The sequence below is a fragment of the Myripristis murdjan genome, chromosome 1 (genome assembly GCF_902150065.1).
Source record: "Myripristis murdjan chromosome 1, fMyrMur1.1, whole genome shotgun sequence".
NCBI classification, from domain to species: domain Eukaryota; kingdom Metazoa; phylum Chordata; class Actinopteri; order Holocentriformes; family Holocentridae; genus Myripristis; species Myripristis murdjan.
In genome coordinates this window covers 37,823,260-37,895,348 of record NC_043980.1, presented here as the reverse complement: position 1 = coordinate 37,895,348, position 72,089 = coordinate 37,823,260, and the positions used below count along the sequence as shown (strand labels likewise).

The 72,089-nt window shown below is 41.3% G+C and overlaps 1 protein-coding gene across 1 annotated transcript; it reads right to left on the bottom strand.

The window, feature by feature from the left end:
• Positions 1 to 38,137: 38,137 nt before the first annotated feature.
• On the bottom strand, positions 38,138 to 71,755 carry LOC115365460 (vasorin-like). The gene is made up of 2 exons (XM_030060869.1): positions 71,539 to 71,755; positions 38,138 to 42,889 (listed from the first exon to the last, which is right to left on the bottom strand). The coding sequence occupies exon 2, from the start codon at positions 42,866 to 42,868 to the stop codon at positions 40,781 to 40,783; it is 2,088 nt and encodes a 695-aa protein (XP_029916729.1). The 5' UTR covers positions 42,869 to 42,889; positions 71,539 to 71,755; the 3' UTR covers positions 38,138 to 40,780.
• Positions 71,756 to 72,089: the final 334 nt, after the last annotated feature.

The window sequence follows — 72,089 nt, the reverse complement described above, 5'->3', positions numbered from 1 at the left end:
TCTTGACCCCCTGTGTGTTCCTGTCTCTCTCTTGCCTACACACATGCACACATACAAAATATGGCCTTTCCCCCCTAATACAGAACACATTTTACTCCAGGTCTTTTCCTGGCAAGTAGCTGAGGAAGAGGAGTAAAATGCACAAGGAAGACCCTCACCAGACATATTTAGCAGACCCCCCCCCTCTCCCTGCCTCTCGTTGCATTCTCACCACCCCTCCCTCTTTTTCCATTCCTTCCTTCCCAGCTTTCCCAGGTCAATTAAGGGAATAGCGTGTTGTGAAAAGGGAACGTCAGGCCTGGAGTTATTAGTGAGTTGGGAATGGGTGGGAAGAAAATGGCGCCTCCCCCGTTGGCCTTCACTCCTGATAGCAGAGTTTTCTCCTGGTGGCTGTGATGATTCTTTGGCTCTCCCATCAGCAGGAAAGCTCTCAGCGGCAGGAGAGCATTAATAAATAGAGCTGGCTGGAAGAGGGGGCGGAGGGGGGGTTGGTTTGTAATTCATCATGAGGTGCAGTAGCAGTAACGCTACAAGAGAACACACTGAAGCTCTCCTTCTCCCTCTCTCTCAGATTAAAATGTTGATTCCTATCAGATAAAACTGTGCCAGCACAACTTCCCCACTAGCTTTAGTGATGAGAAATTTACCACTTTGCTGCAGTTCCTTGCTTGCCCTTCACACACTCCAATAATCCAGAGGAGTGAGCGAGTTGATGTAACTGATCCTTGGCATCTCAGAGAGTCTGGCAAAACTGTTGAAACGGACTGCACATCTACTTGTGGCTCATTCATCAGCATATCACCATTATAGATATGTCCGTTGTGAAAAATCAGAAACTCACAATACAGTTGTGTCTGTCTACTTAATTTGTCCATTTCTGTCCCCCATGGTACAGTCTATGCAAATGTCCCCCTACACAGCTAATTATTGAACCACAAGGTGATGATTAGAACCTTATACAGAGTCAAAAAGGTACATATATGTTCCCAAACAGTAAAAAGTACACACATGTACCATTTCTTCTAAATTATAAGGTACAGAAGACAACATTTGTCAGGCCAAATACAATCAATCAATCAATAAATACCTAAATAATTCAGGTAAAATATGAATGTAAGGTAGATTTTAACTTGTTGGCTGTGGTTGAGTAGCCTTGCAATACGTTTTGTAGATTTGTGGATATGAAAATTATCCAGGTAATATTGTAGTTATAACATAGGAACAAGACAAACAGGTACCCAGTGTCAAGGGGACAAAAGCTGCACCTTAGGGGCCCCACTGACAAGCTGCTGGACCCCTAAAGGTTCAATGATGTGCTTTATTTTCTGAGAGTGTACTTTTTTTTATAAGTGTCACAGGACAGCGCAAACATTTGGAAACTTCCACAGAGCACCAAGCAGGTTTAAAAAGTTGTAGGTAGTGTGAACTAAACCAAGCTAAATGCTATATAAAACCTAGAAATTATGATTTGAAATTGAATGATTTTTTTTTCAGTTTTCACTTTTTTTTTTTTTTCAGACATTTTCACAACGTATGAGACTGTCCTGCAAATTTGCAGTTATAAACAAACAAACAAATAAATAAATAAAGACAGTCTGAAAAGGGGTGTCCTCTTGGACTGCGCTGATGGCTGCAGCAGAGTGGTAACAAAGCCTGCAGAGAAAAAGCCAAACCACCACCACTGGCTAATGTGAGACAAAAAAAAAAAAAAAAAAAAAGAGTGCAGTAGAGTCTTTTGGCCATCAGGGGACAGTGCTGAGCGCTTGCGGAGTGGAATATATGAGGTTAAATGCTATAAAATGATCACTACATGTGATTGCACATACTTCCCAGTAACTGAACTGTTACTGTCATCGTTAAACGACCCAATATTTATAATGAAGACATAATTATAACTTGACTTCAAACACATGGTTGTAAAATTATGGCAATTTCCACTAGCACTGAGCCCATGTGGTGTTGACTGGTTGCCTAACCAGAAGAGAGAAAAAAAAAAAAACAAAAAAAAACATTTTTGTCCTAAATGGTTCCAGATTTCAGTCCTCTAAGCTCATGTTAGATGAAAAAAGACAAAAGTGTATCCTCTTAACCACTGTCTGGCAATTTTCACCCATGTGCAGTAAAATAATCATAATTATTATTATTGGTCATTGTGCTGTATACAGTTCTTGCACTCCACATCGCCCCCTGCAGGTGGTCTCACACATTCCTGCAGGTGTAATATCTCCCTGTACAGCCCACCTCTGGCAGTAGATTTCTCCTCAGTAAAGCTTGCAGTGAGGCTGTGTTATGTGAGCTTATCTATGATGGCTCAACATTTCAGCATGCTTCACCTGTCCTTTAAAACGAGTCTAGAGGGACAGAGGAGGAAATGTTTCCAGTAGTTGAGCACTATTATGATCTATTACGCTGGAGTGTAACAGACTGTCAGTGAGAGGAAAATGAAGGAGAGAGACAAACTGCTTGACAAACCTCCACAGACACTGGTTTACATGAGATACTGGACGATGCTTTGAGGGGGAATTGATAAGAAGGAGAATTATAGAAGAGGGACCAAGACAGAGGCATATAAACAACAAGGTGAGAGTGTGTAATGGCAGAGGAGTGACGATGGCAGAGGAGATGGTCAAAGTCTCTGAGTTCTACTTTTGAGTGTGCAAGAGAGAAAAGAGGGAAACAATGGAGAGAAAGCCCCCGCAGCGCTTCTCTGCTGCAGTGACGTTATTAAAGCCAATCGTCCATGGAGAAGAAAGAGTTGAATTACAGTACAAAAATATGTCTTGCTTCTCAACTTGGCCATTCAATCCCTTTTTCATTTGCATTTTCACAAGCCATTGCTTTTTGGACTTAATCAGCATTTTTTTTTTTTTTTTTTTTTTTTTTCAAACTTTCTCATAAACACAAAGGGTGCTCACCACAGATTTTATCTAGGATCATCATTTTCCTATACAATCAGTAATAATACAGGGAGAGATCCGTTTTTGAACAGGCAGAGATATCAGTTTCATCATCAACGACAGCCACAACAGCCCAGAATGCAATCCAGTCAGTAGATATAATGTGTTTCAAATAATAGGAAACTCTCACTTTTTATCAACTTGAACACTCTTTGGAGTGCCAGTTAAGTCAGAAATCCAAGTCAAAAGATCTGAAAGCTCCAAATACCCATATTTAGCATCACAAAAAAAAAAATGGATGAAGACAGTGGACAACACAGTCAACAGTAATGGATTTCTATTTGAAAACACATTCAACTTCAATCTAGCATTCTCTGAAACTTTTATTTTATGATGGTATAGACGGAATTGCAATGTTTGTTTACAATAAGGCAAGGAGATTCGGTCTATATCAGTGTATTCTTTTATTTGGACCTAGCACCTAGTTAATTTTAGCTATTTGTCACTGACTCTCTTTTGCAGGTCATTTGCTCTCAGTGGACAGATCAATGTTCTTCTATCTGAAAGTGGACATCCATGTCGGATATTCACCACAGAGGTGGGAAGTTGCAACTTGGAAGCTGGAACATCCAACAGTCAATGGAAAGCTTCAGTGTTCTCTGGGGTTTGTCAAAAGGCATTCTGGGAAATGTAGGAAATCACTATAAGTGAATGACACAGGTTGAGGTAAAGTAGGTACACCAGAAATGTAAATGACACATCATCGCCAACTCCTGGAATTCACTGAACATCACCGATTGATCATCTAATACTGTAAGAATATCCAAGGGGCTGTGGTTATGTTGGATAGCTCTCGCATATGAATGTATGTAAATATGCACATGAGAAGCAGGGCGGTGTTGAAAAAATCTCTGTTTGCTGAATTAAAATATTTCCTGGGAAAATAAAGGCTAAAAAGCGGGATTGCAACACCGCAGTCCCTCTTGAGTCCAAGCGAGTCGGGCCCTGTGCTCCTGCATGGGCCGGACTCCAGGCCTGATGCCTAACGTTTTCCTCACCACAGCATATAGCAAGCCATTAAAACCAGGCCTTGCCATGATCACAGTGATTATTCAGGGAGCTTGCAGAGCCCGCTGTTGTCTTTGGCCAGTGGTTTCACAGCACATTGACAATAATACTCAGTCTGGAGAAACCATTACCAGTCAGCGTCAACAACCTCAGGACACACAGTTGGACAGAGGAGAGGCAGAAAAATATACCAGCGTACATTCAGTGTGCTCGCAGGGCCGGACTGTTTGTTGATGGAGACTATATGAGAAGATGGAGGAGATAAAGGAGGAGAGAGAGCCAGTGACAAACAACACTGTACAAAGTGATGACATCCTGACGTCCCAGGGACTGTCAGATATATGTCTGGGGCACAGAGAAATCTTCCCCGGGGCAGTTTGGGATGAGGAGGCAGATAAAGGGGTGCTGTTTTTTTTTTTTTTTTTTTTTTTTAAATATAATCCAGATTTAGCTGATTTTTCCAGTGATCATTGGTCACTGGCCGCTTAGTTGACAGTTCATAAGACAAGAGGCATGAGGTAAGGACAAAGGAAAATCTTCATTGATTTATGAAGCTACATGGGGATGTGCAGCTCCGGCTTTTCTGCCAGCAAAAACCTCTTTCAGAGGGGGTTCAGTTCTGGTAGCTTTAGCCAAAAAAGTCTATCCACTTAGATAAGGTTAAGAAAAAGTTAGCCTTAGGCACCAAACCTGGAAACCAGACACGGTCTCAGTCTATGAAAGTGCTCCATGAAAACGAACACTGAGCTCGAATCCAGTGATATTCCTGTGGACTGATCCATCCACCACCACTTTGTGGCTCTTTATACTACCTCAGGATATGTGCTAAAGGCATGAAATACACTTTTAAAGTCATGCTGACTGTCACAAAATATAGACAATTTGTGTCCAATGGCACAAATCTATAGATCAAATTGTCATGACTGTATCACGAGCTGCCTTGAGGCCAGGCTGGCAGGTTGTACTTGAGGATGGTTGGTAGTGTGAGAGAAGACTGAACAGCATACAGGTGTTGATTTTTTTAGATAGAAAAATCATATTCAGACTTGCTAGAACAAGGAGGAACAAACAACAGTGAACAATGGTCAGTGAACAAAATCCACTAACCAAAAATAAATAAATAAATAAACAAACAGTAAAAGACTTTATAATCTCAGAATTTTCAAGTTGCTTTCTCACGACTCATGAAAGATCATTTGCAAAGGTGAAAAAAATCTCTGTAAAAATTTACACACAAGTATCAAAGAGCCACTGATTGAAACACAATCCTAAGGGCAGACAGCTTTCATCCAAAGACCCTAACTGACAATATTCCTTTTGGCCAGTTTCAGAGATTAAAGTGCATGTGTGACACAGCGGAGGAATTTGATGATAAGACATGGTGACCCGTTTCATGGAACAAAGCTACAAAAGAAACACAGTGGGAAAATCCCTCAAAAAAGAAAAGTCCTTGAATAGATGACAATTACTCCAAACCAAGAAGAAATCATAGCAGTGTTCAAAAATATATTTGGTGACACTGGTCATATCCTCCTGAGACCTGAGGAAAAAAAGTGTCTTCCAATTTAACTTTTTTTGTGATTTCTTGTTTATTTAGAGTTAAAACAACAACTCACAATTTAGAATTTCACAAAAATATTTTTTATTTTAGATTTTACAGTGCAATCCACTGTAGTGGATTGCACTGTAAAAAACAGGTAATTTTAAATTTGAATAAAAAAACAATCAAATAACCACAGATAATCAATTACAGACAATCAGTGCCATTAACAAGAAAATATATAATTTTCATAAGTAAAAGAGGCTTTTATGAGTTGAAATAAGAAGACACCCAAAAAAAAAAAAAAAAAATCACAAATTTGTGTATTTTTTGTTTTGTTTTTTTTTTTTCTCATAAAATTTCCTTGTTAATTCTCCACTTTAAACTCTGAGAATATCTGAGACAGTCTCCTGAATAGAGAAAGATTAGACACATTTTTTTTGAGCTGTAAAATTGAAATGTTTGTGTTCCAGTCAAACATGTCTTGCATCTCACTATCTTTGACGGGACTGGGAGCTTCCTGTTCTCCACGGGGATATTTAAAGTGGCTTTTTGAGCTTTTATCTTCTTTGTACGTAAATTCAAATTCATTTCATCCTATGGTTGATGTTGAATCGTTTAAATTATTACAACAATCACTATCATAGTCTATGAATAACTACTACTAATGATGATGTAGAAAAAGTGCTACAATTGAAAACTGATAAAAAAAAAAAAGTTCTGCAGCTCATTACTTTGTTCCATTTTAATTTATTTTGTATGTTTCTGTGTGTTATGTATTTTTCCCATTAGGAATGATAAAATGCTGAACCTGTGTTCTGCTATTAACCCCAAATATCGGTAGCTTGGTGTGTGTGCATGGACACACCCACATACTGTAGGTGTGTGTGCATGTATGTGTGCATGGATTGTAAGGCTATTATATGCACCATTTGGTGGATGCATTTTTTTTCAAAGTACCTCTAGTTCAGTGAGTGCACAAATCGTTTGTGGTTGGTGGTTAACGCAGCAGTCGGATGCCGCGCTCTAACCATCAAGCTATAGTCAGAACCAAGGATGTGCTTTAGATACTTTGACATCTGCAGTTTCATGTATGCGCTTGTTTTAGCAATTATATACACTCTGGCAAAATATGCTATTATCAAAATATGTCAGAAATCTCAAATTACTCAAACCATCTGCCCTTCAACCATAAACCACAGCGTTCCATCTACTGTACGGCACATTTAGAAGAGAAAACATCTTTTTGACAAATGTGAATCTCGGGCGGTGGGATGTTTGAGCCAGTGCCATCGCATTTCTCCTGTCATCATAAAGTTGTCAGGGCACTATAGGGGAGTCACGCACGCAAATCTGAAAATCTTTTGCAGCTTGTGAAGCAAAACCTTGCTAAATCTAGAGGATTTTACAGTAGAAACGAACATGAATGCATTTCCACATCATATTGATTTTGTTAGAGGTTCTAAAACTTATGGAAAGGGAGCCAATTCAAATTCCGTCGGTGGTCTTGCTACTTGCATGCACGAGGGAAAAAGTAGGGCTTCTTCCTTCCATTGCACTGGAGGGATGAAAGAAATCTTGCTGTAAAGCACCATGACTGCAATTTTTTAAAACCATATTCATGCATAGCATTAAAGAGCATATATGGGTGAAAGGTCACATTCATTCCCTTACAGTGTCACAGTGAGTGCTGCACAAGTGAAACTACTGTTGTATACAGGATAGTATTAAATGGTTATTTTTAAGAAAGTTAGCTGGGGGGAAGTCCAGTTCAATGGCAGGAGGCTAACAGTTAGCATTTGGAGCATCCAGCCAGTATCCAGCACTCAGTAACAGTGAGAGGAAGACAGCAGTACCGCTGTTCTAAATTTTTCAAAATGGATGAACTATTCCTTTAAACCCTTTGACGTTGGTATTTTCCTGAGATGTGGTTAGCAGGTTTATAGTAGTGCATCTCAGTGTCAAGTCACTAAGTTTTGATATTATTTTGTAAGTTAAAGAAATTTGAGGGTGCTAGCAGATATTGTGTCCGTCCTGTAGACCCAGAGACCCAACCGGCTCAGCCCTGACCAGCCGCTCTGGAAAAGAGCAGACAGCGCCGCAGGGTGACGCCCTGATTTGAGGTCGCCCCTCCAGCCTTTCACTGCCGCTCTAATGAGGTGCTAATGTTACAGCCAGAGTCATAAAGAGAACACCACGTGATGTTAGAAACACCATCAAGACGTGCATGCAGAAAGGCTCACAGATATGCACACACATATTCACATGATCAGGTGGACATGCAAATGTACACACACACACAGACACACACACACACACATCATAAGCTGTTTTGTCTTCATTCATACAAGTTACTTCCCCACTCAATATTTGCCTTGCGACTTCATGACTGTCAGTTCAGTTCTTGCCAGCTGCTGACAATCTGCCTAATTCTCTTTTCCTTCCTTCCCTCCCCCACTTTCTTATCTTGAGCACAGTAAACTCTTCTCTCTCTTCATTTTGCTCTTCCACTCGTACACTTAGTTTTTTATCCCTCACACACATCAAGGGCTCAGTGGCGATTACCCTGCAAGATTAACCTCCTCCATCTCTCACTTCCTCTGTTCTTGGCGTCCTCTTCCCATCGATCCATTCATCCATCCCCACATGAATACAGTTTGTTCAGTATCTGCTGCTGTGCCATTCTTTAATTCCTACAGCATGGTCTTGTGTGCAAAGGCATCCTGAAGTGCTCTGACAGCCCCACCCAAAAAAAAAAAAAAAAAAAGTTAAAAAGTGATGAAGGATGAGCAACTCCAAAATGCATGGTGAGTCATCCAAGACAGTTCTCTTTTCTCTCTTATTCTCTGTTATTATTTTTTTTTTTAAATAAATAAATAGAAATAAAATATGTACCACACCTTTTCAAAGCCTACTGCATGATATGAGAGTGCATTGCTGTTGGGGCGGTTTGGTCTGTGTGCAAATTTTGAATTTGCACATAAGGAAACCTCAGTGGAAACACTCATGTTCATAAATTATGCAAAAAGGCTGGTACAACTAAGACAAAATGGGAAAAAAATGTCTTCATGCAGTTTTACTTGTAGTCTACTTAGTTTAACAGGACAAAAACACCATTTAGCTAATAGCTTTGTCATTGTAGGCTAGTTGATACACAAAGTGTCATTAAAAACTGGTCAAAATGAATAACATCCCCAAACAATAAAACAGAAAGAAACTAATTCAGGTATAACATGAAGTGGCTTTAGCAGGATGATAAGGATGTGCATTGATTTGATTTTCTTTTGTCAAATTTTTGAAAAAGAAATTGAGAATATGTGCAAAATTTGTCTAGAAGTGAAGCCGAAAAAAAAAATTTTTGTCTTGATTTCTAAAAAAGTTCAGACACAAGATCACTGCCTGTAATCAAGGGATCGAATTAATGTTCATGTCAACTAATGTGTTAGGCGAGTTAAATTTCCAGTAATTTTACCAAGTAGGAAAAAGTTAAAATCCCATATCTCATGCAGACAAAATACTGAGAAAAAAAATTGCATTGTAACACCAGAACAGAGAAGCTGTGATGATCTATTGTGTTCTATTGCTTTTATACAACAGTCATGATTTTGTTACAACCAAAGAGTCTTTATCTCAAATAAAAAGCAGATATAAAGTTTCACTGACTGTTTTTCATGTTTCATAAAAAGTGTAGTTCCCCAAACTAAAAGCTAAAACAAGATAAACCAATGGGAGGCTCGACTCTTTGCAGACAACATGCAGTGTTACGTCTCTTACATCAGTGTTACATCACGTTCTAGCCGGCTGTTAGAAAGGTGCAGGGCCCTCTTCCACATGTCCTCTGCAGTTTGTTAAGTCGTCCTCTGGGACGCTACATGACCAGGAGTTTACTTGCTAATCTGATGAACAGTAATGTTTGCCTTCTTTTAATTGTCTGATGAATTCCATGAAGCCGGTTTAGCAAGTCAACCCGGGAATCACTGAATATCTGAATAAATTCTGTCTATGATTAGAAACCATCATTAGGGAAGATCGGATCATTATCTTGAACCTAATATTCAACCTTTGTTTACAGATTTAAACCACAATCACCAGGATGCAGCATTATCTTTTCCGCAGTATTTCGACTAACTTTCTTAACCTGGCGTGTGGAATACCCTCAAACAGTTGGACTGTGAGCCACACAGAGGATGCTGCCTCACTTCACCGCTGTCAGCTGTTATTTAGCCTCACAGGCAGAATCACCTGCACACAGATAAGGCCAAACAAAAAAATACCTTGGGTTCCGGTTCCTAGGTAGGGAATTTATTTTATTTTATTTTTTATTTTATTTAACATTTTAAGGATGGGTAGGGGGGATTTATTTTATTTTATTTATTCATGGGAAGGATTGGTAGGTAAGGGCTTTATTTTATTTTATTCTTTTTTTTATTTTTGGAAGCGATGCATGGGTTGCTTTTGAAATATAATTAATTCAATATTTGCATTAGTTACCACCTTTTTAATGGACGGAGCAGCATTATTACTAGCAGAGGGAGGTGTCTCTGGCTCGCATCGCAGCGCTAGGTACCTGAAGTCGAATACACCCATCACGCCCACCGCCATAGAGCCAGGCTCCACGGTGGCAAATCTACAATGGCACTGTTTCCCCTCTTTCACTACATCTGCAAAGGTTTTCTCTTGTAGTCAGATTATTTTCACTGGTGGTTTGCAAGGACAAATCACACACACACCGTGTGGAAGTCCATTCTTTCCAGCCAGTGCTGTCGGTGGTGCGTGATTCCATGAAGTTATTTCCCGAAGTTACGCTTTTGACCAATGCCAACAAGGTCACACTCGGTCGCAGAGTGCCTTTATTTTATTTTTTTTATTTTATTTTTACACAGAGGCCAATAAAATAATCTGACTCGGGGGTTAATTGGGACACTCAGCCGGGAACCGGAACCCAGAATTTTTTTTTTTGCCTGGCCTAATCAGCTGTTGTAGCGGAATAACAGAGTAATGCTGCGTTCAAGACAAGGTGTTAAAGTTGTTACAAATGAATTGAACAGTGTCAAACTTGTAAGTTACAGGTTGGAAATTTGCTTTTCATTTCAGAGCCCTGATTTTTTGACTTGACACGAGTGACGACATCAAACCTGGCGGCCGTCGCTGGTAATGGTAAGAATGGAATTGTTATAAAAAGAATTTGTTGATGTTTTAGCTCATAATTTGATGTAGACGTCTGCAATCTGCACTGCAAAAACTCAAAATCTTGCCAAGATTATTTGTCTTACTTCAAGTCAAAAATGTCTTATTTCTAGTCAAAATATCTCATTACACTTAAAATAAGACATGACCACCTCAGAAGTAACTTGTTTTTAGACAATTGTCTCTTGCTTCAAGTGAAAATTTGCTTGAAACAAGTGAAAATTTGCTTGTTTGCTTGTTTCTAGCTAATTTTCACTTATTTCAAGTGAATTTTCACTTTTTCCACTGACAAATTTTGCCAATGAAACAAGGAAATTTTCACTTGTTTCAAGTGAAAATTTCACTTGTTTCAAGTGAAAATTGTCTAAAAACAAGTTACTTCTTAGGTGATCATGTCTTAGTGTAATGAGATATTTTGACTAGAAATACGACATTTTTGACTTGAAATAAGACAAATAATCTTGGTAAGATTTTGCGTTTTTGCAGTGTGTGAAATACATTTATATTTCATGACTCCGATTATAGCAATATGTTGAATTTAACGGCCACTTAACCATCTCTCTTGGGTTTTGTAGGGAGTCACAGTGAAGCTGTAAGTTTTTAACGTTACCGACCGTCTCAGACTTCCCTCAGGCGTCCATGTTTTCCCACACTGACCTGCAGCATGGACGCAGTGATGCCAGACGCCGCAAATCTCAGGGTTGGAGTTCCGACTTCTGAGTTGTTTTTGAACGCAGCCAAAGTGATGTGATCCCAACACACAGCTCTCGACCAATGAGACTGCCTGAATGGAAACCTCTGTTGCATGACTGACAGCACATTACATTGCGGCAGCCTGTTTTGGAAGCGCTGGCTAAGCCTAACTCTGACAAACTAGTTCCTTTTCAATCAGCAAAGTACATGTAAGTAGTCGCTTGTTCCTCAGCAGTGTTCCTGGATGACCTCTGCTCCATCCTGTGCAATCAGAGCAAACTATTCATCTCCAGCCCGAGGCCCATCAATCACACCCCAACCCCAGCCTCTCGCAAGTGACTGGCAGAGTCAGTGCTGTCATCTAGTAATTTTAGCCCCAAACGTTTCCCCACAATTGCCCTAATTTTACAGGCTGTATAGTAATTTTGGCAATTTCTCTGTGTTAAGCCTAATTTTAGGGGCCGTATTGTTTTTACAGCAGCCCAGAAGATAAGGTCAGACGTTGGTTAGGGAGTATGACGCTGTGCTGCCTTGTCAGATTGATGCTTCATACAGAGCAGGGAAATAGTTCTGTCGTCTGGCCTCTCCACTTTGTTTTCCGAGATAAAAATAAAGGATCGCTGTTTTCTTTTTTTTTGTTTTTTTTTTCAGTGCATTCCAAGTGCAGAAAGACAGCCTTCCCCCCTCCCTTTCCATCCTTTGTTAGAATAAAGTAGGAACACAGCTATGTGACCAAAGACCTGGCAGGTGGCAGGACGGGGACCTCTGAACTTTCATTAGAGGGTCACAGGATGGATTTGCTGTTGGCTTTGGTACTTTGGCAAGTTTTCTCAAACACAAATCTCAGTTTTGAGTAAAGTTGCCATGAGAGAGATGGATAGGCCTAATGTGTAGGTTATTTAATGTCCATATTGTGTTTTATGTTGCTCACGTTTCCCAGTTGCAGTGTTCCAGTGTCCTCGTTTAACACTTGAAGACCCGCTTTGGCTTTTGGCAAGAATATGCAGTGTAACAACACACACACACACACACACACACACACACACACACACACACACACACACACACACACACACTAAAAGATAAGAGGGACCAGTGGGACTCAGTGAAATCTGACTTGCGGTGGCTTGGGAAAAGTTGCAGGAGTGTAAGCAAAGACAATGATGGGAATGTTTAGGGTGCATCCTTGTATGGTGTTGTGTGTGTGTGTGTGTGTGTGTGTGTGTGTGTGTGTGTGTGTGTTAGTATGCTACAGATTGGGTTGCAGGCTCTTTCAAGAAAAAAAAATCACTTTGTGAATAGTGATGCTAGCATTAACTCATGTTTTGGTGTGTGTGTGTGTGTGTGTGTGTCTGTTAATCCAGGCACATTCAAAATCTTGGAAAAACATGAGCTGACATCCCTATGTTGTCTCATTGTACCCTGTCTCTCCTCTTACTATATGTCTCCTTTTTAAACTACAATAAAAAACTGCAAGTCATAATAGTAAAGTTGAACAGGATTTGACTTGCACATCGTTTTGAAAGCATTCCGAGGGTTTTTTTTTTATTGAGTTTCGGGGGTTGAAGGGCCATGAAAGTCAATGAACACATAAGCAACAAATGAAACTGATTGAAAAAAAAAAAAAAAAAAAGACAAAATTGCGGATATGCTTTCTCCTTCTGCAGCAGCAGCAGTTAATGGAGAGGATGTGGTGCCTGGGAGGCTGAGGACGACTGTTTCCACCGCGCCGTATTTCCTCAGGGCTGCGGAGAAGTGACACAGACAAACAGTCATTTGTGTTTAAGGATGACTGTGCCAGAGGGGGAAAAAAAAGCTTGGGACATGTATTTAATTCAGACTGCGTGCTGGCTTGGCAAAAAATAAATACCAAACGATTTTCTGGCAAGGTTTCCCTCTTTTTATGAGGAGAGGGTCTTATTTTAGTGTGAGGAACGAGGTGTTGAAATGAAGGTATTGTGAAAGTTTGCCTCTGCGAAGATGAAGAAAGAGGGTAGGGAAATATTTGTTTTTCCATTGCTGGTCCACATGTGCAAGACTGTATCAGTCTTTTTTTAGTTAAGAGAAGAGAAGAGAAGAGAGGAGAAGAGAAGTGGAAGACGAAGCAGAAGACAGATCAAGACACCAAGGAGTCTGAGGATAATTTATGACTGTTCATGAAACATATGACGCACAAGAATTTTCTTCCTCCCTCATTCTCTTGCAGTGTCTCTAATATAAATACAATCATGAGCCTCCTGGCCCTTGGCTCCCTCACCAGGCCTGGGTCACATAGCGCTGGCACATACTTTAGATGGTTTATTATGGCCTGTTCGGTGCCAGATGGGTGGGTTTGGTCACAAAGGGCAATAGAAGTTTAGACAATCACAGGAAAGTTTACGGAAATTTATGATTGCCAGCTAACCTGACGCTATCCAAAATTGACCGATTCCCCGAGGTAAATCCCACCCCTTAGGTAATCCAAGCAGATTAGCACATATGAAAAAGGATTATTTGAAAAAACAAGTCTGTGAGTGAGAAAGGGGGAAAGCAACCGAGGGAGACTTATTGTTTCAATTAAGGAATATGACGGTTAAAAATCAGTAATTTACTGCAGTGCTGCCAAACTAATACAGACAGTGATGCATCACAGGCTTGGTGCTGCTGCTACAGCTGACTAGAGGCTTTTCAAGTGCACATCCTGCACGCCACTGATGTGGCAGGCCCAGACCGCAGAGGAATCAGCCGTGCCTCCCGAAATTTCCTGAAGCGAGCGTGATGTCTGCAAAGGCAAACTGTGTGAGCTGTGCACAGAGAGTGAGGGAAATCACTCTTTTTCTGTCGCCATCTGCCAAAGGATTATATTAGACGTACTTTGACACTGAGCTGAAATGAAATGAAGCAGTTTTTGGGGTCATTTTCTTGTAATTCACTTTTGAATACATATTTTAAATGTATAATAATTATGAATTGTTTTCGTTCTGGTAATTATCATGTCACATCTAACTAATTTCTTGCATTTTTTTTTTTTTTAGGGTGGTTTGCTTAGCATCTTTTTCCCTTTTTGGAGGAAATCTGGTGAATTTGCTCAGGTTTTAAAGGGTTAACCATGACAAAAAAACAAACAAAAAAAAAAAAACACTCTCCAAGTTATTTTAAAATTTGACCTTCACCTGAATCGCAGTTGATGCACTTGCCTTAAAAGTAAGCAAACTGAATGGCATCTTTTTCCTCTTTAGGGGAGAGTGGGGTAATTTGTGCCAAGGGGCAAGTAGTGCCACCCCTGTTATCTAGAAAACTATAGAAGAAGTTGGTCATGTGACCACATATTTTTGAAGAGGCATCCATTTCACTCATCCTGCAAAGAAGGGAGACACATGGCTTGAGAGGAAAGCACATTTAAGTTCAGAAAACATTTTTTTGCCCTCCAAAGTAAAATTTCTATGATCAAGGTTTTTTGATTGCTATGTTTGAACAATTATAGAAAACTTTGAAAACAGTTCACACAGGTTTTAGTACTTTAGTAAGCTACACCATGAGTCTATACAGTTAGCATGATGTTAGCTCAAAACAGCTGGGGGATGCATTTTTTCAAAATGCTGGGCCTGGGGTAATTTGTGCCAAAGGGCTTTGGGGTAATTTGTGCCAGTGGCACAACCTGTGATTATATACTATATATTACTTTATTGTATTTTATTGTTATTGTACATTGTCTTCTTACCTTTGATCACTAAAACTATTCAGATTCAGATGAAGATGATTTGCAGGTGCTCATTTTGGAAGTTTTATTTTGTTCTGGGTATGTGTTCATGTGGCGCTAGGCCTTGTCATAGAAAAGTGGCCTGTGATCTTGCTAAAATAATAAATAAATGTTAAATAAATAATTTTGTATTGAATTTGTTTTGCTTTTATATAGCATTATCATTTGTGAGATTAAAATGATCTGTTTTACTTCAATTATCAATGGCACAATTTACCCCAGTGTATTCTCTCTAATGGCACAATTTACCCCACACCGGGGGCAAGTTGTGCCACAAAACTACTTTTTTTTAAAAGCTATATTTCTCAAACAGTTTATATAAGATCCAGAGTGATTGTTCCCAGGGATGCACAACATCCTAAACTATATGTGCATATTTTAGTTGGAGGCATTACTGTAATCCCCTTGCTTTAAAGGCACTTTAAGTAAAAATTGGCACTACTTACCCCACTCTCCCCTATATGTGTGACTGAAGCGATGTGCCTCCTCAGTATGACGTGCATGTTCTCCATACGGCTACAGGCAAGACTGCTGACAATACAGGGAATGTTGTTGTGTTCGTTAATGTTATACAGAAGACAGTAGCTCAGTGCATGCATTGTACACTTCATTGTACATTATCATTGTTCTGGCGTTGTTAACTTGTAAATGCATTGAATGCTGTTCGCTCAGAACAATAAATGGTATTTTGTCTTTCAACCAGCCGCTCGTGATTCACAGTTGCAGTAGCAGCACAAGACAGGCTTTTCCTGTCAGTTTACTGTCTGAACACCTGAACCTCCATTCTGATTTTGGCTGCGGTCCCTGGCAGAGGTAGGGCTTTAATGGAAAGGTGTTCTGTTAAAGACCGGCTCTGTCTTGTGCTGACTGAAAGGAGATCTGTTGGCAGGAGACTGATACGTGAATAGTTTGTAATCAACTGAGCAGAAAACTGAAAGCAATGACAAAGGTGCATGGTGGAAGTTGTTTTGGCGTGTGTGTGTGTGTGTGTGTGTGTGTGCGCACTCCTGTGTGCGTGTGTGTGGGAAGGTGAAGTAAAGTTACATTCTCACTGGAGTAGGGTAACATTCTTGGTCGCAGATGAGGCGTGACACGACCAACAGCAGTGGGAGTCTTCATTATTAAGAGCAAGCCATGAATATTGTTTATTTTTTCTGTCTCCCTCACCCTCTGCAGTCTCTTTACTGCATCCACACACACACACACAAGATGAAGAAGAAAGATGGCACAAGGCTATGCAATTCTAAGAATATGCCATTTCCACATCAAATACTTGACCAAACTTTGTCAATTCTTACTTTTGATGCTTTTCATTGAAAGTGTTTTTGTTTTAAAATTATGCATCTTTCTGCGATAGGTCACTCCAACTGTCTCGATCCATTTTGGCCAAGCTTTCCACAAAGTCTTGCGGTGTGATATGAAACCGCTTGGAGGTTATTCACCTTGTTGTGAGAGGCCACGCCCTGTCACGCTGTCACACCTATTTTGGCCAATAAGAATCATCCCCTCTTCCTTACCTCTTCCTTATCACATTTTATGCCATGTCATGTGAATCCATTCCAAAGTTATGTGCCCTTTGAGACTGCCGACGCCCACTGCCACGCCCCCTTTTGACCAATCAGCGTGAAAACCATGACTAACCTTTCCACAAAGTGTTGTGCCTAACCTTTTGACATGTCTCGCTACTAAAACAGACAAAAACCCAAACAGATGGAACGGAGTGAAAACATGTCCTCCATCTAGCTCCATCAGCAGAGGTGATTATACTAAACTCCCTTAGGTACTGAATGTGCATCAGCTGAAAACACATTGTCTGTCTGTAAATAAATATACAGTTCAGTGTAACTCAGATGAGCTATCTGAGACGTCTCAGGTCTGACTCAGATAATAAGTGAGGAGGGATAATGTGCTTCCACACTGTGTTCTGGCATTTAAACCATCACACTGACTGGCCTAATGGTGGCGCTACAGTGAGAGGTCAAACCTTTGTGCTCAGATGGAATGCCTCAGACAGCACATCTGCTCCAGCGCTGCTGTCGTCATGTAAAATCACCAACACACTAACACATAAATAACACATAACACACTGTTCATATTCACAGGCAGTTGGACACAGTGGCTCCTGTGGGAGGGTTGATGGGAGGGTCGGAGGGGTCGGCTTTGTGTGGGGCCCTGTCAGAGACGAGGATGGGGGGGGGTTGAGGGACACGGGGGGGTGGAGGCCTGTCCCGTCCCTCACACTGCCTGCCTGATTCAGGCCGGCTCAGACGCTGTTTGTCTTCACAGGGTTGACTGAGACTTGACTCGCTCAGATTGAAATCGATCCACGCCTCTGTAATCAGGGCTTGGCAAATAAGCCATGAACTTCTCACTCACACACGCACACACACACACACACACACACACACACACGTTTACACACGAATTTCCCATTCACAATCCCTGCCCCTGACACCTCTCCACCCCGTTTGCCCCCTCTCTCTCTTTTTCTCTCTGTCTCTCTGTCTCTTTTCTCATTATTTCTCTTTACATGGTTCTATATTTGCATCAAGTATGTGTTTGCGAATCTGGAACATTTTTCCTCAGCATTTTGAAATATGATGCACCTTTTAATTTGAGAGCTTTCTTTGTAAGCAGTAGGACATAAAATGTGAAGCTCACGATCACAAGCAGATCTTGGTACTTTTGAAGAAGGTTTGCACTGAGGAAATTAAGTCATGGACTGAAACGTCTACACTTCTGCACTTTTTTTTTTTTTTTTTGCCTATACAGCCCTGTAATGTAAATAATAGAAATATCTAAAATCCAGACTCCGGTCTGAATTCCTCTTCCCTCTGTGTGCGAGTCCTCTCTTGCTGCATTTCAACCTCTGAAGGAAGAAGATGGAAAAGTTGGGTTAGGAAAAATACCGGTTGCATTCAGTAACCTCTTCTCCTTGCCTCGCCTTCAAGATCTTCCTCATTTTTGTTCTTGTTTTCTCGCAACTTCCCACCATGGAGGCATTATATAGCTCCCCACCCCTCTCCGTCTCTCTCAGTTAAATCACAGACAGATGACGTCTCTCCCCTCAGGCTTGAACAGTGGCTGGCCTTGAAGAGAGCTGTTTATGTTTATGCATTAAACTGCAGACACACACACACATAAACCCAAGCACGGGCCTCATATCTTAAAAATTGTAATCTCTTTTATTCTCTTTTTGTAAAAGCACTTCATTTGACCTGAGTCACTGAAAGCCCTCCTATTTGAATAGGTGCCATGGCTTTTGGAGGGGAGCACGGTGAATGAACCAAATGGCTAGAAATTGAAGGAAACAGCAATATGAAGTTTGGATTCCAGGGCATAAATTCAGCAGAGATAGGTTCAAAGTTTGCCTTGTCATTTCTGAATAAATCTTTCAGTCTAAAGAAGAAATCATAACAACAGCCTTGGATCACAGGGCAGGACGGAATCAGTTCAGCCTTAAATCCATCACACATTTACAGTAGCAGCACTCAGTGGAAAACTGCTTGACTGCACCAATAGACCTATTCACTTAGCTCTTCACCATGTGTTAGAGGACCATACCAGTGACTCGGAATGCTTGGCCCATTTACTACGACTTACACACATTTCACATGTCAGCGCACCATTTTTGCAAATCATGCAGGGCTACTAAAGATTTCACAACATATAATCAAAATCCCTCCATGTTCAAATGTGCATTTTTGGTTATAATGTTCTGCTTCTCAACATTCAGAAACCACAGGACTGATAATTGTCGTTTCCCCAGGGACTATTTTTTGGCAGAGAGACCGACTTTATTACAGTAATGGAATACTGGTGTGAAGAGAGTTTGAAGTCGCTGAAAGTTCATTTTCATATCTCAGCAGAATGAATGGAAACCAATGGCTGGAGAAAAGGAGGAAATGATATTGGAGTTCTAAAATACAACTGCTTTCTTTGGGAAAAGATTATCAGAAATGTGAATGTGTAAGTATGATATTAAGCTAAACACACAAAATCACTGGTCTAGTCCTTCAACCGTGTCTTTGACTCATTCTTGTTGTTTTCACCGTTATTCATCCCAGGAAGCTTTGCTGAGCATGCATCCCGTTTTTTAAAGTATTGCCCTGCTTCGCTCTTATCGATTACTTTAAATCCTGAACTGGAAAGAGAAGAAAAACTGTAACCATATGGGGAGTCTTGCATCACCAAGCTCCACATGCAACATTTCAAGCCAATATGGCTGTTCATTTTAGGTCTTTGGCATCCAACTGGACAAGAAAAGCTCCCCTGTCATAAACTTCAGTATGTGGGTATACTGTCTGCTTCTCTGCTCTCTATTGGATATATCCAGTGCTGGGTTTTGACAAATATGTCTTTTAGCTTCTGTTGGATGGAACAGACTTCTCTTTTTCCTTTGTTCCATGACTAGTTTCCCTGCAAAAACTCAAAATCTTACCAAGATTATTTGTCTTATTTCAAGTCAAAAATGTCTTATTCCTAGACAAAATATCTCATTACACTTAAAATAAGACATGATCACCTCTGAAGTAACTTGTTTTTAGACAGTTGTCTCTCGTTTCAAGTGAAAATTTGCTTGAAACAAGTGAAAGTTTGCTTGTTTCATTGACAAAATTTGTTTCTTGTTTCTAGCTAATTTTCACTTATTTCAAGTGAATTTTCACTTTTTCCACTGGCAAATTTTGCCAATGAAACAAGCAAATTGTCTAGCAAATTGTCTAAAAACAATTTACTTCTGAGGTGATCATGTCTTATTTTAAGTGTAATGAGATATTTTGACTAGAAATAAGACATTTTTGACTTGAAATAAGACAAATAATCTTGGTAAGATTTTGTGTTTTTGCAGTGTTCTAGATATACCATTCTTTAGCTCTGAAGCAAGATCCCCAACGATTCATGTGAGGTTAAACAACAAAACCACACATGCACCACAGGCCGGATAAAAATGTAGTCAATATCGCTTTATGCATAGTAACTGACAAAATAAATGTAGAGACATGGTGCAAAGACAAAATGAAGAAGTGTGTTTTACTTGTTTTTTGGAGACAAAGTGAATTTCGGGATATGCACACACTACTTTTTTATTATGGCCTCTTCCCTTGTTCACAGCCTCCTTGATCCACCTCCATTTTTGGCCATTTGGCCCGGAAAGGAGGGATACCACAGACCCGGTTGCACCACATGACAAAAATGCACCATCCATCCATCTGATCTGCGTCTTACCTGTTCCAGCTTCCTGTGTTTACTCTGGCAGAGCCTTCATCGCTGCAACCCTCTCCCCCGAAGCTCCTGGCGCCTTAATTAAGACCTGCAACGGCATCTGACACCCGAAGAATGATGGCTGATCCTCTCCGGGGGAGTGGGAAAGCTGGATTGATCTGACAAGCCCGGAGAATGGGAGAGAGAGAGAGCGAGAGCGAGTGAGAGAGACCTATAATGTAATTCCCAAAAGGGAGTTTGATTTCATCCAGCAGGTATTTGGAAGGGAGAGCGAGAGGCAAGCTCCAGGGATAAGGCTCTCTTTTGTGTAAACTTTCCACTGTATGAAAAAAGATGGCCAGGAAAAAAAGGACTACTTTCATTTCTGTTTAAGAATACTTGGAGGAGTTGTGGTGGAAAGTCGGGGGCAAGTGCCGGGCATGGTTTTGATTAAATGTTATGAGATACTGAGCTCAGCATTGAGGGGAACGGCAGGGAGGGTTACCACAGCGTTTGCACGTTCTTAGCTCCGCCCGTCACTCAGCACTCAGGTCTTACCTCAGAGAGAGGCACAAAGACAGAGAAACAGCAAGACAGGCAGACAGACGCACAGAGGCAGAGCGCTCATTTAGGCCCCATCCACACAGAGAGGATTTTTTTTAAATAACTTTTTCTTCTCTTTGGCCTTCTGACTCACGGAAAGTAATCAAAATTTGAATAGTTTCCATGGCTTCTGTGGGGGAAAAAGGAGAACAAACCAAAGATTAAAAAAAAAACTTGTCTAGCAAGTTAAAGAAACTTGCTAGACAAAATGGCGTTTTTGGAAACCACCAACATAACTTTTAGAAAGCGGGCTCCAGAGTGAAATATTTTTAAAAACACTGTTTTCCTTCTGTCGTGTGTATGATGAAAATGAAACGATTTGAAAATGCCAATGTCACCAGCGTGACTTTGCATCTTTGCGTATACTCACCTCCTCCAAGCTCTTCTTCTGTCCATGCAAAACACTCACCGTGTTTTCATCGCTCCAGTTAATCTCCCCTACAGCGTTGGACATTGTTAAGACATTTTGACCGTTATTTGCACTCATATTTGTCGCTCTATAAGACGTCAACAAAGAGCTGCAGTCAGTCAGCTTCTTCTGCGTGCTCGTATTGTGAAAATGAGTTTGTGTGTTTTTGTGTTCTTGTCTTCTTGTTTGGACAGAGATATTTCCTAAAACACTCCTGTATGAGCAGATTTTATTTTTCCAAAATCCACCTGTGGACATTATTAGTTCTACCAACATTTCTCAGAGGCAAAGCTGCTTATGAAGCAAGAATCAAGAGCAAGAGCAAGATCAAACCTCAATGGTCAGCGTTACAATTTTTACAAAGTTCAAGTTAGCTTCCTTGAATTGCAAAGAGGAAGCAAAAATGAAGGACCTTATAAAAAAAAAAAAAAAAAAAAAAACTTTCAGAGATCAGTAGGCTAGCTTTGCTAGGTAGTCAGCCCACTTACCTGGCTATATATAGCAAATATAAATTTGCCAGTGGAAAAAGTGAAAATTCACTTGAAATAAGTGAAAATTAGCTAGAAACAAGAAACAAATTTTGCCAATGAAACAAGCAAATTTTCACTTGTTTCAAGCAAATTTTCACTTGAAACGAGACAATTGTCTAAAAACAAGTTACTTCTGAGGTGATCATGTCGTATTTTAAGTGTAATGAGATATTTTGACTAGGAATAAGACATTTTTGACTTGAAATAAGACAAATAATCTTGGTAAGATTTTGAGTTTTTGCAGTGTATAGGCTTGTACAGCTAGTATGAATTTGTAAGGACAGCTACACTCACTAGTTAACCTAGATAACATGTTATTTTTCCAGTTTGAGACCTAAAGGCTGCATACTATTTGCCTCCTCCTCCTCCTCCCCAGCTTGCCTCTTCATTTCACTTGGCCTTAAAAAACATGGCTCTTTAGCTCTACCTTTTTCCACCCACTGAAGTCTCACTCAACCACTGAGATTGTTTGTGCCTCAGATAACTCCAATCTGCAAGGCTGAGCAAGACAGAGACACTAATAAGCTGCTGGAGAGGCTGCCTGTGTCGCCACATCTTAGAAATGCTCAGTCCCAACTGGCGGAGCTGAGAGCAAACCAGAGGAAGGAGACGGAGACACAAGAGCCTGCGACTATGGGCTAAGAAAGCTGGCACAATTTAATTTCTCATGTTTAATACTTGGCCAAACCAGAGGCTGATCAGCAAGCCTTTACAGTCTAATCCACACCTCGTATAAGATTACATCCTGGGACTTGAGACTGCAGCGCTGCTTTTAATTAGCCAGACTTGTGCAACAGTTGCGTATGCTGGACAAGGAACAGAGTTGTGCACAATTTAGGGCCTTTATTTTAGCAGGTTTCATAACAAATGTCTTGCTGTGATAATGCGGCAGAAGATTGAGATATATTAACCCACTTAGCATCAACGCTAATGTCCTATCATGACTTGTGGGCTGGGCTTTCTGTAAGCACGTTCTGTGCAAAATGAGATTTGGATTTGGCACAAAGGGGACACTGCTCGGGAACACCCTGCTCAATAAGGCCGGCCAAACCAATAAAGCTTTTACATCTAATAGCCTCTTCCAACAGGCCTCAGAGGTCATGTCGTCACTTGTCTCTGATTTGTTCACATTTCGGAGACTTGTGGATCAAAAAATCATGAGACATGAATGGGGTTTTTCCTAATTTCTCTAAAAAAAAAACATTTGGATGTACAAACATCCAAATGTTTTTTCTCCACATACAAATGTGGAGAAAAATGTTTGCGCAGTTTAATTTAATTTGTGTAATTTAAAAAAAAATTGCTCTAAGCAAAGTGACCTGTGACCATACTTTTGATGTGAGAGACAATAGATCCACCACAGAACCAGACATGGCAGCTAACTAAGCAGCTGGTTTTTATGGCTCAGCGGCGAGATAGAATGAGTCGAGTGATAAATTTATCCTGCAAAGCCAATTACAGAGCGGCCAGCGACATATTTAATGTGTGCCACAATGTTAGTGTTATTTAGTCAATGCCACATCTGATGTCTGGAGCCGATTTAAGATCCAGTAGACTAGTTGCCATGTGAGAGGTTATTCCAGAAATACCTTATTAACTGAACGACATTTGACAAACAATATCAATTATGATATTCACATTGCTGGAAAGAGTGCAATTAAAAACAACGAATGCAGAAGAATTTGACAGCGCTTGTGAAGCAGCAATGACCTTTTCCTATCCTTAACCACTATGACCAACCTTTCCCTTACCTTAACAATAACCTTTTCCTATCCTTAACCACTATGACCAACCTTTCCCTTACCTTAACAATAACTTTTTCCTAACCTTAACCACCATGCCCAACCTTTCCCTTACCTTAACAATAACCTTTTCCTATCCTTAACCACTATGACCAACCTTTCCCTTACCTTAACAATAACTTTTTCCGAACCTTAACCACCATGCCCAACCTTTCCCTTACCTTAACAATAAACTTTTCCTATCCTTAACCACTATGACCAACCTTTCCCTTACCTTAACAATAACCTTTTCCTATCCTTAACCACTATGACCAACCTTTCCCTTACCTTAACAATAACTTTTTCCTAACCTTAACCACCATGCCCAACCTTTCCCTTACCTTAACAATAACCTTTTCCTATCCTTAACCACTATGACCAACCTTTCCCTTACCTTAACAATAACTTTTTCCTAACCTTAACCACCATGCCCAACCTTTCCCTTACCTTAACAATAAACTTGTCCTATCCTTAACCACTATGACCAACCTTTCCCTTACCTTAACAATAACCTTTTCCTATCCTTAACCACTATGACCAACCTTTCCCTTACCTTAATAATAACCTTTCCATAACCCTAACCCAACATTTGACAAACGATATCAATTATGATATTCACATTGCTGGAAAGACTGCAATTAAAAACAACTAATGCAGAAGAATTTGACAGCGCTTGGGAAGCAGCATTAAAGGCTACAGGGAACATGGTGCCAACATGAAGAAGCTGTTTGGACAGATGCTGATCCTCACTGCAAGCAGCAAAACATGTTCTGGATGTTTGCTATAGGCGATATGTCCTCACGCTCACTGAGCTGCTTGTGTTGCAGCTGCTGCCAGCCGCAGCGGTTTCCATAGGCTTCACATTACACCGTCAAGACGGCAGACTTTATTTTTCCAGACCGATTTCTTTGAGTGTCATCGGTTTCTTTGAGCGTCTGTCAAGAGCAGAATTAGCTTTTAGAAAATGAAATATTTGCGCTCAATGTTTACTTTCACTCAGTCATTCGCGTCAGTGGGATTGTGCGAGGCTGACAAGGTAACATGGGCGTGGCTGTGAAAAGAGACTCGTGAGGTGAAAACACAGAAACCCACCCACCTGTGCCCCAGATTGGATCAAAGAAGGAATGGCAGACTTCAGATATCACTACACATACATGTTGGAATATTAGAATGAACAAACATACCTATCAAAACACAAACACACACACACACACACACACACAGTCCTGACTCTCAAACACACATCTGTTTCACCGTTGCTGCACGTCCTGTTCCAAGCCTTCAAACATTTCCTCGCTGATCTCTCCCAGGCATCCTATCAACACATGCACAAATCTTGCCAACACATCACAGGGCCCGCTTGCTTCTCAGCTCAACATTTTCTCATCTCTGTGCTCAGCGGACTCCACACAGCCTCCACTGAGCCTCAATATTCAGCCTCCCACCTGGGAGCTTTTCAGGGGTCACACACCCCGCCTCTGATCCCCATTCAATCTGTAATCTCCCTCTCAGTGCATGTGTGTGTGTGTGTGTGTGTGTGTGTGTAAGGAGGGTGCATTGGGGTAGAGAGAGAGACAATTAATGCAACTAGTGAAATTTTATTAAAAAAAAAACTTTAATATTTCAAAGAAGTTTGTTTATAAAGACAATATGTCGACAACAGACAACAATGAAAACACATTTTTGGATTAATAATGATACAGATCATAACGTTTGCCTTTGGCTTTGGACTTTGGGAAATATCAGTCCACCACAACCTCCTGGAAGAGTCGGGCCTGCGGTCTCTCATTCAGAAGGCAGCTGTTGTGGTTAAACAGTTGGAGCATTACGTGAAACAATGCCAAGTGTCCAACCTTTCCCTTACCTTAACAATAACCTTTTCCTATCCTTAACCACTATACCCAACCTTTCCCTTACCTTAACAATGACCTTTTCCTAACCTTAACCACTATGCCCAACCTTTCCCTTACCTTAACAATAACTTTCCCTAACCTTAACCACTATGCCCAACTTTTCCCTTACCTTAACAATGACCTTTTCCTAACCTTAACCACTATGCCCAACCTTTCCCTTACCTTAACAATAACCTTTTCTTAACCTTAACCACTATGACCAACCTTTCCCTTACCTTAACAATGACTTTTTCCTAACCTTAAGCACTATGACCAACCTTTCCCTTACCTTAACAATAACCTTTTCCTATCCTTAACCACTATGTCCAACCTTTCCCTTACCTTAACAATAACTTCCCCTAACCTTAACCACTATGCCCAACTTTTCCCTTACCTTAACAATAACCTTTTCTTAACCTTAACCACTAAGACCAACCTTTCCCTTACCTTAACAATAACCTTTTCCTATGCTTAACCACTATGCCCAACCTTTCCCTTACCTTAACAATAACCTTTTCTTAACCTTAACCAAGTATTTTTGGTGGTGAGCAGGCTAGCTCACCCGCAAGTGTGCTAACTTTCATTAGCAAACATTAGCACACCAGCTGTTAGAGAAGTGTCGCAAAACAGGAGTTGATTGCACATGATAACACATTAAGAGGATAAAGCACTTGAGAGAGCGCAAATTTATGTGTGTGTGTGTTTGTCAAGGTTATTATAGTTCAATAAAACTAAACTAAACACTAACACTCGGGGTGAAAAAAAATTGAGTTAACGTAAATAAAAATCAAAATTAGACTTAGAAAAAAACAACTAACTGAAACGATATTGTTTACTTACAAAATTAACTCAAAATAAAATAAAAATATACAGAAAATGTCTTTAGTGTTTTTGTCAGTGTGGTCAAATTTATCAACACACCAACATGAGGCAGCGTTGACATGACTGGGAGTCAACTGCTTTCACAAAGTGTTGTGATTGTAACGTAATACCTACTCTGAACTTGTTCAATTTAAACACTGAAAACACCTCCCCACACACACACACACACACACACACACACACACGCACGCATGTACACACACACATAACCTAAAAATAATACTGAAACTAATGAAAAATATACTAAAACTAAACATCTTTGAAAAAATAAAAACTAACCTGGAACTTGCAAATTCATTGTGGAAATGAAATGAAACCGAAATGAAACCTAAAATTACTAACAAAATAAAAATAAAAACTGATGAAAAATACAAACAGAACTCTCTCTCTGTGTGTGTGTGTGTGTGTGTGTGTGTGTGTGTGCGTTCAGCTGTTTGAGCATTCGTGCATGTTGTGGTGTGTGTGTGTGTGTGTGTGTGTTTCTCTCACAATGGGAGCATAGCTGACCTTGTGTGTCTGGTCTCCAAGGTGAAGTCATTGTGCCCTGGCCGGCCTGCACCTGCTCACCCAGTCCACATGGAGTGTGAGCAGAGGGGCCTCGGGGAGAACCTAACAAGATTAAACATTTCATCACACTCGGCCTTTTCAATGGAGACGGACACAATGTCTTTTGTCTGATGAGGAAAGCCTCATAAAGGGGGATAACGGAGAGTGGAGGTCACTGATTTGTCCCGAGGCTCCTGGGGAGTTGTCTGTGTGGACTGGTGTTTGTCAGTCAACAGGCTCAGCCCAGCCAAGCATGACGGCCGAAATGCAGATGTAAAATGTGAAGAGGTGATTTATAGAATTAAAGAATTAGATTTCATTATCAGTGATATATTCTATATTCTATAAAAGAACTCATTGTCAACACATGCATGAGACGAGCTGGAACACACATTTGTGCTTATGTTTGTAAATGTTGCATGTTGCATTGAACATTACCACAAAATATAAATGTGTAATGTTATATATGCACGTATATGCACGTACAGTTAAGGAAAAGTCTTTTCACTCAGTCATCTCAGGCGGTGTAGGGAGAGTTGTACTGTAGGAAAGAATGCAAAAAAAAAACCTTTAAATTTAATAAGGCAGGGTGAAAGAGCACAAAATGCTCATAAAAGTGTACGCAGCAATATGGGTTTTATGAAATATTGGAGAAGTGAGACACACTCCACCCAAAGTGAAACCCTGCATTTCCTTCACCTCCTCGAAGTGAAGTTCAGGACAGCCTGCTCACAAAGATGGCATTTTATCTGTTTGAGTTACGATTCGTGACTAACCACGTATTCCGCTGAATTTTGCAGTTTTTTCAACCACCTCACCTCCGCTCCCTCCACCCTCCTGTCGCAGGAAACGGTGAGTCTGGAACGGGCAGGTCCAGCGCTTTGCTTGCAGAAACCGCACTGGAAAATAAGACTCCTCAAATTAAAAACAAATAGGGCTCATGATGACGGCAGCATGGTGAAAGCCACTGGAACATTTAAAGAGCGTAAGACCACCTGACAGAAATCCAGGAGTGAAGTGCTGCTGTGCCTCTGTCTTCTCTTCTCTTCTCTTCTCTTCTCTTCTCTTCTCTTCTCTTCTCTTCTCTTCTCTTCTCTTCTCTCCTCTTCTCCTCTCTTCTCTTCTCTTCTCTTCTCTCCTCTCCTCTCCTCTTCTCTCTCCTCTTCTCCTCTCTTCTTCTCTCCTCTCCTCTCCTCTCTTCTCTCCTCTCCTCTCCTCTTCTCTTCTCTCCTCTTCTCCTTTCTTCTCTTCTCTCCTCTTCTCTTCTCTCCTCTTCTCCTCTCTTCTCTTCTCCTCTCCTCTCTTCTCTTCTCTCTTCTCTTCTCCTCTCCTCTCTTCTTCTCTCCTCTTCTCTTCTCTCTCCTCTTCTCCTCTCTTCTTCTTTTCTCCTCTCCTCTCCTCTCTTCTGTCCTCCTCTTCTCTTCTCTTCTCATCTTCTCCTCCTCTTCTCTTCTTCTCTTCTCTTCTCATCTCCTCTCTTCTCTTCAGAGTCCAGTGAAACAAGGGTTACAATTCATCATTAAGAAAACATAAGTAAACCCATAATAAACAGTTAATCATAGTTTTGTAAATCTTAAAATCAGTAAATTACATTTGCCTATAGTGAAAGGAGAATAAATGAGGAGAAAAACAGTTCCAGCCTTATTTGCCTGCTGTTATGTTTGAATTAAAGTCTTATGCTACTGTATGATCTCTTCTAGACAAACGTTATATTGCTGACCGGCTCCATTGTGCAGCTTTAGGCCAGTAAACTTACATCAGCTTCACCAAAAGCTGTCGTGGCTCTACAGTACTGAGTAAGCTCACATTTCTTCACATCTTGTGGTCAAATTAAGGGAGCTCACTGGTTTAGTTTTGGAAGACAAGAGCGCAGACGATACCAAGAAAGAAGACTTCAATGGATCAGATAAGGAGAGGAGACATGCATGTTAGTCCAGAGCCTGCTGCGAGAAAATGAACATGAACACATTATGAGAAACTCCACTGGGCTGAGTTTGTCTCATGTTTTTAATCCACAAAAGTCTCCAATTCTTTCTCTTTCTTCATCCACCACAAAAAAAAAAAAAAAAAAAAAAAATGCACCTCAGCTGTCAGTGTAAACCTAACACCTATTTTTGAGGTTGTATGAAGCAAAAAATGAGCAGGGATTTAAAGGATTAAAGTTTGGTGCATATGAAATTGTTCTTGTAATGGATGATCTAATCCATTATAAATTCCTGATGGGGCCCCCCGCCCACCGTAATATTTTTTGTACTCTGTCTGTCATTACAATACTTTGTCACTGAAATTGCTTTGCAAGCCTGAGCTCAGAATGAATAAGATTTCAAGAATGAAGAAGAAAAAAGACGAGGAAGCCTGGAATGGGGAGTGGGAGAGAAAATTAAAAGCAGCAGACAGGGAGATGCGAGGAAAAGAACGATGGCAACGCCAGAAATTGAACATGACAAGGGTATGGGGTGAGTTACTGAAAATAGCTGACCTCTCCAAACACACCCTCTCTTGTTGCTACACGTGGGCATGAAAAGACGGGGCACAGGCCATTCCTATGTGTGGGGGGGTCAAAGGTCACCCAGTGTAAGGTGAAGGGTCAAGGGGAACATGCCCCTCAGCAATGGGCTGTTTAGAGAGGGCTTTGTGCACAGAGGCTGAGCATGAAGAGGGCAACAGATAGACATGGAGTCACAAATAGATACCAGAGATCTGCCAAATCATGACTCTGATTTTAACTGACGTCGATGGGTGGAAAATATTACCACTCCTACACTTATAGGTGTTCGTAAACTAGTTACAAATATGCTCATGAACAAATAAGTAAACATGTGCAAATGGTTAATGCTTAAATGCTCATCTATTTATAACCGTGTTTATTACTACTATAGAAATATAGGAATGATAATCTATTGAATATTTATGATTAGCTGATGAAAGATTTGTTAAGGAACTTTATTACCGAGTGTTACTGGTGTATCTAAAAAGTACCACCTTTTTGGGAACTAAGAAACATTTTTCGTAGCTTTGCCACCATGGATTGTAGAGTTTATTCACCTTGAAAAGTTTCAACAGACCAAGGATTGTGTGATTACCTCAATTTGTTTAACTGAAGTTACCTGTTTGAAACCTGAGCAGATTCATGTGATTCCTTTCAGAAACATGGGAAACAACGACCCAGTGACCCAAACATGAGCTGGAAATTGGTTACAAGAAATGATCAAGAGGAAGTGACAAGAAACTGACTTGAAAATTAGCACTCAAAAAAAAAAAAAAAAAAGTCCTGAAGTCTCTCCAAAGTCTCTCTCTCTCTTTTTACCTCCTTTCCACGTCATTTTCTTGTAACCTTTTTCTTGTAATCTGTAACCTTGCTAAGTTGCTCATTGCCTTTTCCCCAAGTTTTAAAAAGAGATCACGATGCCTTTCACAGCATTTAAACACAAGAGATCTGACATTAAAATCCAGGTTTCAGTGGGTTAAAGCATAAAAATCACCAAAAGTGGATAAATGACACTTTCATGGAAAAGGACTGGCACACAGGACGTACATAAACCCGTGTGTATGAGCATCGACGTTCTACATGTCTATGCATGATTTATGGCACGTTGTACGCATGTTTGCAAGCAGATGGTTTACATGCATGTGTGCCTGTCAGTGTGTGCATTATAAGCCTCGCCTGTTATGCTTTGCAGCGAAGACCAGAAAATGGTTTACGTCCCTGGTAATCCCGGCTCTGTCCAGTCATGTCATCTCCTATGAAAACATGACCCTGCCTGGCCCAGGAGGCCTATTGTCGTCCCAAGAAAACACTCCAGCCAAATAAACCCTCAGCTGCTGGTCCTGCTCCCTGAGTTTACTGCAGCACCGCAGCTCTTCCCAGCAGCCGTACCTGCGTTCACTGCTCCTCCTGTTCCTGCGCTTGTTGCTCTTCTTTCTGTCACACCACTGAATGGATGTTATCAGTCGTAATCACCTCTGCAGGTAAAGGTCAGTAGGTCCCTGTTACACCTTCTAGTGGGTCGGAAGGATGTTTTCATCTATTCCTACCATCAGTCTTAACCAGTTAAATGGGACCCTGGCCAGACGTACCTGTAAGGAGGTGGTGGGTTGGGTTGCTGGAGTGAAGGACCTTCACCCTGGAGAGCCGAGGTTGAGTCCCCAGTTTCTTTTTCAGCAAGCCAACTTGACCATGATTACAAAACCTTTCCTACACTGCAAAAACTCAAAATCTTACCAAGATTATTTGTCTTATTTCAAGTCAAAAATGTCTTATTCCTAGTCAAAATATCTCATTACACTTAAAATAAGACATGATCACCTCAGAAGTAACTTGTGTTTAGACAATTGTCTCTTGTTTCAAGTGAAAATTTGTTTCTTGTTTCTAGCTAATTTTCACTTATTTCAAGTGAATTTTCACTTTTTCCACCGGCAAATTTTGCCAATGAAACAAGCAAATTTTCACTTGTTTCAAGCAAATTTTCACAGACAATTGTCTAAAAACAAGTTACTTCTGAGGTGATCATGTCTTATTTTAAGTGTAATGAGATATTTTGACTAGAAATAAGACATTTTTGACTTGAAATAAGACAAATAATCTTGGTAAGATTTTGCGTTTTTGCATTGTAACCCTTACAATGACCTTTTCCTAATCTTTACCATGATGACGTAACCTTTCTCAACCTTAACCATGACTTTTTTTTAACCTTTACCAAGTAGCCACAGCTCATGTTTGAGTGGTTAAGAGTGACTGATGATAGGAATAGACGGTAACATCCTTCTGATCTACTAGAAGGTGCAGCAGGGCGCTACTGACCCTTACCTGTAGAGGTGATTGCGACTGATAATGCCCATTCAGTGGTGCGACATCAGTTGCAGCAGGTGAAATAAGTTGAGACAAGGCAGAATATGGCACTAGGATCAAGAAAATTCTGGAAACAATTTGATTAGCACTGGAAACAAGTTGGATTATCTCATCCCACTGGCAGATTTTTGACTTTGCAACTGACAAAAACATGGAATGAGAAAGTGACAGAAACATGGAACAAGCAAGTAATTTATCAGTGAGTCAACCGATTATGAGACACGTGTTGACTCTACCATACAAGTACGTGCTTATACCACATTTTTGTCAGTTGAGTCTAAATGTCCTCACTTAGCTTAAATTAACCATTGGCACTTTTGCATTGTGCACCCTTAACCTCGGAAACATTTCACTGTAAATGACTCAATGCAAACGGCTCACATTTTATGCTGTGCCAGATCACAGGTCTCTTGCATTAGTCAGTTCATAAGATCACAAGAGCTGCAGTCCAGGCTTCATATACTTCTTCATAATCTACCTTTATAGCTCCAACAAAGTAGACTGTAGTGATTCATGCAGTCTTGGTGGTCCTGAGTCCCTCTGCTGTGTTAAAAGTCTTTTCATTTAACTTTGGATTCTGCCTCAGAGAACATGGAAGTCATTATGGGCCCTGGGTAAGAGGAGACCTTAGGATTCCGTGGCCAAATGATTGGCAATTAAAGCTAATTCAATTAAACCTTGTATTGCGTTTCAGACAGGAAAAGAGCCATCCACCACTTTGTTCAGAGTCCTTTTCTCATGAGAATAAGGAACATGAGGACCCGACCCACTGATAGTGTGGGAAGCCATTTTGGAGAGGACTACAAAGTGAGCCTGTTTGTGCTCTTGATTCACTTCACTCTGTCAGTGACTCATTTTGTCAGTGATGTGAGCACAGATGTAAAATCAGTTTAATCTGCTCCTCTTTGATGTTTAAGTGAAACACCACCACAGTGGATTGCAAAAAAGGCACTCCCTTTGATTTTAGGTGTTTTTCAAAATTTATTTTTCAAAAACAAGGATTTCAAATTGCAGTACCTGAGACTATTGGAGTTTGCTGAATGTTATCTTGTGTTTCTATTAAGGATGTAGTTTTTAGTTTTCAAGATCAAGGGAAATTCAATCTGACAGCAGAAATTATGTTGCCTGAAATGAATGAGAAACCCTTTAGTTTTTCAAAGCAGATACAAACTGGACCATATCCATAAAAGTTTAGAATTCCCCTTTAAAGATTGAAGACACATGTATCAGTAAAGGAGATCTCTACTTTAAGGTATACCAAAGGGCTTAGTGCATGAAAGATTTTAACATACTAAAACATGTATATGAATTTCACTTTTTGCTGTGGCATTTCAGTCCTTTTGTGCCAGAATTTGCATGCATTTACTTGCATACAAATTGCATTTAAATGCATTTACCTCCAAAAACATAAACCATGGTTTGCTGTCTGTCTGTTAGCATCTATAGCAACCTCTCTCTCTCTCTCTCTCTCTCTCTCTCTCTCTCTCGCTCTCTCCACCCCTTGTCCTAATATTTTACACAGGTATGTCTGCATTGATAGAAAGATATAGAGTACTGCAGTGCAACTGGGAATAGGTTGCATATGGTGTGCATGATCTTAATTTGGCAAGCTAGTTACATACACACAGGTATGCACAGACAGACACATGCACGCACACACACACACACACACACACACACACACACACACACACACACACACACAGTCAGGAGGTTAAGAGGCTAGTAGGGTCCGTTTAAACCATTATCAGGTCCAACAATCTGTCTGCAGTTGGATTTCCCCACCTTCCTCACTCTTTCCTCCCCGCTCTTTTTTCCTCTCTCCAGCTTTCCACCCCCTGCAAACCCTGACTGTTTCCATTACAAGCAGATTGTTCATATAAATCAAACCCTTTCTGTGTGTTTCTCCCTTCAGCAGCCCATGTGGAGGATGGTCTTGAAATGAGAAGCACATTGTGGAGGTAATGAGGGTGATGGGCTAAGAAGTTGGGCTTTATTTTAATTCATAATTTAGAGGCTCGTCGTGGCTCCAGTGTCTGTTGCACATGTTTAAATACTAGTTATATATTAAAGCACATTGCCGCAATCAGGTTGTCAACAAAGTAAACGAAAAAAAAGAATTCAGAAAAACAGCTCTCATTTAAGAAATTTCCAGATTGAGAACATTGTTTTTGAAAATGTTACCTTTAGCTTGCATGGCCTGACCATTTCAAAGACTCGCACCATCAGCACTGCAGTCTTGTCTTGCAGATAAATAGCAGCTGCAACAGTTTCTTTTTCTTCTCATGCTACTAGAATATTTTACTATGTTTGTATTGATTTATGTGTTTACTACCTCTGTTTTGGTGAATCCTAAAAAAGAAGTGAAAAAATATCTTTCTACTTTTACCACCACAGTTATAGAACAGCATTGCAGGCCACACCTCTCTTTCCCTTTTTGTTGTGTCTTGTTTTAGCAAACACACAAAAGTACCAAGCAAAAATGTTTACACCACTTGTAATTTTCTCTGGAGTTTTGGGGGTGATAATATAATCTCAAAAAAAAAAAAAAAAAAAAAAAAAAATCCATTGAGCCACGGTGGCTGTTGTCAGTCTTCCAAGGCCTCAAGCTTTAAATGGGTCCCCTGATTTTGTATCTGTGCTGTAGGATGATCTGTCCTCCTAAAAACATATACTTAGACAAAAGGATTTTTTTTTTTTGGATTTGAGTCTTGACCTTCCACTATTTTACTGGGTAAAACAGTGTTCAAGTTCAGCCAGCATACAGTGAGTGACAGACCACAATAAAGAAGTCCTCTGTGCAACTACAGCCATTGTCGCAGTGTGACATCACTTAAATGTAAGTATAGGGTGTAGGTATAGATATAGGTATACGACCTCTTTTTCAGGCAGTTGACAGTATACCCACCTATCAGCCACATAGCTATTGAAATATAAAGGAGCATACCCACTTCCTCCTCAATATTCTACACACTTAATAGTATACAAATGTTAACAACTATCACTACAGCCCTGCATGCACGCTTATATGTCTGTGAAATGTCTGTGACTGTACCTGTGGAGCCTGGTGGATGCTGTCATTCATTTAGCAGTATTTGCTCAGAATGTGAGCATTAGTTTTGGTTAGTTACATGTTTGAATTTGCATTGCATTGTGTCTTTCCTGCTAATCAAGTGAAGTACCCCTCAACTTTCTATAAAATCTGCTATGTTTGTAGTACAGTATATAGTCCTGATTGTGATTCGTTAGTTTCAAATGGAAAATGGACTGCATAGGCTACCATGGTATCAAGCTGCCCATCAGGAGCAGTTAGAGGTTCAGTGTCTTGCTCAAGGACACTTCACCACACTCTCTGGAGATGCTGGGAATCAAACTAGGAACCCTCAGTTTACCAGACGACCGCTCTGAGCCACAACGCCCCCATTGGTGATATCCAACCACTGTCACATGGCACTCCTCATTATCTGTGTAAGAAGCTGAAGTCAAAGCCGAAGATAGATGATTTGATTAAGATTAAAATCAAATCAAACATGTTTGATTTTGTCTTAAACTATATCGTTGGGGTGTCACACTCTTCAACAAAGGCTGAAAATCCAATGGAAAGTCCCCTGGTGGCTCCCTAGCTTAAGTCTTAGGCATGAGATGGGAATTTAAATTCATGACTAAGCAGCAGCTACAGTGGTGGAAAAAAAGTTTTCGGACACCCCATGCATTTGTGAAATATTGCATTAACAAATCACTCTTAGGTCTTCAAGTGCAATTTCTTTTAGTACAGTCAGAGCCAAAATACTAAACAAATCCTAAAAAAGCCATTAAAAAATTAAAATTGATTGGTTCCATAAAAATACATAAGAAATTTTGAGTATTGGGTCATTTTGGTACCAGTGATGAAGGTCGTTCTTTTCATTAAAAGACACAATTTTTGTTGCCAAGCTTCATGTCTATATAAAGCCAGCACATTTGAAAGTTCTTCAGACACAAAAATGGCTAAAACAAGGAACCTAACGCAGGAAACACGCCTGAAGATAAAGATTAAACTGTCAAGAATTTAGTTTTGTTAGTTTTTCTTGTAAACAATAAACAAAAAAATATATTTCATGATAATATTTGAGATTGTGAGATTGTGTAAAATTTTAAGGGTGTCCGAAAACTTTTTTCCACTACTGTATAAGGGACTGCTGTGAGCACAGTCAGGTCGACTGCCATCCCCTTAAACCCCAGCTACCAAATGTGACACCTTTTAGGACCTCCAGACTCAGCAAACTGCAGCTGCTATAGAGTTGCATAGTGTGTCTCTGGTTTAATCTTAGCCAGGCAACTGCTGTTATTTGACAATATATCTGAGTTGGAAGAGCCAGACATCAGTCTTTCATTAGCTAGCAAGCAGACCTAAAGTTTGCTAAAGGTTGTTTTGTTCGCAGATGACACAAATTTATTTTGCTCTGGTAAAGACTTTGATCAGCTTTTAGATCCAGAGGAAAGGGAACTGAAACCTTTTAAATGACGGTTTGATATTAACAAGTTGTCATTAAACTTAAATAAAACTAAATTAATAATGGATATCAACAAATCAGTAATCAATGTAGTTAGTAATCATGATAGATAATGTTGAACTAGATAGAGTTTATGAAAATACATTTTGGAGATTTTTTTTATAGACCACAAACTATGCTGGAAGCCACATATAGATCATGCAAAAACAAAAGTGTCCATTGCAGTCCTTTGAAATATTGCACAAAAGATATTCTAAATCTAAATTCATTATATATATTGACCTATTTTATTTTTTTAAAGTTCCATATGTTACCTACTTTGGGGAAATTTGATGAATCATGACCATGGATTCATGATCCTGGAATTTGGAGGTTTATGCTGTGTTCATGTCATGTGGGAACGAAAGTAGAGGTCAGAAAAATTCTCATCCGTACAACCTGCAAGTGTTAACATCAGCTGAAAAGTAAAATAAGTGAACGCGAAAGTCAAGTACACTCTGCTGCAATTCTTCAAGACTATGTTAGAAATAATAGTAGCATTAAATTTGCAACAACAGCTATGCTCAACATACCTAATAACAACAGGCTGAGTATCTGACCAGTGTATGAGGCTCACAGCGAGGAATTGCAGTGGTCAAACCTGCAAATAAGCAGACCTTGGAACAGGAGCTTTGGTGGGCTCCTGCACATGAAATATAAATACAAATATGAATTTGCCAGAGAAAACTGTGCTTCTTTTGCTCCGCCTGCTGAAATGTACCTCAGAGAGAGTATTCCTCCGTCCATATGCAGCGTTGCCTCTGAGAAATGTTTGTAAAACTACAACCTGAATCTGTGACATTCATGTAAGCTCAGTTAGTCAGTCAGCCTGGAGCGCAAGTTTGACTTTCACAGTCTGCTGTAATCAGAACAAGATGGCTGACATACCTGAACCATGACCACGCACCAGAGGCTCTGTGTGGTTGCCATGGATACTCAACAGAGACACAATGCTGAATCAGGGACATCAATTACTCTATCTATCTATCTGTCTATCTATTTTTCTATCTATCTACTCAGCTTTCTAAAATATAAATGCTAATTTGGAAAAAAAGTGACTGATAATTTAGTTATGAAGTCAGTGAAAACTGTAAATTCATTTGTTTGCAAATGAGGAGGAAAACTGTTTCATTTCTGCCATTTGTTAGCTGCATGTTGAAGTCTTCCATATGCTGTGTTTGGCATCTATTCTTGACTATTAGTGGAAAATACAGTAAATGACCTTTCTCCACAAACCAAAATAACGTCACAAAGTCATTATTCATTAATCATTAGTCTGAGGTTCGTGTGTGTGTGTGTGTGTGTGTGTGTGTGATGAGGTATTGAAAAATACAGGGTATGTGTAATCAACTTCTGTTGTTGCTGGAGGTCCTCACTCTGTTGCTGTTTTGGTTTCCTTATGACTAAACCCTTGTAAATTCGAAACTGATTTACAGCACCAAATCAGCCCGGAGTCCTTAAATCCAAAACAAAGGGGAAGCTGCTAAGGTCCTAACTACTAAAAACATTAATATTTACTGCACTGGATAGTAAGTGGTGTGTGCGTTTATAGTCTACTTCTAGTCCTGTTGAGGACTAGAAAGCATATTGTTTATACTGTTTTTTTGTGTAGTTATCTATATAAACCTGTATAAAAATGACTTGAGGTTTCAATCATCAAACTTCAACAGTATGATTAAAAAACACAAAACACAAGCAGTTTCACATTAAGTCATTTTAATACTGTTCCTTTTATCAGCATTCCTTTTTTCACAAATACACACACAAAACATTATTGACCTCTTAAACAAACGAAAGACAAAAAAAGACAAATAAGAAAAAAAAAAAAAAACAGGGAAGGTACTGTAACGTGCATGATGAAAGTATTTCAAACATTTCCTGTCCCCTTTCTCGGTCTAAAGCAATACAGGATGTCTTCCAGTTGATATATTAGGGGAGAGCAGATATATGAGCATCTGTGTCTGTGTTTATATTGGAGTATTGACAGAGTGAAGGAGCAGTGAAGCCAGCGAGGAGGATGGTCAGTTGATTTTGGACAGTGTTGGGGTATAGTGCATGGACTCAATTAGAAAGGAGACAATGCACTTTAGATGTGAAACAAAGCACACACACATACACACATACACACATACACACGTACACACACAGTCGAGTTATGGAAGATACTCTTTAAATTGGTGAGGTAAATGTCTAAATGGATATTGCATTGCAGATAAATTCCATTCCATTACAGCTTTCTTCATTTTTATTTTGGAATGCACAATATGCAATGGTCTGTTGGGGGTTTGTTGTTCTAGAAATAGCATTTTCATGCATTTCAGCATGTAACATGAAACTCTCAAAGTTCTCAGTTAGCTTCTGCTCCAATGCTGCCAAGGCAAACTGCCGTACATTTATTATACTCTGAGACTGAAGATTCTGTTTCTCAAGGAGCAGAAAGGTAAAAATAAAGACAAGGAGGCAAAAAGTAACAGTTAAAAGCCATGGCGTTCCCAGCCCCAGACAGGAAGACAGAATAAATACATCAGAATGGTGCATTTAGTCAGTGCTTTTCACTGCCTGGCTGGCAGTAAACAAGCAAAACCGTCTCCAAACACACAAGCCGATAATCATTGTTTACCAACACACACTGGATGGATGGAGTGGAGAAACAAGAGAGAGAGAGAGAGAGAGAGAGAGAGAGAAGGCCAGAGAGAAAGTGAGAGAACAAAAATCTCCTGGGGATCTGCAGCCATATCTCAGAGACGTTACGGTCAGTAGCGCCTGGAGGAAATGACTGCCTGCAAGTCAGTGACACTTAGAGCAAATTGCCACAAAACTCTTTGAACTCGCTTTCAATTCTCGGCACGTGTGTGTTGCTTTATAGGAGCGGGCTTTGTGGCAAATGGGCTTTGAACACAGTTTTGGGAGTTTAAGTGGTCAAAAACAGTCTGAGGTTTGTCTTAACCATATCCTTATGTAGTGTTGGCAGACCTGGCAGAGAGACCGAAGTGTCTGGCAGTTTAGGGTCCATGCACTCGACACGCATTCAGTCACATTCACTTGGTGAGCTCTTCAAACATGTTTGGGAAAAACTTGTGGCAAAGTATTCTGGTCATGTTCTAAAGACGACTTAGGGTTAATCTTTTCTTTTTGTTGCTTACACTTTTGGTGATTTAGGGACTTAAGGTTATTTACTTAAGCACTAGTTGTAAGTTGCTCTGCAGTTTTAACTGATGCAACCTAAAATGTAAATATAAAATGATGCTTTAAAAGGGGGCACACAGTTCATAACAAATTCACATTAGTCACAAGAGCAATACTGAAGAAACAGCAACAGCAAAATGCATGTTAAAAAAATAGAAAAAAAAAATACAAAAACAGAATATCATGATATCAGCTACTCAAAACAGCCTTCGCATAGTATCACAGCACAAAGCTACGCAGGCCAAAATCAGTCCATTCTCAATGTCTCTTCATTAAGTCCATTTATCTTTCACAGCAAATTTATCTCTCATGGAGACAACAGCTTTGGGTGTGTGGAGAGAATAATGGTAGACCTGTTGGCACTGAAGAATCGAATTCTGATGCAAAGAGCCTTCTAGTTCTGTTTTGAACTAGATGATGTTTAAAAAGCAAATCTGGAGTCACGCAAGTCAAGGAGTGCTTATGGTCGTCACCCATTTACTAGCTTTACAAAGTGATTTTATAAAATTTTGTGTTATTGCATTTCCTTATGTGAATAACAGACTGGTAGCAGTTCCTCATGGGGACACTGGGAAGGAATATCACTTTTCAGTGCAAGTTTATTGTTTTCCCATGAAAACCCATTTTGCCCCAGATAGTGTGGTCCAGGTGAGTCCACATCTGCATCGTTTTCATGTATATTGTACTGTCATTGTCTCCAGTTTTGTAGCCCGAACACGGGGACACATCTCCATACTGTATCTCCCAAATCCAGCAACATGATTGCAGCTCATTCAAATACAGCTCCTTTTACATAAACAAAGCAAATTAAAAAATAAGCCAAAAATTACAGTCATGTCAATGCAAAAAGGCACTTCCGTTTTCAGTCTGCTACTAAGACCCTTGTAGGTGATTGCACTTGTTTAAACACTTGGTTAGGTTTTACCACCATCAAACTTTGCTAGATGACTTCAAAATCCACAGTGGTTTCTTGACTGAGGAGCTCATCACCAGTACGTTATATAACCATCCAAAAAATCTTAAGTTCATCAATCAGTATCTCTAAAATACAGAGGATCCAATCTGTAGTGTTATCAGTTAGACAACAAAAGATTAGTTAAGTGCCTTTTTTTCAAACGGTGAATATCTCATTTCGGAATGAAACTCTTTAACCACCAAGAGAGCAACAGGAAGATTCCATGAGCCTAACTGGTCAGGCTCCATATTTGTCCTATATCTTTTAAAGTCATTGCATTGTATGGATCTTAGAAATAAGAGGGTTTCAAGGCTGCTACATTGTTGTTCGATGGACAATGTCCTTGCATTAAGGGAACCTCGTATTCCAAACCCCCATTTTGTTGCAAACTTGGGGACAGCTGAGGAGTGTGACAACGGTTGATCTCTGGCTGTTTGTGGGGTAAAGTACCATTTCCCCCATTCTCTGGACAGGTCTTGACCCCCTCCAGCTCCATTGGATCTGGGTCAGCTGGGCCAAGCTCCAGCTCCATTCCAGCCTTGGCCCTTCTCCTCTTCCGCAGACAGATGACTGTTCCAACCACCACAGCCACCCCTAGCACCAGGGCCAGGGCAGCCAGGGCAGGGATGAGAGTGTAGGTCAGTGTGCTAGGCGGCTCCACCCTGGGCTCTGGGGATGTGGTCTGGACGCCTGCAGTGCGCGCCTCCGTACACGACCCGGTTTCAACAGAGCTATTAGCCCTGGAATTGACTCTCTCACCCAGGGGACTGGCACAGACTGAGTAGGTACAGTTGGGCCTCAGGCCACGCAAGGTGTACTCTGGATAGGATGCCGGCAAACTTAGGATCATTGGACGGCGGTCAGGACCTGAGAGGTTTCGATAGGTCAGCCTGATTCCGCGGATGTGTGGCCTTGTCTCAATGAAACGGTGCAAGTCGAGAAGAATAGATGTAGAGGTCACCTGTCGTGAGCTGATTGCATCAAGTTCAGAGGGCATAACTGTTGCAATCACAGAGCCTTCTGTTACCAAGGGTTTTGGCAGTTCAGTGACTTCGTCAACATTTTCGCAGTAGAGGCCAGAGGTTGCTGGGGGACACAAGCAGCCTAGTTGGCCCAGGGGGTCCATTGGGTCAAAACGACAGGTGCCCCCATTCAGGCAGATGTTTGGTGGACAGATGTTGGAGGTAGGGGATTCTGGCGTAGCTGAAAAGAAGGGCTCTTCACTGGTTGGGGGAGGGGGAATAGCATTGGTATGGGTGGTTTCTGGGGAAGTGGTGGGCATCTTGGGCATAGGAGTACTCTCCATTTTAGAGCTAATCAACACCGTTGTCGTAGGTGGACACCCAAAATCCTTGTGTTCCAGCTCGGCAAGCATCTTCCCAGAATTAACTGGGGGGAAGTGGCATCTAGTTTCCTCAGGCCTCCCAAGATTGACATTCTTCTCTTTCAGCCAGGAAGGGAACCAGGCCAGTGGGCACAAGCAGTTGAATGGATTCTCAGCTGCTGTCAGGTGCCCCAACCTGGGAAAAATCTGTAAGAAACCCTGGGGGAATCCCTGGAGGTTAAGTCCACTCAGGTCCAGCTCTTGGAGTGCAGTCAGCCTCTGAAAGTCCTCGGCCCTGAGCTCACCAAGGGGATTGGCAGCCAGGCTAAGCTTGATCAGCCCCTTCAGGGATTCCTGCTTCAGGGCCGGGGGCACCTCCACTAGTTGGTTTAGGGAGATGTCAAGGTCATGAAGGTTCCCCAGGGAGGCCATCAAATCCTCATCTAGGGAGGTGAGCCCCAAAGAGGATACTTTAAGGGCCTCCAGGTGGGGGGTCTGGAGGTCTGAGGGTCCCAGGGTTGGGATATTGTTTTGGCTGATATCTAGAAGCAGAAGGCTGGGGAGGTTGAGGGATGGCAACGAGGTGAGCTGGTTACCCTGGAGCTTGAGTTCCAGCAGCATTTCTAAACCTTCAAAAGCTTCCAACTGGATACTTTGGATACGGTTGGCATGGAGATATAACCTCTCCAGCTGGACAAGCCCATAAAAACTGTCCTTTGAAATATGGGTGATGAAGTTAGAAGACAGGTCCAAGTTCTTCAGCACTGACAGTGTCTCAAACACGCTGTCTGGAACTTCTGTCAGCTCATTCTGGCTGAGGTCAAGCATCTCCAGCTCTACCAAGCCTCTGAAGTTGTCCTGGGTTAGGGTGTTGATGCCATTCTGGAAGATGTAGAGGTTTTTGGTTGAAGCAGGGACACGAGGCACAGTGCTGGAACGCCGCTGGATACAGAAAATTGCCTGCTCCTGGCCCTGGCAGGAGCAGTCTGCCGGGCAGTCACTGGAAGACACCCGACCACATGAGAGGAGGAAGAGGAGGAGGAAGGGCAGCATGGTGGTGTCAGGCCTGAAACTCTGAAAGAAATGAGAGAGGAAAAGCTTTGTGTTAGTCAGCATACACTATCATAAGCTGATCTTACTGAGACTTTTAATAACAAACTGAGATATAAAGTAAAAGATGCTCGCTCATAAGTGTAATGGAAATTTACTGCTCATGTCTACAAATACAATGGCTCATGTTTACTTGTTAGTATGCCTTAAGATTACCTTGATTACACCTAGACAATGTCTATGTTCCTGCTTTAAATTCCTATTCTCTATGTTTAATGTCTACACTTCTACGGATGTGCCTGCACTTCCTTATCAGATGAACTTTCGTTAGACCTTTTGAACTCTATATTAAGGAACTAAAACTTTCGCTAGCATAAGACCTTAGCTGAACTCTTTCTATTAATAATCCTGAACTTTTGAACCAAAGGAGTTTGAACTTTTAACATGTCTATATTACCTAATTCGGAAATGGCACATGTCGCCCATGACTAGACGGGATGTAAACGTTTTTGATTCATTGTCTGATTTTTCTGCATAAATATCTCTGATTGTAAACACTCTGCGGAACTTCCCTGCAGACTGCCTTGCACTCTGTTTGGTTCTTCCCTTCAGCGCTGAATAATAAAATTCCCAAAGACAACTTATTGATTCCAGATCCTTTATTTTACTAACTAAAGAGAAAAATCCACGACATAAGTTTAATTGTGACAACACACAAACACACATGCACACACACAAACACAGATCTACACACATATAAATTGTAACAGTGATAAATCATGACACGTTTGCCATTTGCTTAATGACTGCACACCCTTGCATATCAGAAGCCCCTGGGCCAGGCAAGGGTTTAATGGGGCCCACCCAGGCTGACCTGAGTAGGGTTAATTGAGAAGCACGTTCAGCCTTTTTTGCTGTGTTTACACCACAGTACTCAGCCCGTGAAATCCAGTCCACAGCAATGCATCTGGACACCCACAGCCAAACGGCTACTACATACATAACCCTAACCCTAACCCTAAACATTACCTAGTACGCTTGCAGGTATATATTGTGTGTGCACATTTACGCACACACACACACATGCACGCACGCACGCACGCACGCACACGCACACTGGGCTACACACTTGCATGTTCTAAAGAGGGCTAGCACCGTTGATATCCCTGAACCCTCTGATAAGCACCAGTGTTGTCATCCAGGTTCAGTGAGTTCTCAGACCCCCTGGGTGACTACATTTTTCAAAAGTGAAATTTAGCATCTTTTTCTGTTCTTTGGGAGACTATACGTGTTCACAAACAAATGAAATTCAGTGACAATGTTATGTTATAACACACAGTACATTGCACACATCACGCCTCTAGCACGCTAACAAGAGCACAGTCATCGGGGAGGGGACCACCGTGAGTCTCCATCCCCAGTCCCACGACACCTCTTTGGGTCAATCTCTCGAGGATGACCACAGTCCAGAGAACAGCTGCCACCAGAGATGCAGAAGTGTAAATGAACAACACATACGCAGTAAAATGTTAATTTCTGCCAATCAAAAATGATGATTTTATTCAGTTTTTTAATACTATCTATATTTCTTAATCATGCAGATCAGCTTGGTATGTAAATTAGATGACACCATCATCTAGTGATTTCTAGCAACTTTTGGGACAGCCAATAGCAACTTTTCCCTCCACAGGAGTTGAGTGTCCAAACACAGCTGTAAGAGGGTCTAGGGATGTGCATGGATCAGACCTCCAAAACCCTAATAGAACATGATTAAATTAAGTTGGAAGGAAAAGACCTTCTCACTCTCAGTTTCACGAATTTATCTGTTCTTCTGGTCATCCTGTCTTTCTCCTTCTTAGGTTGCTTCTCCTTCCCCAACTTTTTTTTCTCACCTTTCCAACCTCATGCTTCTCCTCTCTTTTCTCTTCCTGGCATTTCTTACTACCTTCTTTTCCTCCCCCACTTCTCACTGTCCTAGTGACTTCACCAGTGACTGTGTATGAAGCCTCACGGGGGCCGTAAGACTGGCTGACTTACTGGCTGGGGCTACCAGGAGCAGTGATCTCTGTGGTATAATAAAAGTTGTGATTCACTTCTCTGTGCAAGATAAACAATCAAACTCCGTTGAAGCCAGGCTTCCCTTAAATCTCTGCTTTCTCATCGCATTTTTTTGTCCCTCCCCCCACACCCTACCCTTTTCTTTCCTACCATCACCTCATTATGTACTGCCTATTCTCTCCGTCTGGGTCAACTGTCAAAAAATATGTTTCTACATAAATAATCAAGATTACCATTTGTCAGGGTTGACCTGTTTTATTGCAGAAATCCAAACAGTGTTAATTGCGATTAATACGACTCTTGATGATGATTTAAAACTTTAGAAATGTCAAATGGTGCATTACTTAATCTTTTGGAACTGTTAAACAGAGACTAAAATAGATTATCTATCTTTCCTCCCTGACTAGTTGGCTCTTGAATGTTTATTTTTGGTGTACATGACTAATTGTTAAAACTGTCGCCTGTGCAATATGTCTTTGACCCTAACACAGAGACATGTATGGGATTGTTCAAGGTTTGTATATTTGTGTGCAATCACCTAAGTCAACTCAAGGAAAGCAGCAGGCCTGCCTATCTGCCCTTCACTGGGAGCTTCAGCTTTCACGGTCAACATGAAAGTTCAAGGCTGTGATTTAGCCTCACCTTGATGATGCAAACACACAAATGCCTGTGTACCCACAAAGCACACAAGAATGCAAACACAAATGCAAGCATTCACACACACGCACACACACACACACACACACACACACACACACACACACACACACACACACACACACACACACTCAGGCCAGGCGATCGGTGCAATTTATCAGTGCAGTGTCAGCTGTCTCAAGACTAGAGCCTATGACACAAGACCAGTCAGAGCCCAGCAATTCGCTTTTCTAAACATATTTAATTTCAACCGGCTGAGTCTGGTCAGGCCAACGTGCTGTCAAGTGCTCCAAGACTCACCAAGAGTCTGGCAGTCGTCCTGGCAACAGCCAATCAGAGTTACGCACAAGGGGGAAGAAAAGAAGAATAAACTTTGTACAGATTTCATGTTGTAATGTCATGTAAATGTCAGTGTGTGTGTGTGTGTGTGTGTATTGCTCCTACTTTCACCTGTCCAGGAATTAAAATGAGATTAACTATATCTCCATACCATGCATCAATCTTCTTGTTTGTTTATATTTAAATTGTACATGGACCCCTAAATAAAAGAATAAAATAAGAATCTTTAAGTTGTATATCATTTAACTTGGATGAATAAATGTCATACAAAATGGTAAAAAGTAGCATCATGCTCGGATCAATCCACATACACAAGTAAACATTTAAACCACTTTGAAATACATGTTGTCTGCATGTGAGCTGCTGCTTCTCTACCATGAAAAGAGACGATGCTGCCTATTTTGTACCTGCAGTGAATGGTTCTGAATAAATGGGAACATACTTTAAACTGACAAAAAAAATGTAGTGTGTGATTCCTCATCCTTCCCTGTCACCTTGCTGATGCCACAGTAGGAATTTAATCAAGACCAGGCGCTTACTCTGAACGGTCCCTGTCAGTCAAGATTTGAGCAGATTGTAGTTTGACCTCAGCTTCACTTGCAAGCACAAACTGCAGACTCTTCTGTCCCTGTTTATCTCTCCCTCCCTCGTGCCTTCCTCCCTCTCTCTGGCCTGGTTTGTGTCAGTGAACTCCTGTGCTCCTGCTCTTCCCCCCGCTGCCCTCTCCTAGACTCCTGGGGTAGAAGCTGAGGAGAAACTTAAGATATTTCATTAAAGCCAGGAGCGTACCTCCGGCCCCATGCCTCCTTTCCCCTCCTGCCTGCTCCCCCTGTCTCCTACATTCATCCCCCTCTCTTCATAACACACGGAGAGCAGGGGCTGAACCGGCCACAATGGCTGGAATTTGCAATATCCCTCAAAAAGCCATCTTTATCAAGAGCAAACGGAGAGAGACAGGGGGGAGCGAGCAGAGGGAGGGAGGCGGTGGGGGTGAGGTGGGGTGGGGGGTGGGGGGCAAAAATGAGGAGGTTAGAGAAATGACTATCAAGAGAAATATCAAAGATTGTAGTGGCAAACACCATTTAAAGGGGTCAGAGTTAAGTGTCTTGCTGTGCAAGTGCAACTAAAAGAAAAAGTGCCTTAAGAAAAAAACAACATCTTCATAGGTTGCCTCTTAAGGAAAAAAAACATACAAATAAATGGTACTCTTGAAATGAAAGATCTCAAATTAATTCTTGTTTCTTAGTTTTTTTTTCCTATTTTTATGTAAACCCTTTGCCTGTCTTAAAATTCCGTTTATTTAAATAAATGAATGGATTTGAATACAGCCACATTGCATAAATGGTAGTAAGCCTAAACTGTCATAATTTTACTTGATTCCGGTGCTATTGTTTGTATTGTTTGTAAAGATGAAAAATAAAGAAATTCATGAGAAATGAGTGTTACTGAGAAAAATACCAAGGAGTTGCCATTATAGCCTTCTTAAGAACTTGAGATCTATTTAAAGGCGACAGAAAACTGAACTGCTTTTCTTTGTTCCTCAAAAAGTCACAGTAACAAACAATAACAAAGAGTGGTAGGAAAGCAAGGAATTGTGAAAGACGGAGAATACAATAGGTGGTGTGTGTGTAAAATTAGTAGTACAACTCAATCTGCCCTGTCTTGTTATTATCCAGAGGGTGATTCATAAGCTCTTAAGCGCTTTTGAGGCTTCTTGTGTCCAATTACAGCTTGGTTTCCATTCACATCAAGTCTTGTCGGTGTAGTGTCTCCATGTTTTGGCCAATACCTTCCTACAACAGCTTACTTTATCTGTTGAGGAAAAGGATTCGACAAAGAAACAGGCCCATAATCAGCAAAAACATACCTGATAGCCTACTATCTAACTTGAGAATGCTCACACTCTTAAAAATGACATCAGGCTTTCCACACATCCCAAAGGACATTATACATGGTGTCAAAGTATGGTATTAGCATGGAGAATATTGTGTTAAAATGTCCCAAATTTTACCATTTTTAGGAGCACAGTAACAGCCAGGTCTCCAAAGGGTGATGAAGCATACGTTCAGTTAGTGTGCACATTTGAATTTTTGCCTCATCTTGCGTTTAGAACTTGTAAAACTAGTGCAAACACAAATGAGCACACACAGGCACACGCAATGAAGCTGTGTGCAGCCTGGCATTATGCAGAGGAAATGACTGCTATGACAAAGGAAGCGAGGCATATGACTTCTTTTGTTTGCAACACATCTTGGTTTAACGACACACTTCGCCCTGGAGCCCACGCCTCTGTTTGCGTGCAGTCGCTACAGTCGATACGAAGTGCTCGCCATTCCTTCCAGGGCACGGCTGCTGGCAAATAAATACATGACTGACAGGAGCGGGAATGAATAGACAATGAATGGATGTTGTGTGTGTTAAAGCGGAAGACAGAAAGGTGAGAGGACAGAGAAGGATTCACAAAGGAAATGACTGATCAACATGTTCGTAGTTGAAAAAGTTCCCCCGTTCATTTCCACAGGCAATTTGGATTTGCTTTTGACATTTCTGGCAGCTTTGCGTTTGATCATTTACAGGTGATATGATTTGTAAGATTTATTTTATGTTTGACAGACGATTAACCTTTCTCACCACCCGGGATAGTATTCCTCTGTAATACACCGTCTACTTATTGTCTTCTACTTCCAGTCCTTAGGAAATGGATGTGCATGGTCTTGTGGATTGGCTGCCCCAAAAGGTCTGTGTCAGGACATGCGGGGAAAACTCTTTAAACATGATTTTCAACCCGTCTGCAGGCCTAATTTACAGCGACACATTTGTGTAGCATTTCAGAAAATCTGCAGCACTCCACGCTTCAGCCTTCACTCTCTTAGGTCAGTGCTGAACCTGTGGCTCATGCCCGCCGCATGTCACCTCCTGACCGGACGACTGGAACTGCAGCCTTTCAAGTTCCCCTGAATTCCCTTTTTGTTAATGCAAAAATCTGTTCTAAGATCATTGGCGCTAAACAAAGAGACATGAGATTCTTTTGGTGGACAGTAAATACTGGGGAAAACACAATGTATTGTGGGTCTTTCAGAGCCTACCTTGGCATGTGAAATTTCATTGTTGCCATATGGGTGATGATATGCTCGACCTGCTTGTAAAAGCGATCGCTATTCCACGTCTTTTATCCTCTCTGCTGTACAGGTGCTTAATACTTAGTTGGCTTTTAACGGCGGTGTTTTAGATTTATTGCTATGTATTACAGAGGTCACCCATAGCTGCTCACCTTTTATGTGTCCTGTATGTGAGCTGTCCTAGCCAATTGCCCTTTAATGGATAAATGAAGTTGTCTCAAGCATTGAATCTCGAAAGTTCCCTTTCATCCTCATAAAGAAGGTTAAGTGTCATTTTGCAACATTAGCTTGTGTGATTTAGGTTTCCCATATTGTTTGTTGGACTTTGTCAGCAGGTTTGACTCATTCTTGAGTAGCTTTACTGTAGCAGGCCTTGCTAAGTGTATGGAACCAGTAACAGTGGCTGTTAAGGGAAGCATGCGCCCAAGGAGCGTTTCCTAAATTAGTTACCACCCACCGGAGCACCTCTAATACAACCAAAAGGAGCATTTCCTGAGCGAGAGAGCTGACATTCACTAACCAACATGTCCTCACTGACCTGCTTACCACTAAAAATACTTGGTTAAGGTTAGGGAAAGGTCATGGTTAAGGTGACGAAACGTTTGCTACCTAAAAACAAACAAAGTTCTCGCTTGGATTTGGACTTTGGTCGGCTGAGTGAAAGTCATGTTGTTTGACCCATCCCCCACCCCACCAACCTCCTCACACAGACTGTCGCTCCCTTAATTCTACATCACAGTGTCATTATTTACAGGACCACTAGAGGTCACCTCACTTTAACACGTAACTATAGGTCTTAAGAAACTGCTCTACAACAATCTATGGGTTTACTAAATTAATGGTTTAATAGTTGTACCTTTTTGCTCTGTCTTCCTGTATAAGGTGAATAAAATACAATAGTTGAGAAGAATATGCGGGAAGACATGTCCATCAGCAACTTATTGAGTTTCATCACTGCGTCTGATGTAAATACTCAATTTTAAATTGTTCCAGCTTTTCAAAATGATGGAAAGACGAAGTGAGGAAATACAAAGAAATGGAGCCTCTAGCACAAAACTGTGCAGACCTATTTTCAGTTTTTGCTTTTGTCCTGTTTCAGCTCATCTCTATATTTGCCCTCTCCTTCCCTTTTGTTTGTGTTCGACTGGGCGCCCACACCACAAAGCCGAGAATCTGCCATTGAGCTTAGCAGTCAAAACACGGAGCAGCACCGTCGTGCATGCAACCGGCTCGACTGCACACTACACGGTCACATGCCTAGGTGTTGCAAAACTGGTTATCTTTGCTTCTTCACAAATTCATAATGGAATGTGACAGAGTATTCTGCTTTTAAAGCCTTTCAGAAGGCACTATATCCTTTGCTATTTGTCTGGCTGTAGATAAGGCCCCAGGATGAAAGAGAGGCATCGCTGTCAAAACGACATAAAACAGGTAGCACACCCCCGTGCCCCCCTCTCACCCCACCACGGGCCAGCGACATGCATAACGCCGCAGCATTGCCATGAATACACACATGTATGTAACACACACACACACCATGCCAACAACACAGCTGGATCCCGTTACACACAAAACTGTGCAGGCATCTCTCAATGTTAAAGAGACAGAGGTTCCTATGTAAACCTTTGTCCTCCCCCCATGATAAGAGAGCGAAGTTGGGAAAGAGTGAAAGGGAGATACAGCCAGAGAGAGAAAAATCAAAGACAGAGGGAAAGAGAGAAATTAGGTGTCTTAATGGCTGGTGGTTGAGGACTACCTCCATTCCTCCCAACTCAACTGTAAACAAAGCGTGATTCCTCTACACTTAGAGCGCATGACAAAGGCCAGACATGAGAGTCGCAACCACAGCCTTTTCTCCTGAAACATTCTCTCCACCCTGACCGGACGGCCCTACAAAGCCAAAAAGGTGCTGAAAGACACTTAAGATTAAAGCGTCTATATGACAGATATTACAGGATCCAGAACAGTGTACCCCCGATCCTGGCTGGATGCTCCAAATGCCATTAATGGGGGCGCATGGATGATAGTTTTGCTCAAATTACAGTTTATGATTGCATTTTTCCTGTTGTCAACCTCTAAAAAGATCCGGGAATTTCTGCACTTCCTGTATCACTCCACAGCAGAGGAGCAGCAGCCACCACAGAGGCAGAAGCAGATTGTTTGAGTTTGCTATCATTTGTTTTCTTAACAGAAGTAGTTACGTTAGGGTTAGGCTGTATAACCACGTGCCAGCGGTGGCTGTACCTGAGGACCAGCGCAACATGAGGCCGCACAAGAAAATAGCTCTACAGTTCTTCTCATTATATATATGTATATATATGTGTGTGTGTGTGTGTGTGTGTGTGTGTGTGAGTGTGTATATATATATATACATATGTATTTTTTTTTTTTTTTTACGCCATTTCTAACTGTAAATATAAAACTCAAATCATATTCACACTGTGGTTATTTAACAGTTTCAGTGGATTTAGTCTTTTTTTTTCTTCTTTAAAGAAAGTTAGCTGGGGGGAAGTCCACCTGAATGGCAGGAGGCTAACAGTTAGCATTTGGAGCATGCAGCCAGTATCCAGCATTCAGTAACAATGAGAGGAAGACAGCACCACTACTGTTCTACAGAATAGATAGATAATAATAAATAATGCAAACAAATTTTTTTCAAACATTTTCAAAAAGGATGAACTATCCCTTTAATCAAAATCACTATAAAAGAAGCACCAAGAGCTGGTTTGTAGTGTAGGACCCCTGCAGTGTGCGTGACTGTCGTCTTGATTGATAGTCTACCAACTGCATGCCTGAAGTCAGGCAAATTGCCACTTGACTCATAATACCAGCATGCAAATGTCAAAGCAAACAATGAAGTATTTGGAAGATGTCACACTGAGTGTGTGGAATTAGTATTTGCATAAAAGGTCCATGCATATACACCACCCCTGCTCTCTGCCTTCACCTTGGTCTGATTTAGTCACTGCTCTTTTTCAAAATGCATACACACAAGCACACATGTTGGAACACAAACATCTGGAGGAGAACAACAAGACCTGCAGGCTGCAGCCATGCCAAAGGCAAGGCACTCCTGGAACAAATGATTACCATGGTGACAGCATGACCATCCATCTCCTCCTGGTCTCTCCGTCTTTCATCAGCCACAGGATCTTGACCTGATCGGAGTCACATGTCTCCGCTCACCTGCTGCTTCTTCTTCATCTCTGACCCTGACCCTAACCACCCTCCTCCTCCTCCTCCTCCTCTCCATGACTGCCCTTCCTTGCTTTCTCTGTTGACTTGTCTTCTCTCTCTCTCTCTCTCTGTATCTGTATGAATGTGTATTTTCATGGTTTCCTCAGTGGCAGTCACTGCAGAAGTCCCTCCTCATGAATTCATATTGTGAATTATCCTGTGTCAGTACTGCATCAAGGTCTTGCATGAATGTTATGCATACATAGAAATAATGTGATTCTTTACTGATCGCCATGGGGGAAGTTCAAATTGAATGGTAGTAGATTGTACAGCGAATCTCTTGGATCTTTAAACACTTAGCCAATTCAGAATCAGAAATATATTTATTTTAACCCCCAAGAGGAAATTGGGTAATCAATCAATTATCATTTCTTGTACATTCCAGTGTCTGAAAAGTGAGCAATGCTTGATTTTACAGTTGAGTTTTCAGTGTGTGTGGTATTATACTTGTATTTGAGCTCATGTTATTATTAGATTTTTTTTTTTTTTTTTTTGAGTGTGTATGCCAGAGATCACCATGGTGTTATAATCAGAGAGCAAAAAACATGGTACACTGCAGTGGAGAGGTGAGCGGTAGACCTGTGATTAAATAAATGCACGTCAACAAGAAATCATGTTTCTATGATGATGGCAGTGGTGGCCATCTACACACAACAAACACCATAAAAGAAGCAGGCAACAAACAGGATCACGTTTCAGGATTCGAGAGACATCATTTGACTGTGAGTCAACTCGGTGAGTGATTTCTGCCCACGTGGCTGTGCTGCAGACGCCTGGGTATCTCCGTGTCTGACTTAGGCGTGGCAGAGATGTTGCTGCTATGATAAAAATGCAGAATGGCATTCAGGTACGCTGCTGCTGCTTGTCATTCCTTCATTCATTCCTATGGCTTCTGGAAACCTCAGTGAAGGTCTGTCCAACCAGCGGCGACTGCCTCACGTCACGAGAGTGTTTGCGTGTGTGCACTGCAACCACTCATTTAGTCTCATCTTCAGTGTTAAAATCTTGTTTTTCATAAAACAAGGTAAAAAAAAAAAAAAAAAAAACATAAACAAAAAACTGAGATAATCCCACTTGTACCTAATGCAAATCTTGAATTTTCTTGAATCAAGTATCACCGTCTTGATCCTAGTGGGCTGATATGAGTTATTCTGCCGCATTTCAGTATATTGATACTTCCCAGAAAAATTCCCTCCTCATTTTTTCATAGTCATTTTCTTATCTGACTAACTCACATGCTCATTGTTGGTTTTTTTTGTTTATCTATATCTATATATCTCTATATCAATATATCTATAGCTATATCTATGTATCTATATATACATACATATATATACATATACATATATACACATATATATGCACATACATACATACATATGTATGTATGTGTGTGAATACATATATATATATACACACATATACACACACACACACACATATATATCTATATATATCTATATATATAGATATATATAGATATATACGATACTCCTATTTCTAGTGTAAAACGGTCATTGCTGTTTGATATGTTGTTTGAGAGAGAGACAGAGAGACAGAGAGAGAGACCTTAGTAGTCATTTTGAATTTGGGTATTTGAATTTGTGCTCTTTTTGAAACCTGTTGGTGTCAAAAGCCATATGGCAAAGAGCCACATTTAGCTGGTGAGTTGCTGACTCACAGAGTAATTTAATTTTTTTTTTAGTCGTTTGAAAAGTGTTTGATAATACAACTAGCTGCTGAGTCTGTCCTGAGTTGTGGTCAGCACATCGGGTTCGATAACGTTGAAAATGACGCTGAATGACTTTTGCAGTGTGTGTGTGTGTGCATCTGTGGTCTTAAAACGTGTTGAACCTCGGTGGTGTTTGAGGCTTGTGTATGCTTAAGCTGACTGTCAGATAAAGCCCTCTGAAGCGTGTGCGTGTGTTTTATTTGGTTAACCTTTATTGTATTTATCCAAGGAAAGTCAACTGAGCACGCTTGGTCTTCTCACTCGCCCAGCTCCACACATTCCTACGTGGCAGCTGCTGAGCACGACCACAGTCCTCAGGGCAGAAGCATGTGAAGTGCCTTGCTCAAGGTGTTGTCAGAGAAGGTCAGAACATTACTGATTCACTTCCCTTACCCACATTTCCCCAACTGATCACAAATCTGTTTCTCTAACTTCTAGACTACCACTCCCTGAGTTTGTGTGGTGGGAGTGTAAATTTGTTGTTAAATTAAACAACTTAAACTAAAAAAAAAAAAAAAAAAAAAAAATCATAGCACATTTGTTGCCAAAATGTGTTAATGATGGGTTGCGGTGTCATCCTGTATTTTATTGTCCTGGAGCTGCATGTCAGTACACACCTAGCTATTACTCTGTCCTCTGGCTTCTTGCTACAGAATACACAAACTAATTAACAGGGTGTGTGTGTGTGTGTGTGTGCGTGCGTGCGTGTGCGTGTGCGTGTGCGTGTGCGTGTGCGTGTGTACTCATGGCCCAGCTGGCAACACAGTCACACTCTGAAACTGACAAAACACACAAGCCTGCAGTGAAGTGGCAACAACATAATTCAGTGTTAAATTGAAATTTGAAAGGTGCACTGTACAAAAGTTAAGGTTGATTCAAGTAAGGACTATTCACACTTAAAGAATCATTCCGGTATTTTTCAGCCTGGGGCCTAGTTTTCCACCTTCTGGAGTCCAAATGAATGTGTGTCTGTGTAGGGATCCTTTCCTTCATGTTGTCAGACACTCATACTAACAATGTGAACCTGTCAGTGGAAAAAAACAAGCACTTTTAGTAGACATAATTCAATGCAATTTTGGCAAACGTGTGTGATTACACTGCAGCCCATTTCACAGGTGCCAGCTGAAGTGATCTAGCTCATTACTGGACCAACTGCAAAACTGTTTGTCCCGATCAGTCATTTGGACCCCAAAAGGTGGACAAACAGGTTGAAAAATACCTGTGTTGTCCTTAAAAAAACAAAAAAAACAAAAAAAAAAAGTGGAATAAGCAGTTAAAGTACCTGGGAGTAAGAACCATTTTTTCCCCATAGTTTACCTCTCAGAACTGACTTGCATGTTTGAGTTACTTTTTGATATGAGAGCAGCAAATACAGTGAAATCTGTTTATTGCAGAGTTCTTTTCTAAGAGTTGTAGTCCGGCTTAAAGCTGTAATAAGCAGGTTTCTGCCTTCCAGCAGCAAAGTGTACTGCCAACCTGCCCTCCTCTCCCTCTGCACCACTTGACGCTCACCTTGATGAACATCTGGCCTGAGGCTGAGGTAAATGACATCTGTAAAGCCTCTACAGGGGTTGAAGAAACAGATGGCGAACGTGGCCCATCAGCCAAAAAAAAAAAAAAAAACACGGCTGATGTTCACAGTCACTCTGCACATTTAGTTTCACTGCACTTTCTTTTTTTTTTTTTTTTGCAGCGTTTCTCCTTTGTTGTGGATACAATGGCTTCCATACCGTGTAGCCTCACCTTGATATCCACAGCCAGGGTGTCCGTAAGACAAAGCAATCCGTCTACACACCAAAATCATCTCTGACAAGCCAGTATTAGGCCAACAGCGGGAGGTAGTCACGTGCACGCTGGGTCACAGACAGGTAGACTGATAATGTAGAAAATATCAGTCTTCTGTGTTATGGTACAGGGAAAAACCTGCGCATTTTGCAGCATTAATCCCTTCAGACCCTGCGTCCATTGGAATGGACATGTCATATTTCTGTCTCTAAAGCAATAAATACTGGGTAACTGAATGATGTCAGTAATGCTGGTTACTGGTTGGATCCTGATTATCCAATCATAATCATGTTATGACTTTGAGCACGCTCTGAGAGAGTGACAGACATCGGACAAGACAAGCATGGCTGAGCGACTCACTGCAAAAACGCAAAACTTACCAAGATTATTTGTCTTATTTCAAGTCAAAAATGTCTTATTTCTAGTCAAAATATCTCATTACACTTAAAATAAGACATGATCACCTCCGAAGTAACTTGTTTTTAGACAATTGTCTCTTGTTTCAAGTGAAACTTTGCTTGAAACAAGTGAAAATTTGTTTGTTTCATTGGCAAAATTTGCCAGTGGAAAAAGTGAAAATTCACTTGAAATAAGTGAAAATTAGCTAGAAAAAAGAAACAAATTTTGCCAATGAAACAAGCAAATTTTCACTTGTTTCAAGCAAATTTTCACTTGAAACAAGAGACAATTGTCTAAAAACAAGTTACTTCTGAGGTGATCATGTCTTATTTTAAGTGTAATGAGATATTTTGACTAGGAATAAGACATTTTTGACTTGAAATAAGACAAATAATCTTGGTAAGATTTTGAGTTTTTGCAGTGCTGCAGAGAGGGAGGAGTAAGTGCCCATTTTCAATCAAAAATATAAATTTATGTTCATGATGGCCAAACAAATTTTCTGTCAGCATAACTGTAACTGCTACAAGTGATAATATTTTAAGTAATTTTGAACATACATCATATGGTTAATAAAAAAGTCTGATGTCCATTGCAATGGACATGAAAAAAATACTATTAAAAACATGAGTTAGCAAAAATGTGTTTTTTCCACTTTGTTTTTATGTTGGAGAGGAATCAGAATCAGTTTTTTTTTTGTTTGTTTTTTTGCCCAGCAGAAAAAATGCAAGTCTGAAGGGGTTAAGAAAAGCAAACTGAAGTAGCATTTCCCCTCAGAGATCCATAAAGTATTTCTGACTGTGATTCTGATGAATTAGTAGAAGGTCACTGTTGATTTTGCTAAAGCTAAAGCATCTTTGAGCTGTATGTTCTTGGCCTGATTTCTATATTTTCTGGTTTGCTTTCTTCTTTCCATAGGCTCTTTGATTTGAGATTCACAGAAACCAAAGAGTTTTGACGTTTTGCTCTGACATAAATTACTCCTGGTAACATCTTGACTGCAACATTTTAAGCAGTAAAGTGCTTTAAAAAGGCAAGTCACTAACAAGTTGCTACACTGAAACTACAATGGCTGTCTGGCTAAATACACGCTGAACACACTTTGTAGCCGTATCTCACGTTTGTTCATGTTTCTACCTGCACTTTTATGGATACTGGCTGGACTTGAAGGATAAAGTCAGTATCCAGCATTGAGTGAAATAACATCACATTTTTTCAAAGTGAGTAAACTTTCCCTTTAAATATTCAAAATCTCCATGGAAAAAAAAAATCTATTGGCCGTCTGCCAATGGAGCCCACAGCTGAAGTGACATTCGGGTTGGCCAACACCAACACATCATCACTGGTACACTATTAAAATATGGCAGGTCTCAGTCACCGCTCTCCTCCTCCCACTCTCCACCTCCAGGCCTCGCGGGACTGATGGGCCCTGTAGAGGCTCCTGACAGTCACCTCTCGCCCAACAGGGGGCCCCTTCACGGCTGTTAACCCCGACTGTCAGTTACCTACGCCGGGCCCCTAGCAAGGTACAGGCTGGGCTGGACTGGGGGAGGGGAGGGGGCCGGGGGGCAGCTTCCCCTCCAGTTCTACAAGTCTAGACAGACCCTGTGCCTCTGGAGCTGGCAGATTAATGCACAGTGAGCCCCGCTCTGAGTGTCTTCCTGAAATATGCAGGCCAGCGGTTTCACTTCAGCTCAAAGGCTGTACCATCATCATTTCCCCGTCTGTATTGGAGCCACCTGAATTAAATTTTTTTCCCCTTACATTATTCTTACATTTTTTCTTACATTTAACCCCTTGTAGACTATTGTCGCGAATTCACCTCAAACCACTTCCAGTCTTAATGCAGCCGAGGTGGTGTGTGTATCCCACTGATGCTGTTGAAGCATATTTCACACACACCAAGAACTGTATTGGAACCAATAATTTAGCATCTGCTTGAAGGCAAAAACACAAACAATTTATTTTTGTAGATAATTGTAAATAAATTCAACAACCAAGCTTTGTGTGATGCTGGTATATGCCATTTGGTGGAAATTTTGATGCACCTCCAGCACCATTTGCACGGGATCTCATAAAATCAATTAAGCGAAACACGTTCACATGTGACAGTGACATTTGCTGAAATCGCCAGAGCCCCAGTCGAGATCTTACAATTCATCGCTCTCTGATTTAGCAAGGCAAAACTTGAAGGTTTCGCCAAAAAAGCGTGCAAGCGTTCCTCTTTAGACACCACGACTGTCTCCTCTTCATGTCAGAAGGAAGGAAATCACATGTTTCACATCAGTTCACAATGGACCTCTGTCTGCAGCAGAAAGCAGGGAAATACTACACGTTTTTGACAAAGGGTTAACATAGAGGATAGGTGTTATTATTAAAAATGATTCCCAGACAATATTAATCCCATGCAAATCAGCCTGTGTAGTATCATGAAGCAGCTCCTACGAGCCACCAGTGACACGACAGCAGAGCCGCAATTTCAGTACACATCGAATTAATGCACACACACACACATACACATGCACAAATAGGCAAAAAGACTTCCACCAAGTATCCCCTGCTGTTGAATCACCTCATTAACCCGGTGTTAGGTCAGGGATTTACTGCTGAGAGGAACGTCTACAAAAACGCCACACACACACACACACACACACACACACTGTCTCTCTCTCTCTTTCTCTCTCTCTCACACACACACACACACGCATCACCTAACACATGGACACACATTACTGACAAACAAGGTAAAATTTTAGTAAGATGCATGTTGTTTTGTATATCTGTGTGTACGTGTGTGTGTGTGTGTGTGTGTGTGTGTGTATGTTTGGAGGGTTGGTGGTGTTAGTAGTGGGGTGTCAGTTTACTGTGTCACTTATCTGTTTACTTAAACTCCTGACAGATCACTGAAAGTAAACACACACACACACACACACACACACACCACACACAATCATCTTGTTGTAGAAGAAATCAATTAGTGGCAGGGGTTAGGAACCGAGTGTGTGTTTGTTTGGCCGGGGAGGGGCCAAAAAAGGGGCCAGTGACCTCAGCTGGTTCGTGACCTAGGGACAAAGGCTGCATTTTGCACGGGAACAGAAAATGTGATTTTTGAACTGTTTGCGGCACAGCTCAGATCTGGACTCACTGCTGGAAAGTCATTTTTGCACAATGCAGTTGTGCAGTTTTGTATACTGTACTTTTTCTAAGTTTCTAAGACGACTGAAACAGCGTGGTCAATATTTGCAGTAACAATAGCAGCTCATCACTGACACTAACAGAGACGTCAGGCTGCCAGAGTCCAGCTTATGTTCTCATAAATCAAAAGGCGCTCTGCTACGCTGAGGCCACGGTGGGTGTTTACGTAAACTCGCAAAAAGCAGCTTGGGTTCACACCACTGATGACATCACCCCTCCCCTTACACACACACACATTCACACACATCATCATCATCATCAGAGCGCCTGTCTTCCTATCTTCTAGAAACACCATTAATCCAGACAGAAGCCAGGCAGTGTGGGTTTGCTCTGCACGTACAGGTATCACACACATGGACAGGCATCCCTCGGAAGCTTTGACTCATTTAAATTTCTCTGCAAAACTGCATTTTGCTCGGGTGTCGGGTTGTATAGAGTTCCCCCGGCATGACATGAGTCCACACTTTGCTTCAAAGTGATTTGGATTGTAATTCAGTGAGTAGAAGTGCCCGTATGTCTGCTTTCACATTTCATAATTACAAATGATGCTCTTAGTCTTTCATGCTGATCCATCCCCAGCTGCCACTCTGCTATCGGAAACACACAGAAATGTATTTTAACATACCGCCTTTTTCAGCCCCTGGGTTTTTAATTGATACTTTTATTTTATTTTATTTTGGTGGTTTATCATGTTTGAATGTGCAAGTTGAATGAACTCAAACTTGATTGTGGGTTTGTAGCTGGACTCTGGGGTGTAAATGGACTCAGTGGGGTGTAATTGGATTCTGAGGGCTGTTAACGGAGTTGTGGGCTGAGGCTGAAGAAGGAATGGCCATTACACGCTCCACTGGAGACTAGGTGTTGACACAGGGCTTTGAAAAGAGCCCACAGGATTCTGGGGGCATTTCGTGGAGAGGGGAGCAAAAATGCTGTTGTGTTTGTGTTAAGACTGTATGAGCACATGTGCACATGCAGATCCCACAGATCTGATTTGATTTGGGGTTGATAGCGTGAATGATCTGCTGCATTCTGTATACCTTTTCTTTGTTACTGTTTTTTTCCCCTGCAGATGACATAACGACTACACCGAGAGGCCAATGGATAACTTTCTTGTTCTGCTCTGTATGGCTCTCCCAGCAGGCATTTGGGGGTGGCAAAATTCAGTGTCAACCCTCAAAAAAACATTATTACAATCTGAAAATATATGAATGAATGAATGAATGAATGAATGAATTTTTTATTTTGGTGTCATGCTAATAAACATAGCCCAGCCCGCATGGGCTTACAGGACACCATATCTGGTGTTATTCAAATTTCACGGTCAGGTAATGAACGCAAAAAAAGGGAAAGAAAAACTAAAAGGAGGTCAGACAATCAAGACCGTCAAGACAATATACTTAGGATAAACAGAAGATTATCGATTAAACAAATACAACAAATATAGCACCATAAAACTGTTTTGAACTGACTGATCTAGATTTTGGCATTTTGGCATCAGGCCTACATTTACACAGGTTTTCAATATTGGTGTATCAACATCAAAAAGATCTGCTGGGGTATCATGGTAATGCATCATGGTAATGCAAATCCAAACTTTCAGTCAAAACTATGCAGGGATTTTTATATATATATTTTTAATTTGGTGTCATTTATGACCACAGAATGACAGCTGAGTGTAACAGGCAAAGATGAGAAAGACTGAGAAGGGATAAAGTAACAAAAATGCTGTTTTGCATCTAGAGCGTCACGAGCACTGAGCCACTAGAATGTCCCCAAATTGTTTTGAAAACCTCTTGGAAACAGCGTGAGTTAACTTGAATGTTTGAAGTATTTCCCTAAACCTCAAAATCAGTTTTACAGCAGAGGAAATGGGTCAGTGAAATCACGGCCTCGTTTCTCAACAGATTTAAAGATAATTTCCACCTCAGACAGGGATGTTTGTTTTCATAGAAAGACAGAAAACGGCTGGAGCCTGAAAGTTTTACCTCTTTTAGAACAGTCTGAGACTTAGCCAAGCAAGAGACTGATCATGCAAACCATATGCAAATTCAAATCAAGCGTTAAAAGTACTTAATGTGGTTATTATAATCACGAGTACACAGAATCTGATAAGAGCTGGCTATCAGATACACCAGAAACATTGCCCTCAGTTTCCCTGACCACAACAGCTGTGAGATCACCCATAGGTATGCACATAACTCCGGGCACATACATACAAGCATACGCGCATGAAACGCACTGCCCACACACTCATTTCCATTTAAACACATTCAAGTTCTCCCAGAGGACGATCAAAATTCAACCGCAAATCAGCAAACACTGAAAACATCTCCTCCAGACCTCACGTCCTTGCAAAATACAGACCATAGCTGCGTTCCCCAAACCAAACACAATTTTTATTCCATTGTAAAAGAATTAAGCTAAGATGTGCTTATAATCAGATGTTTTTTTTTTTTTCTTTTTGTTTTTTTCTTTTTGGAAAATCAAGTCAACATCTTAATTTCACTTCTGGACCTTATTTCAGGTCAGATCTGGAATTCTCAAAGGCATCTTTGGACTGTGCTCATCCTTGTAAAAAAGGCAATTAAATGGACAGAATACATGCTTTATCGATAGCCTATGTTTTTGGTAGGGCTACTCCATATGTTTCTGCTGACATCATTTCACATCAGAAAACACTCGATCTTTCAGTTGTTGAATACTTTTGGGTTCTGTTCCATAGGTCTTTATGTAACGGAACCTGAACGTCACACCTGTGTTTACCCTGCTATTTCATGTCAACATGGCTGCTGTGGAAAAGGTCTGAAATAACCGACCGCTCGGTGCCTGAACTGACCAATCAGAATCGAATATTCAAGTAAGCCGTGTAATAATCATCTTTAATGACTTTTATTAGTGACCACTAAGAATTGCATCAAACACTGATGAAAACTTATCTCATGCATTGTGGTAGCCTGATACTGCCATAAACAGTGGAGCCACACTTAGAATTAGGGTGCTTTCAGACCTGTCCCGTTTGGAGCAGTTGTTCCGAAACAGGGAGCGTTTCCCCCTAAAGATCGGTTCGTTTGGACATATGTGAACACAGCAATCGCGCTCGGATGCGGGACAAAACAAGCGGGCCGAGATCGCCTAGAAGAGGTGGTCTCGGCTCGATTCCATTCGAGCCCTGGAGCGGTTCGTTTGCAGTGAGAACATAACCGACAGCAACCGACACAACTCACTCATAACTGTGGTTCAACCAGCGTCAGAGCCCATCTTCGTCGGCGATTCCTTGTCGCGGCACGTCTTCTTCTCAGTAGATGCAGTATGATATTATTTTCCCTGCACAGTCTTGATTCTCAGTAGAACTGGATGTTTTCCTCAGTTACAGATCACTGGTACATTAACCACAGAAACACACAGAAACAAACTAGCCACATACGCTGAAGATGCTCCATGGTTTTTGTTTTTCCCGGGGTAAGAACGGAAGAGGAACCGCTACAGACGGTTGCCCTGTGAACACAAACGCCCCAAACGAAAAACGAAACAACTGTATCGCTTTAGCCCCTGAATCGAAACAAAGCAATCGGGCCACAGGTCTGAAAGCACCCTTAGTCTTGTAATTCCCATGAATGCGGATCCTCGGTGAGTTCTGAAAGCAACACAGATCAACAAACCTATCGAAATCCTGCAGACACACTACAGTTGTTTTTGTGCCTATGTCTTTCCTATGTCATTTTACAGCTGAGTGAACTTAATCTTGAGGTGATACGGTTAAACTCAGTCCATTGCAGTTAGTCTTTGTCTAATACATCCCATATGCTCCTATTGCAGGGTAACTGCCAAACCGTCTGGTGAGTTTTGGCCTCATCAAGGGACTGTCCAGTGTTTCTCCAGCTGACTGACCCGGGGCGGCCTGCTGCCTGCTTGTCTTGGCCTTGCATTGGTCTGTCTGTGTCGGTGGAATGTCTTGGTTTAGCTGCGAGCCGCTGCTAATGTACAGGCCCCATCACAAATGATACAGTAGACATGAGGAAATTATCACTCTGTCTTTTCTAGAACATTCCCCGGTTTCAAGCTGTGGGCTTTTTATTCAACACACACGAAGACACACGCAACAAACACTTCAATTAGTCTGTCCTCTCCTCGCCGGTGTGTATTAAATGCTATGGCTGCATCACGTTTGATCCGCTTGCCATCTCTTTGAAGGCTCTGTTGGCCCAAATTAAAAAATACCACAGGCTTGCCCACAGCCACAGCTCGCTCCAGCCCAGAGCCGGCATGGGCTCAGTGGGCGAAGGATGTGAAAAGTGCTGAGTCAAATGTGAAGCAATTAAATGAATAGTTCACCCAAAAATGAACACGATCTGCAGGAACTCTTTCAAAAACAGTTGTTTTGGTGATGGCTTGACACAGGCCTTGTGCACTCACAGTCCATTATGTTTGGCTAATAGACCTGTAAAGTTTTCATGGCTCTCTAAATGAATGGGGTTTAGGGGCATATTAACTGGACACTTCCTATAGATTATGCCAAAGGTAGTATTATACTAAAAATGAAATTCTTGTTTCAGAAAATAATCATGATTCTTCTTCATTAGTTACCATGAGCCCAGACTAGACTTAAAACAGAAACCTTTCCAAGTTAACTCTAATTTACACCACGTCACTGAAACAATAATCAAACTGAAAAATCTGATCAAATCAAATGAAAAATGAGTGCAGCTGCACAAAATATTGCTCATAAATATCTCAAAATATTGTTCATAAATATCTCGACAATTTTGAGTCCCTACCTGCATATTACGCTTATCACATGGGTCTAGGAGGGAAAGATTCATAGCTCTATCTTTTAGTAATGATAGTGATTCTGATTTCAATCAAATGTTCTGACAATTTTTTTAAGGCTCATTAGCAAAAGTCACCCTCGACGCCTTTGCCTTCAAAACGACACATTCATTGAAATGATCACCTTTACCCTCTTTCATCTGGATAAACAAGTGAGTTACAATCTTGCACAAGCTCCGACTTGCTGGTGTGGTGGTCTAAACTCGATCGCACCGAGCAAAATTGGAGTGAACTGGAGGATGTGTCATTCACCGGCACAGGTTTCCTCATAGCTTGGATCACTTATGCTGTCACTTTGAACCTGCAATCGCCGACTCAAATTCAAAATGCACACTTCAACGGAATTGTTCCTCTGTGTCACCCGGCCTCGGCCTCTGCTCCTTCTGCCTTGTCAGTTTCTTGTCCAGTCTGTGGGCTGACTGGTCCTGTGCATGCTCCCCCTTTGACTTCTGACCCCTTAATCCCCTGCCAACTGCAGCAAGGCCTCTGGGATCGTGTGTGTGTGTGTGTGTGAGTGTGTGTGTGTGTATGCATGTGAGAGAGACAGGATGTGTGTGAATGAGTGACAGACAGGACAGAAACCGTCCGTGGCAGAGAGTCTGTGTGTTTACAGTATGCATCCATGGTTTAGAACGATCATAATCAGTGTGTCAACAATTTGATGGTGTATTGCATTCATGTTGAAACCACCATAAGACACACCTTTAGAAGCAGGTTCAGGTGAAAATTTGAAGTATAACTGTAGTGGAACTTCGCAACTCCGCAGCGAGTTTGATTTTGACATTTTGGCCAATATACTTTTTTCAGAATCTAAGTTTCTGAAGGTCGACTGACCAAAACTGAGCAAAGGACTGTACTGTACGTATGTAAAAGGTCAGTATGTGCACACTGATTGGCAGATGAGAACTGTTACTCTTAACACACAAACACACATAGATTCATTAACACCTAAGCAAACGCAAATGCAGCTCTAAATGTTTGAATGAATGAAAAGCGCAATGAAAAGTAATATATGGCTGAAACAGTCACAAGGTGTGTAAAAGAAACCTGAGCACATGCGCGCACACACACACACACTTATGCACATGAACTTAAACCAGGGGCTCTCAAAAGTTTTGATGACTGAATGCCAATTTAGGGACTCACCACTGGATTGCGAGCCACCCAAGAAAAAACGGAACACAAAATAATTCCAAAACAATTCTTTTTTTTTTTTTTTTTTTTTTTTAATAACCTACTCTAGACTACGAGTCATTCCAGGTTTGAATCATGTGAGAAATGTATGTTGTGTTTTCTGGTGGAGAAAAAAAAATCTCATTTGTCCATTTGTATTTGTTTTAATGGCAATGTTTCCAAGGGCCGCCCTTTAAGAATACCTGACCTAACCTAAAGCCTGAGGCAACCCAGGCCGGCTCATCTTTCAAACATCGTGACGCTGACGATACGCTCCGCACGAGCACGGACCGCGGCACACACGTCCACTGTAACCAAGAGCGCCGGATAGCTTCTGTTTGTCAAAAGGCTTCTCTCATCACCTGTTGTGCCCTCAAGTCGTACAGCAGATCCCACATCCAGACCACGGCCCTTTGAAGTGCTTTGTGAGGGCCTGCAGCCCTCAGGCCACTGTCTGTCTTCAACCTGCCTGTGCATGTGCATGTGCATGTGCGCGTGTGTGCATGTGTGTGTGTGTGTAGAGGGATGAGGGCTGCTGAATGCGATGAAAGGATGTATGTGTGTACAACCAGACTATGTGCCCTCAGGAAAAAAGAGAGAGGGGCTCAGAAAAAGGGATTTGGAAGGTGGGATTCCCCTAATGTGCCACCCCACCACATACACACAGACACACACACACACACACACACACACACACAACCCCTAGCCCTCAGGTAGTGAATATGGCTGCTGCAGGAACACTGAAGGAGGAGGGTTTTGTTTTGGACGGACTTCAGAAAGATTAGGTGTCGCGTCAGACAATAAAACCTTACTGTACACGCCTTTGTCTGTCTCTTTTAATCTGTCTGTCTCTGATAGGGCAAAAGAAAAATCTTGTTTAATAGAATCAGTTACAGATTGAGGATGCTTTGGCAAAAATAGGAGATGATTTTGTGTATTACTCAAACCCATATTTGAGGGGATAAGGTTAGACACAACCATGAAAAAACAATAGATACTTAATAAACCAATCAGATCACCTTGAGGCTTTTTTAAAGTGTCTGCTAAGATAAATCTTAACTAGTTCTAATATTGCAAGCCACATTATATTGTGATATATTCATGCTTCTTTTAACAATTAATTTCGGGATATGAAGCAGCAGAGGAAATAATCTAAGGGTAATCTGAGCACACATCTGCCACTGGAGGCTTCTTGGTCTCCCGGTGCCTCCTGGTACCACAGAGGAATGTTATGAGGAGTCTATATATGTCACGGTCTTTACCTTCTTACTGAACCGCTGTGTTTATACAACACACTCGGAGGATGAGGGGGGAAGGTGCTCCGCGACACACTCCACGGGTTAGCAAAGGGCCAGCAAACCCCTAAACCTCTCCCCAGGGGCGGGGGTCCAGTTCTAAGAAAAGTATAAGTTCCCCTCTGGTGAGCATGTTAAGTCTCGGCCTGCTGTTGGTTTGGGGCTAGAATTCCTCTGGTGTCAAGGGACCTTGTAAAGATGTAATGTGAGCTTTTGAGGTTGTTGAAAATAGACACCAAATTTAAGAAAATCCCGACTGGCATCATAAAACAAGATTGCGTTCAACAAGTTCTCTTTAAAGCTACACTTGGCAAGATTTTTATGCAAATATAGGCCCGTCTTATTGCTCTGAATCACAGAGTGGGGATGCAATAAAGAAGAGCGTCTTCCCCAGAGCTGCAACCAGGGTTTGATCAATACTTCTCTGAAGACCAATACTGATATTCTAGTCAGGACAACTCACATTAAGGAAATGTATTATTTAATGATTAGGCATAACAATAGGTTTGACTCTGGCAGACTGCATACATATACAATATCTTTATTCCTATGCTGAAAATTTCAAGTTTCTGGGGTTTCCATTAGATGTTTAGATATGAGAGAGCAGTATGCAGTTTACTGAAGTCACATCACCTTGGGGGAAAAACCAGCTTTCTTTGAACCAGAATTTAACTGAATTAAAGCACAGGTATCATTGAGGTATCAGGTATCATTGAAAAAAACTTGATAATATATATCTAGACCTTTTCGATAAACATGGAACCTGATTTTTAACCAGTTCTGGGCATTCTGACTAAAAACAAGTTGGGGCAGAAAACAGAGGGACCTGAAGTGGGAACCATGACCATAACAAGAAGGTGTGTATTATTCCACGGCAACACATGGAGACACACGGAGATATTGAAATTGAGTGTGCAGTGGTCTGCCAAAGCGACAAAATATTTCTTTCAATTTGGACATTTCCGGATTTTCAGGAAAATATGGAAGAGAGTACTAGATAAAACAATTTTATCTAAAAACTGCCGAATAATTGGTGAGGGCTGGGTTTGTTGGGACCCAGGACCAAATGATCAACAAGTTTAAAATACTGAAGGACTAATGAGAGTCCAGGAACTGACAGGTGGTTCTCGACCTGGCCGAGGATTATGAGCTCCTCAATGGCGTGCCTGGTCACAGAGCAGCAAACCGGCACACTGGGTCTGAATTCAGCCACAGCAATGTTGGAGTTTGTGGCCAGAAACCATGACACAACGGTCCCACTCCAAAGTGGTGCAAATGCAGGCTAGTTAGCACTTTGGTTCCAAAAACCTTAAATAGTACCGCCTCAAGAACCAGAACTCTTGGTCAAGAAGAGGTAATATGGTGAAAACGACTTCATTTGAACAGTAAGTCTGCAAGAAAGAACCAGGGTTTTTGGTCTTTAGTAATTCAGTCAGAAGAGTGTGGCCCAGACACTGCCAGAGTGAGGTGGTTTCACTCACACTGGACTTGCACCATATGGAAAATGGATAGACTCATGGTATTGTATGCGTGGGATATATGCATCCATCAAATGGTGAAGCCGCATACAATCTGTCATCCTGTGCAGCCAAAAGCAGAGGAAATGGCGTCAATGTAAATCATCAGCACAGCTTGTTACTGTGAATGATTTCAGTGTGGTTTATGAATTCCAGGTAGGTCTGTGCAGGAGGGGAAATCAGCTCCGCTGCAGCATAATGACTGCATTGAGCAGAATGATTTATCAGTGACGCCCAGCAGGCTTGATGCTGGGCGTCTGCTCCATCTGCGTGGTCCCTGCTTTCTTAAACATTTCCAAATGAGCTGAGGCCCCCCCCCCCCCACCCTACCCCAACACATCTGCACAAGGGCCTCAGGACAGAGGGAGAGAGAGAGAGAGAGAGAGAGCAGCAAGAGAGAGCAGACACACTGAGCAGAGGTGAGAGCATGGAGAAGAGAAATCCTGAGAAAGCACTCTATTAAAAGAACAAAACCGACATGGAAAAGAGATCTAATGGAGAGCTGAATGAGAGAGCAGAAGGGCAAGGAGGGAAACCAGTCCAACAGCCTCGCTGCAGTGGTAAAAATGTCACATCTTCAAAAGGTCAAATGTGGCGGATGTGGAGAAGGGGAAAGGATTCCCAAAATGGCAAAAACACTCCAGAAGTCAAAGACTGGTGTGGAGGGGTGACGGATCCAATTTACAAAGCCAGAAAACCTTCAGCCTTAAAGGACCGTACCAGTGATTTTACATGTTTTGTGTAATATATATGTGTAATATACATGTTTTGTGTAAATATATATAGATCTATATATTTACCTACATATTACGGTTATCACATGGTCTAGGAGGGAAAGATTCATAACTATCTTTTAGTAATTATAGTGATTCTGATTTCAACCAAATGTTCTGACAATTTTTTAAGGCTCATTATCTATCTATCTATCTATCTATAGATAGATAGATAGATAGATAGATAGATAGATAGATAGATAGATAGATAGATAGATAGATAGATATACACATATATATAGTATTTTTCTGCCTAGCTTTTCCCAAAGCAATTTCAGAACTTCAGAAAATTTGCCCTCCCTTTTATCCAGCCACTGGCTTCCATTCATTCCCCTACGATATGAAAATGAACTTTCAGAGTGCTAAAATTCAGTTCCACTGGCAAACATTTTTACACAGAGAATCATCAGTACTGTGGTTCATGAATTGGTGATGACTTTCTCAGCCACAGAACCACAAAATGTGGGTGAACTGTAGTAAATGGGCAAAATATCATGGGTCAAAATAACTGATATGGTCCTTCAAAGGTGCATAGGTGTATCGATGCTGTGGAAAAGTCAAGATAGCAGCATGTTTACAGATATAAGCAAACAGTTCCAGCAGTATATGACAGAGGAAATCTGAAGACAGATTATGTTCCAACACAAATCTCTCGTCACTCCAGGTGTCAGAGAATGTTAACAAACAGGTTTTTATTAACAGACTTCAAGTCCCTATTGAAATCTATCGGATAGGCAGTACAGTGACCAGCTCCTGACATGAGGTGTGTGTGTGTGTGTGTGTGTGTGTGTGTGTGAGGGTCCCACCAGAGCACCACAGGGCACATTTAAGCCCTACAAAGAGGGAGAGTCTTTACTTAGTATGGATGATAAAAACTGAACTCACACACACACACGCACCCGCACACACACACACACTTCAACGCAATCCTCTTCACCTTGTACCTCTTAACTTCCCTCACAGGGTTATTAACTCCTTGATTGGGGAGCTTTCGTTCGGGGTCCCCCCTATTTAGTTGTCATGGTGGCATGACCCGAACACTTATTAGCTGACCCTTGGGATTAGTCCAAGCTGGAAACGGGGTGGGGGGGCAGGGGGGTAGTTGGGGTTAAGCCTTTACCTCCAAGTGCATCTCTTAAAAAAAAAAAAAAAAAAAAAACCTTAATTAAATTGCTGAGACACCAAGTCAGGAATGTTTGCTTTCCTCTCTCTCTTGTGGCCTCCATCCTTCTGTCCGTCCCCCTGTCTCCATCTTTCTTTGATTTTCCCATGACTCTATTCTTTCTTCTTTCTTTCTGTTCACCAACCTATATTAATTTGGCAAGCTTATTAGCCCCCAGACTCCTCATAGAGTCCACTGATGGTAAAGACGGCGAAAAATATTACCATACAAGGCATCTTTTCATGAGATACCCGAAACTGCCCTGAAATCGTCAACCAAGCTTTAGCTGCTTTTTGCAAGAAGCCTTTCCAAATATATAACCCATGTATTACTAATGTGTTACTCCCGTTGCGTATACCTATTTAAAGCTGATCTCTGAAGATTTGAACCACCCAGAAAGTTGCTGATACCACTATACAGCTGGATAAACACTTATTTATTTATTTATTTGTTCATGTGATGAAGCCTGAAAGCAGTTCAAAGCATGTTCAGCTTTTGTCTTTATGGTACAACTACACATTTTAGGATTAGCCTCACATAAAAGAACCAAATACTTTTAGAAACTGGAGGATTTCACACCAATACCACAGCCAAACATAAGGCCTTACATGAATGATAGAGGGACCAATAAGGATATTACAGTAACACCATAGGGGATCAAACACACACACACACACACACACACACACACTATATATATTAAAATTAAAATATATTGCAGTGAGTGGTAATAGCCAGGCACTCCGAAAGATGACATTTCCCATCTGAGGTGAGAACAAACACACTAAGTGAGAGAAGCCCCTCTCTGAGGAGAGATAAGGGCCTCTAATCCGATACACACAAACAAAAACACGGGCTAAAGCAGCGACAATGATAAGAGCTAATCCTATCTGCACACATGTCGGGGCTGGAGACAGTCCGCTCGGTGTGTCTCCTGGCCCGTGGGCCCCGCTCGGCGCGTCTGGCCGCGAGATTCTGACCCGAGATTGTGACCCGTGCGCCGCGGTGAGGAATGCAAGGACACGCTGACAAAATAATCAGCCACAAGGGAGGCTTTCACATGTAAAGCAAGCGAGATCCTGCATGTAGCTGAGGCTGGATCAATTACAGGTGTGAAAGGCTTGATCCCACAGTTCAAAGGCTGATTTGTTACTGTTGATTTATAGATTTCTCCCCTCCTCGCTGTGGCCAGGTTTCTCCACCGCTGGCCGCAACAGTCGGGACTGAACTCGCCTGAGGAATGCGTGTTATTGCGCTGCAGAGCGGTTGCAGCGCTGAGCAAACTGCAGTGTAGTCCAGCCGGGACGATTGTGAACAAGTTTGCACTTTTTCCCCAATTTGTTGCTGCTTTAAAATCAAGGTTTCAGTGAGTGAGAGAGGAGCGCAGGGCGCACAGAGGGGAACTTACCTTGCGCAAGTGAACTGAAGTCCGGCGGAATGCGCTCTGGCACCTCTTATCCAAATTTGACTTTATTTCTTTAAATCCTTTGCTGGTGTGACGCGTAAGACAAAGTCCAATATTTGATAAGAATGCTTTTCGCAGGTAGGCATAAAGGTGTATCAGTGCAAAGCGATCACTCCGCCCCGTCTGTCAAAGCTGGGAGACCGAGGTCCGCCGGTCCCGAAGCGCGCATGGACTTTCAACAATAGCGGTCATTGAGGGACGGGAGGCGAGCACTTAAACAAGCTGGGGAAGTGGGAGGTGCGAGCGAGAACGCGGAGCCGTGCGCGTTCCCGAGCCAGGCTGCACCTGCAAAAATAAGACGAGGCCGTGAAAGATGGATTATGGCCTGATTGCGATGCAGATCTGAGGTGCTGTCGTGAAAAAATCACCTTTGCGCATAATACGAGTTGATATTCTTTTTTTCTTTACTGTTTCAAAACACTTCATATCACACATGATCTGCAGGAGTACGTTTGTCAAAGACACACCTGTACTTCTCCACAGGTAGGGGGTTC

Excerpts from the sequence above, each read along its gene's own strand:
- LOC115365460 (XM_030060869.1), bottom strand. The coding sequence starts at position 42,868 with ATGCTGCCCTTCCTCCTCCTCTTCCTCCTCTCATGTGGTCGGGTGTCT.